Below are 72089 nucleotides of genomic sequence, written 5' to 3' on the forward strand. Positions count from 1 at the left end.
TGGTTCAGGTCTGTGTCTTCCATATACAAAATGTGCAGACAGTGGCATGGGCCCGGTTCTGAGGCTTTGTGGAAGCCAGCCCAGGTGAGAGCAAAGGGGAACTCTCTCCCCTCCCCAGCCCCTGCTCCTCCCTCCACAGAAAACCCTTGCTCAGTCACTGTGGTATTAAATGCCATCCAGGCAATTCTCTGATCATCCTTAATTTGCAACAAAGAGGTTAGGACAATTGCCAACCACTGGAAGGGTACACTATCAGTCCATCAAACAATCAATTCACGAATCAAGATCTGTTTATGTACCTGCTATTGACTGAGCATTTTGCCATGTGCAACAGAGAATACAAGCCTGCATGCAACATAGTCTGCACTCTCAAGGAGTATATAATGAAAATATGAAAAAACAATACTTGTTCTCAGAAAGCCAAAAATGGTCAAATATTGAATCATCTGGTGCTGAGGATAACTACAGTTGGAAGGGAAAGAAGAGAGACTATCCCAGAAAAGGCCTAGAGGTAGTAGTGAGCATGCTCCCATTGTAGTGAGCATTCCGAAACCCTTTGATCTCTTAAGACTGAAGGTCTTTTTCCACAGAGGAGTGGGAGAGTCTGCCTTCAGGCTGTCAGTAGTATTGCATGAGAGTGGTTGGTTTATAACTTTTAAAAACTTAAGAGCAGTGGAGGGCAGTGTGGTTTAATGGTGGAAGGACTAAACAGAGTCCAGGAGACATTAGTTCTAGACCTCTCTGTTTAAGAGAGGCTCTGGATGAGATTTGCACTTAAACGTTGTCAGCTTTAGGTTTTCTTCTGTATAATAAGGATAATATTGGTGTAGGGCAGCAGAAACATCACTGAGCTAAAAGTTGGAAGACCCAAGATCTAGTCTTGGTTTTGCCAATGATGACAAATAATTAAGATGCTTTGTGTGCTGGAAGTTCTTCTAAGCATCTAAATGCATTAACTCATTTAGTCCCTTCCCCCATCCAGTTTCTGTGATGAAAGTACCATTATTATTCCAATTTAATAGATGAGAAAACTGAGGCATGAAGATTTTAAATAATTTACCTACAGACACAGAGCTAATCAGTGGCAGAGCTAGGATTCTCACCTGGACGTCTACTAGCAGAGCCATTTTCTTAATCCTGGTTCTTTTGCCTCCTGAAAACATGGGCAGAATCTTGGGCAAGAGACAAACTCTGTGTATTTCAGCTTCCTCTTCAGTAAAATGGGGATGCCAATAACTTCCCAAAGTATCTTAAAAAGTGATTTTCAAGATCTAAATAAGATATTGTATATGAAATACTTTGTGATTTAGAAAGTCCTATATATGTGCCAAGTATTACATCCCCCAAAGGAATAATGAGAAGATAAAATGAGATGGTTCACAGAAAATAATCTGGAAAATGAAAAATGAAATGGTGTACTTTGATGATCCTTAGAAATGTTGATTGGAGATGAATAGGTCTTTGGATTCCTTGAAAATTTGGGGATGTAGTTTTTCCTTAAATCTGTACGGTATTCTTAAACAATTTAATTTTGGCAGGCTTAAAGATGGAAAATGTAGGATGGGAACTTTGTATCCTAGGGCCCAGAGAAAGGCAAGACATTCCTCTCAGAAAGAGTATGTCAAAGCTTCCTTCCTTCCTTCCCTCCTTCCTTCCTTCCTTCTTTCCTTCCTTCCCTCCCTCCTTCCTTCCTCCCTTTCTTCCTTCCTTCCTTTCCTTCTTTCCTTCCTCCCTCCTTCCTTCCTTCCTTCCTTCCTTCCTTCCTTCCTTCCTTCCTCCCTTCTTCTTCCTTCCTTCCTTCCTTCCTTCCTTCCTTCCTTCCTTCCTCCCTTCTTCTTCCTTCCTTCCTTCCTTCCTTCCTTCCTTCCTTCCTTCCTTCCTCAAATTGAGACCCAAATGAAGTGAAAGAAAATCTCTATTGAGATAAAAGTCAAGATGAAATATAATCATTCATTCATTTTCATGACAAACCATTTAGAAAGCATCATCACTGTTCCAGAAACTGGTCTCAAACTGGAAGACAGCCTTTGCTGTCTAATGGATGTTGCAGAGCTGAACAGGGTCTTACCTATTATCCAGTCCAACCTTTCTGTATGGAGGAAAGAAACATCAGTCCAGGAAAGTAAAGAGATTTGTCCAAGATCACTGTGACCATGACTAGAAGCCAGCTCTTTCAATGCCCAAATATGTTCCTTCCCATTTTGTTGCTTCTCTTTGCCTGAGTTTGGGGTGATTGGGAATTTGTTCAAGGTCCGTATCATGCCCTTGTGACAATTCCAAAGAATGAAGTGGTCATTTTTTAAAGCTAATCTTTGGAATGTTTATTTCTCTGCCTTTACATGCCTGAAGAGTTGAACAGGCACCATCTATATGGGCCTCATGGATACTATTAATCACCTGTTTTCCTGTGGGAAGGAGTACTGCCCTTTAAGATTGAAATCTGCTCCCATTTATGGTGCTGTGTGTTCCTGTGAGCTGAAACAATCAATTACAACAATGCATCCCAGGAGGCTGACTTTCTGCTCCCCTCCTTCTCTGCCTTCTCTTTTCCCACACTGAGGGCAGAGACTTCCTCCACAGACAGGAAGATACTTCAAATCCTTTAGTGTTATGGCTCCCTCCCACTTTTGCTCAGCATTTTGAACAACGCATAATGTAATAAGAAAGGAGGGAAGCCCTTTCACCACAAGCTAGGTTGGGGATTGGAGAGTATGTCTGTTAGGGGGGAAAAAAGCAAAACCCTTTTTTGAGCCCAGAATTCATCTGATTCCTCCTGTGGTGATAAAGAGGCTCCTTCGCCCCAGCAACCAAGAAGTTCCAGCTGGCTATGTGCTTATGAGATGGGTCATGTGTTTAAGAGCTGTCAGTGTGGGGTCTGCTTCTTGGGACATTTCCACCTCAGATCAGACAGTCTTAAAGGGTGTTAGAGTCAGGTGGTGGCTGGTTACCATGGCAACAGGCCCACAGGAGTCCCCAAGGTTCAGATGAAGCCTGCTGCCACTACAAAATTCACACAAGCTACCCTCTCTGGTATCAAACTGAGAAGTTGGTATACTTTGATGGCAGAGGGGAGGTCGGGGCCAGACACAGGCCAAGGGCCCCACCTTTGCTTACATGGAACTTGGGTTAGTCAAATGGGTTTTGCTCTATTTTGTGTGTAGGAAGATGGAAAGAAAATTGCCAGATGGCAATAAGGATTCCAAGACTACCAGAAGGAAAGAAAACTGTTACTCATTGACACAAGAAGGCTGCCAAGTTCATTTATGGATCAAGCAACTGTGTACAGGCAAAGTCTGTCACAAGCTTATGTGGAGAGGACAGAGGAACTTGACAAGCTTTCTGAGAATCTATGAGATGACAGCATAAGGAGAAAATAGGGAGGTGCCATGGTGTAATGCTTAATGCTGGAGAGACTGTAATAAACATGACAATCAGCTTCAAGGGGTTTACAGCTCAGTTAGGAAGACAGGCAGCCATCTGATAAGGCACAGGTTAGAATGGACATTTTAGGTGCTTCTCAATGAAGCTAGCTGGGTATGTTTCAAGCAAGTTGTGCTGAGTCCAGCCAACTTAAGAGAAACTTTTAATTACATTTTATTTTTTGAAAAGGAGCTTCTTTATTACATATTGCTTATCAGTGTGGGTAGGTAAAAGGCATATAGTACTATGAACAACAGATGCAATTAACAATAGTGTTTTCCCTTTCACCTATCCTCCTTCCCATCTGAGCACTTAGTCACTAGTTTTCAGAAAGTTTCTCCAGGAGGGAAAGCTCATAGAGGTAATTTGAGGGAGAGGAGAGCTTTAGCAATATACTCAGAGGCAGTTTTTATATTTTTTAGTGCCTGAACAGTTTTTACACTAGATTTTCCATGGAGGGCTCAGAAAGTCCCTAAATTCTCTGAGTCTCAGAATCTGGACTTAAAATCAGGGTAAGAGATTTACATGACTAAACTGTTTAGTTGTGTATCTTAGCTCGAGCTGCCATAAGAAAATACCACACACTGGGTGACTTGAACAATAGCAATTTATTTCTCACAGTTCTGGAGGCTGGAAGTCCAAGATCAAGGTGCCCACAGGTGGGTTTCCTTCTAAAGCCTCTGCTCTTGGTTTGCAGGTGTCCCATCTTCTCACTATGTGCTCACATGACCTGTTCTTCATGTGCATGAGGAAAGAGAAAACTGTGTTGTCTTTTCTTCATGTAAGGGCACTAATCCCATCATGGGGCACCACCCTCATTACCTGATCTAAATCTAATTACTTCCCAAAGGCTCCACCTCCTAATACCATCACATCGGGGACTAGGGCTTCAACATATGAATTTTGGGAAGACACAAACATTTAGTCCATAACATTGTACGAACAGCTTAGGACATGGAAAGAATTTATCAAAATGTTTAATTTCAGGATTGGTGGTTATTCTGATTTCACAGGAGGGGACAGTAGGGCAGTCTTCCTCCTAGAATATCGACTGTGAGTCAAGTATAAGAAATATCATGTTTAAGATTTCCATGGAACCTTAAGTTGCTGTCCATATTAATTTATCAAAAAGACAACTGGACTAGTGGGGCAGCCAAGTCAAACCCATGAAGATTGGTAAGCTGACATAGGAAAAAAAATTAAAGATGAGGAAAAGCAGCTTTGGAGCTGCACACACAATAAAGAGAAATGACAGAAATATGAAGTTTTTTGAAAAGGTTTCTTGTTTTTTCTTGTTATTTACTTTAGTGTTTAAGAAAAGGGTTTCAGAAATAATATAGAGAAGAAATAGGTTTAGGCAAACTATTGGTCCAATGCTGCCTGCTATGAACGAAACTAGAAGAAAAAAAAATTTCTATTACATGGGAAAAATCCACAGAAACTCTAATCTTATAACTCCGGTCATTCCACCCCAACAGTGGGAATTCTTCCATATCCAAAACCTTGCTGAAACACAAGCTCTTGCCTCAATCCTCTCCAGATTGCTAAAAGAAGGTGCATAGCCCTGCTCTTCAAGCATTAATGCCTCAGATGTTACTTCTGTATCCACACATGCACACTTATCACCCCTCTTACTTGTCCAGACAAGCTCCTTCCTGGTAAATGTCACATGCCACCCACGAGCCCCCATCTGTGCAAGGTAAACCCCTGTACATGGGGATGACTTCTGCTTCAAACATTAGAACAACACCTTTCTCTATCTCATCCAAACAGATCACCAAAAAAATTTTTTGGGTCTTCATCCATATGCAGGATGTACAAAGCTGTCTGGAACTGATCTGGTATTAATTATGCAGTGCACAACACTGGAATAAGTGGTTAATCCCAAGGAGGTTTACACTGGAGAGCGACCAACCTGCCCCTGGGTGGATACAGAACCAATCTTGGCTCCAGAGACTATTCCACATCATGTGTTGTGCAAATGTTAACTGGCACCAGAATGGACTTCATTCCATAGCAGATGGGATCCTTTTTATGCAGACCTAGTCTAAGATAATATATGACCCAAGCACTATATTGTCTAGAGTTTCCTTCTTTTCATGAAATACATCATTGTTTTAATTCTCAGACTGAACTTCCTCCTGTGCTCCTTTACCTGCTGTTGCCCTCTTTCAAATCATGGCCTGGAGGCCCTTTCTGGGGCCCCCAAAACAGCAGGTGATTTTATCCCCTCAGGGCCAACATGTTGTCCTGCCGTTAATCCAGATGTCTTAGATTCGTTAGTTTTCATTCCTATGGCAGCTGCCTAGTTTTGATCTGTTGTGTTTGGGCAAATAGTTGCAGCAGGAAATGTGGTGGGGAAGATAGCAAACACCTGTAAGAACGAGGAGGAATTTATGCTATCCTTTCTTTTCTTCAAGGTTATTACTTTGTCTTTGAAGAGTTTTCCTTGTAAGATCTTAGACATGGCTTAGATATGCTGTTAGAGAAGGTCTGAAGTAAAGAATTTTAAATCTGGGACCAAAGGATTTCCAAGATTATTTTAGAGCAGTCAGGTAGCAAACCAATTGTTCTCCTCATGGTAATTGCTTTCTTACAAATTTGTGTCTGGGGCAGGAAAGAGTTGAGAATATTTCCTGTGATTGTTTGTTTTGTTTTCTGATCCAGTAGGTGAAGGTGGGAACTAGAAAGTAGACAGGGTATGTTTTGTACTTTTGTGACTGGAGGATTTTAAAAATATCTTCAAATCAGGACTAATTTTCTTTAAAAAGCTTACAGTTTTAGCACCTTATGGTCCACATAGACTGCAAACAGTACTGTTATAAAACTGTGTGGATTTTGGCATGGGAAATATAAAAACCAACTTCTTTCATTTTATATTTGCTATTGAATAAAGATATAAGGTCAGAAAAATGAAAATGTGCTTCCCCTTTGTCCCTCTCTCACATCTCTGTGCCCAGTAAACTCTTTAATTTATTAACATATTTTACCTTCTAAAAGTATTACAAGCATAATCTTCTTTAGTTAAATAAGCCTCAGTATTTATTTTGTATCTATTATGCAGTACCTATGGGGAGGCTGAAGCATAGGGATATAATGGGAATAAAATGGATATATGTTTCTTGACCTTGAAGAATTCATCTCTTACTGAGGACCCCATAAAATGCACATTGACCTTGATCACATTGAGAAGTGTAAGTAACTCAGAAGGAGAAAGAATTTTGATTGGCACAATCAGATAAAGCTCCTTGGAGAAGGTGAAACTTGAATTGGCCTTGACAGAGGGTGCCCACCTGTGCACAGCTGGATGAAAGAACAGGGGCCAAAGGACAGAAGCTGGAGAAAACAGGATGCAGGCCCCTAGATTTCTGGGAAGCCATCTCATCCAACCTTCTGCGAAACCATCTCCATAATACATTCTCTTTCCCAGCAGAAGTCCTATTGCCAACCAAGCCCACGTGACTCTCCCAGAGCCATATGAAGCCTTAAAGAAAGGTACCCTCAGTATTCTTGAATCATTTGTGTTTACAGATGACAGGAGGCAAACTTTTGCCACAAGTACAGGAAGCTGGAAAGGAACTGGCTTGCCATTAGTTTGAATTTGGACTCCATGTTAGTATTGGTAAAGAATGTAAACTCCAGAAGGACTTTTTAAGTTTTTTTTTTTTTTTCTTAATAAGGTCAATCCTCCCTAAAGGCAAGATATGAAATGCAGACATTTTGCTAAATCTTTGCTAATCTTTCTGATGCTACTGGGGCAGGATGATTCTCCAACAACGGTGCACAGGCAAAAGGGCCAATCACCTGAGCTTGAAGATGCCCAAATCCAAGGCAACCCAGAACAGAGAAGTCACAGCTTCTGCAGACATACTAGAGCCTTTCTTTGCAATCACAGACTTGTGGGTTAATCTTGTTTGGCCTTTGCCCTCATTGATGAATGCAAGTGTCTGAAAGTACAATTATAGCTATAGTTCTCCATTGCTCATAATAATAGGCTGCAACAGTCATACGGAACATAAGGGGAAGGGGGAAAAAAAAAGCCAAAGTAGGAATTTAGATATCTGACATAGACTTACCTTCTTAATCATTACAACACCCTAATACTACAATTAGCTTGCAGTTCCTAAACAAATTCTGGTAACAAGGAGGTCTATTTTGAGTTAAAACGAGTAGATAATTGTCACTTAAAGAAATGTTAGTTCTAAGTTTGGATCCTGATACTGATATTATTTTTTTCCTTCCCAAACTTCCACATCCCAGAAACAGTGTGCTAGTGACTTCTACAGAAGCACTTGTAGGTAAGGTTTGAAGAGTCAAGATGTGGAGAGAAAACAGATTTTGTCATGTGGAACAGACATCAGACAGGAGTTCTCTGGATACAGCTGCATGCTTCTTTTCATTTCCAAGAAAGCAGAGTTCAAGTGCATTCTCAGACCAGAGACAGGTGAGAGATGTAGGGAGGCGGCAAGAAGGCTCGGCAAGTCTGAGAATAGCACAGTGTATCTGCCAAGGTGGCTGTCAGTGCCCGCATTTCCTCCGCCAAATCAGCATTGCCCCGGCTTCCAACCCTGTTGCTGTTAGGTCACTACAGGAAAACAGCTCTGATGATTTTCACTTGCTCGACACATTTTTTTTTTTTCTTTCTTTTTTAAACAGGCCAGTGATGTCTTTGTGTAATAAATACTGGACAAGTCTTAGGCTATGGAAGTAGTATTTGGGGTAGTCTCCCCTTACTGGCTGTCTTCTGAGAAACACTGCTGTGTGTAGCATTTCTCATCCTTTACACCACAGAATGGTGGGGGTTTGTTAGCAGAAATTCCCCCTGCAATGGTTTCATTCTCTTGTCCACAAAGGCAGTGAAAGCAACTACTGCCCTGTTATTTCTGGCACTCTCAGTGGAAAGGAAATGGAGATGCCAAGTGATGGAAGAGCTTGCCCAGTTGGGCCTTTAACTACAAAAGCATCATGGTTTCCTTTCCTCCCCAATTAACCACTCCTGCCCCTGGTTGGTTCCCATTCCCATTTGCATCCAGCAGGGTTGGCTAACCTTCCTTTCCTCCTCCTGGGAAAACACATATTGCCCCAGTGCAAAGAAGACCAAGATAAACGGCAGGTTCTTAGAGGGCTGGGGAACTGAGGCTTGCTAGAGGACAGTGTGGCTCCATGGTATGTGAAGCAAGGCATCTCCAACTGTCCCTCAGACAGCAGGACAGCAGGATAATAACACCACTGATGTTTCTATAGCATAGCTCTTGTGTTTTATAAAGCTTGTTCTTACAATTCACTTCTCAAAATGGTTGTATTTGTCCCTTTTTCTGAGAGAGAAATTTAAGTCTCAGTGAAGCTAAGTTACCTGACCACATCTTCACAGCTGATTAAGTGACAGAGCTACGTTTCAGTCAGGCTGTTGTCACTTCAGCTCATTATACTCTATAGATCCTGAAGCCACCTTATATGTAAGAAAGAGTAGGAACAGACTCGAAGAAATTAAGGAGGGTCAGAAGGTGACGGAGACAGGGGTCAAATCCAAAGGGCAGGACTAAGAAAGGCTGTTTACCTTTTATACCACCATGTGTCCCGTAAGCAGGAACTGTTAATTTTGATGAGAAATACTCCTCTGGAAGATTCCTCAACAATTCCCCACTGCGTAGAGGGAGAACAGCACCAGGTTCCTGAGCATGTCACACTAGACAGGCCCTCTCCCAGCACCCCCTCTCTCCATCCCCCTCCCCGCAGCCTGCGCTCCCACTGTGCTGTGTCACTTGTAGCTCTCCATGGCTTTAACTTTAAATTTCTTGATTGTAGTAAAACACACATAATGTAAAATTTGCCATCTTACCCACTTTCAGTGTACAGCTCAGTAGTGTCACATCAACTGATACTGTTGTAAACCAGATCCCCAGGACTTTTCATTTTCTAACACTAACACCCCGTACCCATTACACACTCCCCATCCTCCTCTCTAGTCCCCGACAACCACATTTCTACTGTTTCTGTGAGGCTGACCACTCTAGGTACCTTGGATACACGGGATCATGTTATTTGTCTTCCTGTGATGACTGTCTTTGCACACATTGTTCCCTCCATCTGGACACCTTCCCCATGTTTTCACTGGCTAATTCTCATGAATCTTTCAGGAGTCAATTCAGATATTATTATCTCAGGCTTTCCTTGGTCCTCCACTCTCAATTAAGTGCCCTTCCTAAATATTTAGTAGTGGATTAATCACACTCGATGAAGAGTTGCCCATGTTCTAATCCCTTGATACTCAGCATGTGGTAGAAGATCCACATTCTCAATGGCATACATTGGGGAGCTTGTTAAAAATGCAGCATATTCTTTAACAAGATCCCAGCTGAATCACACGGACATTGAAGTTTGATAAGCACTGTTCTAACTCATTAGACAGGAGGTCTGCAAATGACTCATGGGCCACATCTGGTCAGCTACCTGTTTTTGTAAATAAAGTTTTGTTGGAACATAGCCACAGTCATTTCTGTATGTATTGTCTATGGCTGCTTTTGTGCTACAATGGAAGAGCTCAGTAGTTGCAAAAGAGACCACCATATGGCCACAAAGCCTGTATTCATTCTCTGCTCCTTTACCGAAAAGTTTGCACACTTCTTTACTAGATTGTAAGCTCCTTAAAAGTGAGAACCTGGTCTTATTTTGCTTTGTAAGAAGAAACATAGACTAGTGTAATGGTTATGCATGTAGGGTTGAGGGTAGACTGGCAAGATCTGTATCTAGGCTCTGCCATTTCCTTGCAAGTGACTGGGCAACTCACAATCTCTCTGTGCCTTGTGTTCCTCATCTATAAAATGGGGACATATAACAGAACCTACTTTACAAGGTTGATTAAATAAGTTAATGTAGATGAAGTGCTCCAAGTGGTGCCTTCAGCAAATATTTCTCTTACCTGGTACTATATATTTTTAGTGCCATGGGGGTTTGTTGATGTTGTAACAGATGATGGAATACTATTAACACACATTCTCCGTTTCTTCCTTGCTAACATCTAATGGTTTTTTTAGGTATTAACTTTCCTGGGGGGTGATCTCCTCTCTGGTGGAGTAAATACTATTGCAAGCCAACCAGGTAATGCCATTTTCAGTGACCGTGGACTGGCTCAGGGTGAACAGTTCTGGCCAGTGAGTCATGAGCATTCTTGAAGGACTTCTGGGAAAAGGTTTCTTCATTCTTTAAAAGAAAACATGGGGGCGCCTGGGTGGCTCAGACAGTTGAGCATCCAACCTTGGCTCAGCTCATGATCTCACAGTTTGTGAGTTTGAGCCCTGGTCAAGCTCTGTGCTGACAGCTCAGAGCCTGGAGCCTGCTTGGGATTGTGTCTCCTTCTCTCTCTGCCCCTCCTCGACTTGTGCTCTCTCAAAAATAAATAAATGTTAAAAAAAAAGAAATGAAAAGAAAAGAAAAGAAAAGAAAAGAAAAGAAAAGAAAAGAAAAGAAAACAGATGGAAGAGATGCCCCTGTTCTTTCACATTTTATGTATGAATGTGATGCCCCAAACTGCAGCAACCATGAAGGCAGGCAGTCTGAGAACAGAAAAAACATGTTTATGATGGCAGAAAAATAAGATGGGAATATTCTGGGCCCTTTATGGGGTCAGAGTTGCTGAATCCATCAATCCCTGTGGCTTACCTACTCAGGTACTGATCTTATGGAAGAAAATAAATTTTCCTATTAGTTTCCTTTCAGTCTAAAGCATCCTGACTCATATAGCCAGGGACCATGTTTATACATATTTTACTCCACCCAGAACCTAACAACTGCTGTTGGGTATTAGGAGCAACTGGAAATGAACGTGCTGGGTAGGGCAAAAGAAAATTCAGGAATGTTCTGGGTTAGTGCAGACCCAACTTTTCATTGCCTTTTATCATTCAGCCAACAGCAACTTTTCCTGATACCTGTGGCTCTCTCCCAAATGCTGATCTCCCTTGCAGTCTGTCCCTTCTACCCAAACTTGACAGGTTATTTCAAGATCAGATGGGCTTTATTTCCTTGGTGATATCCATTATTTCCCTTCTGGGCAGGAGGATCTGAAGACAATTCATGTTTTGGGACATAGAAAACAGGGATGGGATCTCTTACGTAAAATGAAATACAATGGCAGTGTCAAAAGATTCCTTAGATGTTACAGCCACAAGGATTTTATGGTGTGTCAGCTTATGGACTGGCTTTGTATGACATCTGAGCCAGAACTAGCAGCAGAGATTCAAAGCAATATAGGTGGCTAAGTACCTGTGAGGGTAAAGTATGAAGAGAGAAGGGTAGCAGAAATGAGCTGGCCACCTGTACCTATCCCAAAGAGCATCCGGCCCTATAGTTGAAAAAGGTGAAGGATCCACTTCAATATGTGAGACTGGAACCCCTGTAATCCTGCAAATACGTAATTACTAAAGCTAGAAATGCTGAGTTCTTTCTGCCTGTGAGTGTCCAGGGCGAAAGAAGTTTTGGAGCCATAAAGTCGCTGTAACAATCAAATTTTAAGGCTAGAAGGTGCCATGAGACATGATCTCATTCATCTCCTTGTCCTTAGGCAATAATAGCCTAACTAAAGCCTTCTGATTACAGCAGAACACATTTTATAGGCAAAAGCCTCCCAAGGGGTATTCAAAAAAAAAAAAAAAAAAGTAAAAGATTACACAACTTTCTCCCATAAACCACTTTAATTTTGTGTACATCATCTACTTCAGAGTCTAAGGGAACCTGACACTTGTTCTAGATCCATCTACTTGCTGTCTTACCCCAAGATCCCCTTCTAAATGGGAGGATCCATAATTCAGTGACAGCAGGGCACTAATAGGCAAGTGCAAAGCTAAAGGGATGGGGGGGGCAAAGGTCTCCCAGTGACCCCCTTAAACCCTGTCAGCTACTCACATGAATTTAATGTATAGTACTTCCCTTGTGACTTTCTGTCTGCCTCTTTCCTACCAACAATTTCTCTTAATTGTTCCATTCTTCTAAGACACTAGTGTCTGATATAGTACCTTTGCCTCCATCTTCAAGTGTTCCTAAAGGCTAATTATAATCTTAAAGAACAGTACTTCCTGTTTAAAGCATTTTGTGGTAATCAATCCATTGCAGGTTTGCTAATATTATCGGTTCAAGTTAAAAGTCCCCTGCCTGTGAAAAAGTCCCCTACCTGTGAAAAGAGAAGCCCTGTACTTCCCCTGGGTTCCTTCCTCTTTGGGCACATTCCCAGGCACAGAGCAGGAGCAAACCTTTCCCTTCCCTTTGGAAGCACTGGGCTGACTAAGCAACTTGCCATATGATTCTGCTGAAGGAAGACAGAGAGAAGTTCACAAAGACCAAAACTCAACTGTTCTTGGAGAGGGGTTAGGAGGAAGGCTAATAAATAAAATCTGATGCAACTCCTTTCAGGAAAGGGTGTGGAGGGTGGGGTGGATCTACCCAGAAGCTTTAGCAGTCCACTTTGAAGTCTTCTGAACAGGAAAAGTGTAGCCACCCATGGAAGCAGCCTTCAATGATATCCTCCCTAGGACTGATGTGTTGGGCAATAGCCCATCAGCAAAAAGTCCCTTGAGAAATGTTTTCCCTCCTTCTTCTGGAATTGTTGAGAAACTATCTTAGATAGAACTCAGAGGATCTGGCTTTCAAGGGTGGACCTGAATGAATTTTCAGTTTCTTAGTGGGAACAGAGAGCTCTAGAAGATTGTCTACTCCTCCAAGAAATCTGGTTACCAGTTTTCTCTTGGTCTATCTACAACTTGTGTTAATGGATTAGGAACATGTATATACAGGGCCAGTCTCCTGTCCAACAACCTTAGGAAGGAGGGCAAAGAGGAGGCAAAAGGGGCTCATTCTTCTACCTCACGGATTCCTTTTCCACTAGTAACAATCCAAACATTACAAAAAAAGGTATGGAAATGGATACGCATGTGATTGGTACATATTTCTCCCATCACCTGCTACAAATGGAGTAGAGCTAGGGAAGAACTGTGCCCCTTCTGAGTTACAGCCTAGTTTCAGAGAGCACAGGTTTCCTGACTGGTCATGGGGTGGGAGAACAACTCTCCTTCCTAGCCTTCAAAGAATGAGCAAATAACCTATGGCTAAGGGGAGACACCCATTCTCCTGGGGTTGCCTGGGGTATCTGAGGCAGAGGTGGTTACGGTAGACTCCTCAACAGAGGCACTGAGATCCAAGAATTCCAGGATGATGTCCCAAAGGCAGTAAATCAAATGCCTGAAACAAATGGACAAAACAACTTAGAGGAGGGTCTGGCTCGGTCAACAGACACCAGATCCCTGTTTATGACATTTATTCTCCCTTCCCCTCCTTGCCCATTACTGATATTCTTAGTGAACTCTAAATTTCAATAGCTTGATGAAGCCTCCGCCATGAAATAAAAGTTTGCGAATAAAGGTTATGACCACAAGAGAGGTAGAAATAGAACTTGAGACTAGATTTTAGGAAACTCCACATTTATTTATATAGCTGCATTAGCAGATCAGCACTACTCTGAAAAACTGTGAAGTAGGGAAAATATTTGTGATATCAACTTACTAAGAATTTTCAGAGCTTCTGACTATGGCTGTTTCTCATAATTAATCATCATGGATCTATGGGTGACCTTACAGGCAATGAAGCAAAAGCCAGGGCCCTTAAGTAGTGACAGTTAATTGATGCAGTCTGCTTTGGGACAGGGTTTGAGAAAGGACTGGAAGTCCTAAATACTTTTCAGAAGCACTATATCCCAAGGCACCAGCCAGGGAAATACCTACCTCTTCTGGATTATTCTAGGAGTATTCACCCAATATTTCTGGTCCCTTTATCAGAGCCAAACCTTATTATCTTGTCTACTTCATATTAAGCAAAGACAATTCCTGATTGTAATACTATTCAGCTTTGCTGTGCAGCCTTGAATGTAGAGCTGGAAATTATATGACCTGTCAGTGACATATGAAGCTGTCAGTGTAGGTTTTTCTTAGTATGTGTGGATCTGGACATCACACCCTGCAGTCAGGGCCCAGGGCAAACAAAGACTGCAGTTCTATTCTTCTCAATGTGGGTTGCACACTTAGAAATCGTGGACACCTCTGAGACCAGAGATGGCTTCAGCTGTGGTGATGCTGAGTATACATACGCCTTCAGCCTACCTGTTGATGACGGGTTGCTGTAGTGACTCCAAGACTAGACTCCAGCTCAGCTGGCATTTGTTCACCCCCAGGATTTCTACTATAATATCTGAAGAGGAAAAAGCAGATGTGGTTTCAGTGCTACCGTGGAAGCCTTAGATTCTAAGGAGATTATCTCATGATATCTGCCATCTTTATTCAAAGTAGGTATTTCTGGCAAACTTCTGAACTACATAGTCAAACTAAAACAGGGAAAAGCTAAGAGAAATGTTTCTCAAGTGTTTAAATAAGAATGGGCCTCAAGAAATAATTCTGTAACCAATCATTAAAGTGCAGGATTTTTTTTTTTCTTTTAAGAGAGAGAGAGAGAGAGATAGAGCATATGCATGAGTAGGGGAGGGGCAGAGAGAGAGAGAGAGAGAGAGAGAGAGAGAGAATCTTAAGCAGGCTCCACTCTCAGCATGGAGCCCGATGTGGGGCTTGATCCCACGACCCTGGGATCATAACCTGTGCCGAAATCAACAGGCAGACACTCAAACTACTGAGCCACCCAGGCACCCCTAAAGTGCAGGTACTTCTGATGTAACAGTTTAGGGTGGAGAGCAGAGGTTAATAAGAGTATATAAAATTGTTTTAAGAGTTAAGAGTTTACTACTGTACCCTGGTTACCACAGCACAGAGACAGGCAACAAACTGCCTTTCCTGCCTTCTAAAAGTCCATAGAAAGTAAAGGAAAAAAAGTCCTCTCCAGAGTTTGTTTTTATCTACTGCTAATAACCAGGTACTTTATTCAATGACCCCAATTTATCAAGGCCAAGCTTCTATGGCACATATCATTTTCTTCCCTAGTCCAAAAACCATGAATTGGCAGAGAACCTGAGGTTTTCATCTGGTGGGAACAGTTCTGAGACCTGACTCTGTGGTGTAGGCAGAGCTGTTATTATCTCAAGTATCTGCAGGATTCTCACCTACTATTTACGGTGTGGTCTCAGTGATTCCTTCTATTCCCTCAGCATCACTTGAATGAGGGATAAAAGAATTGCGGCCCCGATCATTTTCCTGTTGGCCTGAGAAATGGTGGGTCAACAGTCTAATCACATTTAAGCCCTTTGAAAATGGGAAGGGGTGTGGGGTAATGGTGGCAAAGCCAGATGAGAAAGGACTAATCATCAGTATAACTTATTTCATCATCCAATTACCTGGCAGGATTCCCATCAGGCTCTGCAAAGCCTGTTTTTCAGCAGCCACTTTCTGCTCCTGGGTCCTTACAGGCCGTGGATACTTAGGCAAAACCCCACCAGGCCAGATGGACTCCTGAAGAAGTCGGAGGTACTGCACCCAGCGTTGTGGACATGTTAGATTAGCCACTTGCACCTCCAGCCACCTGTGGTGGAAGAGAGAATCGTCAGATAAATCTGAAGGAAGGACTGCAGAAAGGTGTGAATCATGTGAGCAATCAGCACAGAGCAAAGCGAAGGCAGTGGCAACTCTCACAAATGAAACCCAGCCAATTTAATAACTTGGCACCACACACTTTGAAGATGAGTAAAAGTAATAATACTGTTATTTACTGTGTGTCCGATAGGAACTGCATGTTGTATTAGAGGTTGCACAGAACAGAGCACTAGGACGGCCCCAGTATCTGGCAGGGCTGGAGCTTTCTAACTGTCTTCTAGTGGGAAGTTCTGTCATTTCTCAGCAATGTGCACATGGCTGCCTTTCCAGCTAAGGGTTTGGTGATTTTAGATAAATCCCTCTCCTTTGCCACCCTGTCCACATCCAGGGTGTGGCACATCCAGGCTCTTCATGGACCCATGAGCTGTTCTAAGAGTGTCCTACATCCATCTTTTGCTCGTAACAGTCTGCTCACTGACAAGGCCCTCTTCTTTCCAGTACAAGTCTGCCATCCTAGCAAGACCTGCTTAACCCCACCTCCTCCACAAAATTCTTCTCGACCATTCCAGCTAGAAGCGTTCTCTTTCCTCTTAGACTTCCTTCAGCACTTAGTTCTACAGTACAGATTTGGAACTAATAATTTACTCTAGAATATAAATTATTTTCTCATGTGCTTACAGCTTAATTTTCCAACTAAAGTATAAGCACCACAAGATTTCTATATGTCTTATACTTTTAAAAAGTTTCCCACAGTGCCCTGGTGCTCAAGAAAGGCCTGTTGATTGACTAGCGATAGTTCTTATTACAATGAAAATTTCCCCCTTTATCTCACATTCAAAAATGAGGCAATAACTCTCAGGGGGCAAACATACTAAATCTGCAGTTCCTGCAGTCATTTCACCCTTATTCTTTATTTGTTCCTGCATTTCTTCAGAGCAATATGGTTACTAGCTGAGGTTCAAGCCTGCCAAGTCTCCTCAGTATGGAGCAGGGCTGAGCCTGACAAGGCTATGATTCTAACGGATGGACCATCAACCACTTCTACTCTATTTGGTCCTGCACCACATGGCAGCTCATGCCATTGCTCCTATACCCGAGTTACTTGTCGCCCATCCAAGAGCAGAGGGGGCTGCCAAGGCAAACTTTATTTAACCTCCACTCTGCCAGACAGTCTGCATTCCACTCAAGCTAGGCATTCCAGCCTTGGGGGCTGCAATCCCCCAAGCCGAGGGCTCACAAATGATTCTAAGAATAGGAAGTCTGAAAGGTAATGGCAGGGCAGGAATGGCAGACACCGATGGAGATCAAGAGCGGCACAAAGCTGCTCTTGCCCAAAATAGCCATCACGATCGTATTTGATATTATTAGGGCTGCATCTCCTTTTTATAGGGCTTTTCATTCAGCGAGCCTAAGACGCCTGATGAAAGGGATCCAGTAGCAAGAATTTCTGTTCCTGTTTATAGAAAAGGGTCAGCAAAGGGAGGTGTATGCAATGGCCTGATCAGATTATCTGCAGGGAATCAAGTGACCCAACTCTCGTTCTTCACCTCAGGCCACAAATACTTGTGTGACTTCTGCTAAGGTGAATGATGTGCACTAGGGTCTCATCTGAGCAACTGGTTTCATTGGAGTGAAAACCAAAATCTTGAAGTGCTCCAAAAAAGCCAGGAGAATCTTAAACCAGAAACCTTTGCCTGGAATTAGTTCTAGCTCAGCTTCTCATTCCCATTTGCACATAAGCCAGTGTACCCTTATTCTTGTTCTCTGGGGCCAGCGATGCCTGTGACTCCACTCTTCAAAGGTATCTATCTCAGCATCTGCTCAACCCTTCTTAGAGCAGAATACTGAACAGTAAATCTGGGGACCTCGGTCATCTTCTGGGCACGTCTTACAATATAGGAGTCTGATTGTTTTGAATTAACCTTAATTCACCTGATAGGAACAGGCCCTTGCACCACTGCATTATGGCAAGGATGTCCTTTTTGTTCTCTTCCATTGTGACTTCGTGACTCAAGCATACCCGCTGGGTGCAAAACAAATTTTGGCACATGGCAAAATGAGTGTATAAATGTATACAAATCTATAGAACTACAACTTATCAAACCCTAAATGGGAATGTTGGGAAGGAGAAACAAAGTAGGGAAAAGTAAAAATAAGGCCCTTGATGATGAGGATGAGTCAGTGAGTCAACTCAAGTTGTGGGAGCTAAGTGGAACTGACAAAGAGAACTAAGGTCTCCAAGTAAATGTCAACTGCTGATAAAGAAACTGTCAAGCACTATAAACCCTGAGGCACAGAAGTGATCAACAAGTTATTCCCAGGAATGTAAGGAATATGAGAAAGTATAGGACTTGTACAAATTGGTGGAAACGAAACAAACTGCATGTCTAAAAAGAGGAATGTAATGTACAAAGTGGCTTCTACCTGCAAGGTGCTGTGGTTTCTCTTACCCTCAGGCTTCTTCATACCCTGAAGGTAAAAGACACCAACCACACACACTTGTACCACGCAGATTTAAACATTCACCCTTTTCAAGATTCTCCTCTTGCCCAGGTTCCTCCTACCTCTCTTCCTCTAAGAAAACAGGCTTTCTCCTGGACATCTAGGGTTAGCCATGTTTCATTTCCTAGCCCCAGACAGCCCATGGAAAAGAGGCAGGGCAGCGAAACCTTTCGTGCTCACAGAACTCCTGAGATATGGTATCTTATCGTGAATGATGAGCATCCCAAGGTAGAAGGAAAAAAAATCATAAAGCCAAAACCAAGAAAATGACCAATGCCGACTATTACCACCACCCAAATTGCCCTGCGCCTCAGACAGAACAGAAAAAATCTGTGAGCTTTAGAACAATTTCTAAGGCATGCTTTATTATTACACAAAATGCCTTTCTTAAGTTGTAAATGACCAGATTCAGGGATTCTGTATCATTTACCTTGCCTAACACCTAGCACAGAACCAACAACTGATGACAACAAAGAAGGCAGGGGTTTCTTCATCCAATGATCTCTTCTCCCCTTTCCATCCCCATTTTCCCTTCCTCTTATTCCATCATCCTTCTCCAGAGTAGAGCTCCACACATACCACCACAGTGCTTTATCTAGTCTTACTGATTCCCTTCATATTGGTCTGTTCACTCTGAAACCGGGCTAGAGAATGTGAAGAGATTAAGCACTGGAAAATTAAAAGAGAGACTAATGCCTTAGCTTATTAGTTCCCTTCATCTCTCTATTCCACATGTGTCTTTCTATTCCTAACTTACAAGTGGGAAAGTTAAAAAGAAATCTGTATCCCTATAGTTCTCTTGAAGCAAAAGGAATGGAATGCATGTGTCTGAAGTCCAAGGTACCACAGGAGCTTTTCCAGTATCAGTTTCTGGAATCTGCTGGTACCACTTACTATTATGCTAACAGAAATCTGAAGTTTCAAGGTGGACACAAACACATATCTCTCAGTCTATTTATTATAAATTATTTATAAGAATTCATTTACTAAATACAAATGTTATTGTTTATGTAATTCAAGATGCATGAGGTAAATATGCTAAAATAAATATGGTAGCGAACATCCACAAATAGCGTTGGTTTTATTTTCTACTACTATTCCAGTTCTGTTATTTGATTTAGAGATATCTCCTCCTACCATCCTACCTTTTCCCCAATAAAAAGAAGAAGAAAAAAAGCCAAACCAGGTCTGTTCTATGAGGCCATCTCTGAATGATTCAGAGCACATGGCAGCCTTACTAGTGGGCCCAGAAATAGCCAATAAAGTGAGAAAGAAGCAACAACAGATTGACACTGAGATATTCATGAGCTTCTCTGATGCCAGACATGGAAGGAGGGAGGATGTGGAGATTAGGGCTTTTCATTACACTGGGAGTGCAAGTCTATCCGTGTTCACAAGAACCTGGTCTGAAATAGCTACAGATAGAGGAATGGAGCAGGGGCTAAAAAGGAGACAGTTTAATACTAGGGCTTAAGACAGCACCTCAAGGTTAGCACAAGGTCATTTCCCATCAAAACAACAGAATCAACTCTCACAAGTAAGGGGAGAAAGCTTAAGGGACCATGTCTAATCTAATTAGCCAAATTCCCTTCTCTTCTCTGCTAAGAGCTTCTATGGCTGAGTGAGGAGGGGCCGTGGGTAAGTGAGCCTAATGGGGAGGACAGGGGGAGAAGGAGAGTGAAATCATAACATAGAAAATATTCTTGGGGTGCCTGGTGGCTCAGTTGGTTAAGTGTCCGACTTCGGCTCCAATCACGATCTCATGGTTTGTGAGTGCAAGCCCCGATTTGGGCTCTGCGCTGACAGCTCAGAGCCTGCTTTGGATTCTCTGTCTCCCTCTCTCTCTCTGCCTCTCCCTGGCTTGTGTTCTCTCTCTCTGCCTCTCAAAAATAAACAAACATTAAAAAAAGAGAAAATATTCTTAACAGCAGTAACAACATTCTAACAAAAAATGCTTGGTATAGTCTAAATGAAAGATACAGCAGAATCATTCCTCTCATCCTTTTTTCAACTGGGCTACCTCTGTAGACAATCCAAGGGTGATTATACTCCAACTCCTTAATGTACCAAATACAGTTCAAAGTAAAAGAGTAAAAGAAGATCAGGTTAAAGCTTCTGCCATTGTAAAAGATCTATAGTAGATTAGAAGTGTCAGCTCATTTCAATTACCTTCAGAGCCAGGTTTTCCAACTCTGGCACTACTGACATTTTAGGCTAAATCCTTGTTGTGAAGGGCTGTCCTGTGCGTTATCAAACACTTAGAAGCATTTCTGCCCTCCCAGATACCTCTTGTGTGACAATCACAAACATTTCCAGACATTGCCACATCTCCTCTGAGGGACAAAACCTTCCCCAGTTGGGAATCACTGACTTAGACCTAGGGTCTTGGCTGCCATGTGTCAGGCTACTTCCAAAGTCATTTCAACTCTGGTGGCTGTAGCACGGTATTTCTCAAATTCTGAACAGCATTAGAGGTGGCCATGTACTCAACTCTGGTTTGTGACAACATTTAAAAACATCTAAGTAGAAACAGCTTAGAATACATAGAAGTGTATTTCCTGCTTTGGGACTCTTTTGTTTCATACATGGACCTACTGATGTGTGTGCATGCATGTGTTGTGTTCACAGTGGGTCCTGTTGTAAAATGCATTTTTTACTGTGGGTTGAAGTTTAAAAATAGTTAGAAAAACATTGATATAGTATAAGGAATGAGGAGTTCCAAGAAATGGGGGAAAAAGCCCAAGCTACATTTTTAGCCTCCTGGAAACACTCCCCACCCTCCACCCATCCTCCAAGTACCCTGTAAAATGTTTACAACGGCATAAACCATGAACATTGTGTTCTGTACCCACAGTCCTATGAGTATTTGCTCATTAATTCAGTAGCCCCAACGTACAGAGTGGAGAGAAAGGAGATCTTGAGGGTGATGGTGTGGATCCAGGGCATTTCCCATTAAACAAGTTATTTTTGCCAGTATCACACCTGATAAAAGTAACACTTCTCTTCCCTCTGATTCCTTTCCCAGGCCTCTGCCTTCCTGCCATTGCCCCTTCTTTTGTTTACAGACAGTTCCTCCGTGTCAGCTCTCACTAGCCTTCTTGGTCCTAGAACTGGCCAGACCCAGGTTACTCAGTTGTGTCTGAGAAAGTTCAGCATTGTTGCTCTCTGACTGTGTATCTAGGTCACCATCCTTTCCTGCTCTGTGTTGGAAGAAGAATGGGGAGGAAATGAACTTTGAGGGCCAGAAACTCCTGTTTCTTTTTTCTAGTGACTATTGTGAAATCTAAAATGGCCATGGAGTCTACACAATTTCTTCTTTGATTTTTGCTTTCATGTTTTAAATAATGGATCCACATCTTTAAAACACGTGCTTCAAGGGAAGACTACATATGGCCTAAACACCACGATTTAAGAATCCTGAGTTCCACACTTCTGTATCTAGCCACAGTTTTTGTTTTTGATTAGAAATGAACAAGTTACAGTTGTAAGACTATTATGCATTACAAACTGAAGCATTTTGAATCAAGGAAGGAAATTAAAGAAATCATCTGTTTAACCTTGGAGGTGATCTATTCCAATAATCTAACCAATTCACACATGAAAACAGAGAACCAAAAAGGACTACTGCATAGCAAAAGGTTTATAATAAGAACATACAACTTCATAGCTGGAAGGAAACAGGCAATCCCTACCTCACCTCCTCCCAGAGTAGAAATCTCCTGTGTAACATCATGGCAGAGCCCAAGGGTTCTGGTCCGTGAATCCAGAAAGCTGGGCTTTCATCTTAGCTCTGCCACCAATTAGGAATGTGACTTTGGGGAAGTTGCTTAATTCCTGAAAAGGATAACTGCAATTTATTAGACATGCTTCTTAAATATTGGCAACCAAAAACTGCCTCGTTGTAACTTCTGGTCATTGTCTTGCTTCTACCCTCTGGAGTTAAAAACAGGAATTTTAAAGTTACCAGGTCATATCTCTTTCAAAATGTTTCAAAGACTTACATGTGAGACTTGAAACCATAAAACCCTAGAAAAAAACACAGGCAGTCACTTCTCTGACATTGGTCATGGAAACATTTTTCTAGATATGTCTCCTCAGGCAAGGGAAATAAAAGCAAAATTAAACTATCAGTAATACACCAAAATAAAAAGGCCTTTGCACACAGTGAAGGAAACCATCAACAAAATGACAAACAACACTGAATAAGAGAAGATATTTGCAAGTGATATATCCAATAAGGGGTTAATATACAAAGTACATAAAGAACTTACACAGCTCAACACCAAAAAAACCTAAGTAATCCAATTAAAAATGGGCAGAGTTCCTGAACAAACACTTTGCATTTTTAAACTCAACTGCTATTTCTCCCCTAAGTCTCTGTTACAAGTTATATATCCACGATTCTGATAACCTCAAAGTTGAGCACACAGAATACACTCAACAAAGGTCTAAAGAATGGAGGAGAGAAATGAACGATTCCTCATCCTGGTTCCAACCTCTGGGTGTGTGCTGCTTTCTATTCTCTCTTAAAATGGAGTACCCAGAACAAAACACAACCTCCAGATGTGCCCTGACCAGCAAAGAATGAAAGAATGCAGAGGATTAGTGCCTTCCTTGATCCATATACTATACTTCTATTAATACAAAGACTGTGTTGGCTTTTTGGGCACACATATCAAAGCACTGACTCGTACTGAGTTTTGCAGTCAACTAGGACCCTAGTTCCACATATGTACTTTAACAAAAAATCACATGCTTCTCTGTTAAGCCTAGTCTTGCCCTTCTGTACTTGTGCAATTTTTGAATCTAAAATCTAAATTCTAATTTATAACATTTATTTCTATTAAATACACCTTGTTGGTTTTGACCTATTATTTTAACCTTTTGAAACTTGATTTTTGTCATCCAGAGTATTAATTATACCTCTAAGATTACAATTACTTGCAAATTTACTGATGAAAAAATTGACCAGGATAAGAACAAGAAAAATGCTCTATCACTAAAAATTTCCCTCCAGGAGGCCGTCAGTTTGTTAGATAGATATCTTGGGCTAGAGAAACTCAACTAGCTGTGAATCACTTAAAAGTACTATAGTTCAGGCCACATATGCCCATTTTTTTCCACATGGATATTATAAGAATATGGCCAAAGCTTGTGGAAATCCACCTACAATTTACTAACCAATGCAATGTAATGGTTTAATAATCCTGCCAAAGAAAGACAGAAACTATGCTAATAAGGCAGGGCACGTTCCCACTGAACACATACTGGTTTCTGGGGCTCGCCATTTCTCCCTCCAAGCATGTTCACAAAACATCTATTTAATAATCTGCTTCTGAAATTTCTAGAGATAAATATCAGGGTTAATGACCTGTATCCATTTTTTAAAAGGCAAAATATTTGTCCACCTCCAACCCACCACATCCTATATGCCAATTTTCTTAATGAACTTAGGTCTTCAATGATAAATACAAATGTTCAGTTCCACAGAATATAATTCATCTGGGTCAGGTATGGGAGCTTCAAAATAGGTTAAGTGCTCTTTTATCTGCATTTCTATTTTAGTCTTCTAGTTTAATCATGTCTGTCCAATTCTTGTCAAACCATTTTCCTTGACAAGAAAAAAATAACAAACAAACAGAAATTAAACAGCTTAGCATACAGCAGGTCAATTTACTGTTGAACAGATGAATAAATGCTTTCTCAAGGTAGCCAGTGAATACTACAGCATCTGTTTCAAACAATTTAACTTACTTTCTTTGCTTTTCTTGTTTTTCATGTTGTTGTTTTTTAAAGGCTTTACCCCTAACATTTATCCATAAATTCAACTCTGAGTTTAAGCTTACTGGACACCATTCTTATTAGTTCTATTGCTACTATTTTGCATTACTCAGTGTGTGTCCTCCCTTCTGCCCCCTTTTTAAATATATGCATACTTCTAGAATCTGATCTCAGTTAACGAAGCTGGTTTCATCTGATTTTTTTTTTAAAGTTTTTTTTTTTTTTTTTTCCAACGTTTATTTATTTTTGGGACAGAGAGAGACAGAGCATGAACGGGGGAGGGGCAGAGAGAGAGGGAGACACAGAATCGGAAACAGGCTCCAGGCTCTGAGCCATCAGCCCAGAGCCTGACGCGGGGCTCGAACTCACGGACCGTGAGATCGTGACCTGGCTGAAGTCGGACGCTTAACCGACTCGCCACCCAGGCGCCCCCTTTCATCTGATTTTGATTCTTTCCTTTCCTCACTGGAATTCTGTGTTTAGTTTGTTTATTCCATTTATTCCACACAAATTGGTTGAGCTTCTTGTAGGTGCCAAAAGAATAGACTGTAAGGTTCTGTGGAAAGGGATCTTACTGAATTCATTTTGATATCTTCCTCAGCATTTACTATAATAGTGCCAGTCATACAACAAGCCATCAAATACTGAATCAATTTTATTCCACGATTCTCATGGTAACTTTGAGTGTTAAAATTTTGAGTTAACTCATTATTATGGCATATAAAACAGTAATATTCCTTATCTCATTCTCTGTCTGTTCTCATATGCAGTGTTAGCTTTATCTAAAAAAAATTTTTTTTTACCTTCTTGCTCTTCACTGAATTGACAGGTCTCCCGCCATGTACATTCTATTATCCTTGAGTTATGCTCTATTTGATAGTCAGGAGTCCACCATGTGAGTATCATGTGCCAAAGAACAGAAAATTTGAAAATCTTCCCTTTGTACCAGCTATACATTCCACATTTCCTTTTTTCTTCCAAAGACAAAAGAACTTATAGACAGAAGAAAAGATGAAAATATAATCTGGGCTCTTGGGTCTCTAAGTATTCTATTAAAAATCTCAAAATGACTAGGGATATAGTCCATGTTTCCTCATATATCATCACTTATTTTTACACAAAAGGAGATAAAAATCTATTGATTTAATGAGCAGCCGCAGACTTTTTTAAGCACAAGTCAGATGTGCTGTATGGAAAGATGTCATACTGTCCTATCAGTCATGCTTCTCAATCTACACACTGGAAAACAGAGTTATTCTTTCTCTTTTTCCCTGTTCTGAATCCACATACACCCCTGCAACACCAATGATTTAAACAATTAGTAAATCTAGGTGATCCTACCTCCTCCATCTCACGAATTCTTCAACCTTTCCCATCTCTATCACAATTCCTCATCACCTTTCATTGCTGTCAGTACAACCCTTTCCTAATTTGTCTCCCTGGTGCTAACTTTGCCTCCTACAACTGATCCTCTGCAGCGCTATTTAGGTGATTTTTCTAAGTTACAAAGTCAGTTATGTCATCACCTGTTTACATTTTCTAAGAAGCTTCCCCACAAATGGGGGACAAACTTGACGTTCTCTGAATGGCTCACAAGGCTCTGTATGAGTTGGCACCCATCAGACTCTTCAATGTAATCTGGCCACTCTCGTTGCACGTCATATATTCCTAATCATACCTGACTTCTTCGAGTACCATAAAACATCAGGCTGTTTACTGCTCTGCCATCAATACTTTGTTCTCCAGTGTCTGCTCTCCATTTCCCTACTCCTTTCAATCCTGCCTCAGAAGTCATCTTCCTGTGAGCCTGCTCTGGGCCTCTCATTGTTCATTACTTTATCACTTCTCTTAATCACCTACAGGGTCCTTGTTAAAGTCCTAACTTTGTACTCTAATTCCTAATTTATAATATTGCACCTCCAACTGGATATTAAACTTTGTAGGGTAGGAATTTGGGGTCTTTTTTGTATTTTGATCACTTAATGAAGTGTCTAGCACAGAGGGTAATCAATAAATGTTAGTTACTAAGGGAATTAATGCTCCCTATGGGACAATGGTCTAAAAGCATGGCACACTGCTCAAAATAAGCTTTGGAAAAGGCAAATATCCCAAAACTTAAAGCAGGAAAAGAACAGTAAGAATAGAAAAGAATAGTAAGCTCCTCATTATTCATGCTTATGGAAGAAGACAGAGATTAAAAAATTGTGGACAATCTAGAAATCCTTTGTATTTGGCATTTTATATGTATTTACATAAATATTAGGCAGATTTATTTTCCTAATAATCTTTTATTTAGGTTAACATTAAAATTAAACTGTGTTCCAACACACCAGGTATAGGGTAAATGTTGTAAGTATCCCAGGTAGTAAGTCAGCTGAGCTAGAATTAAGAGTTCATCATGACGGGCGCCTGGGTGGCTTAGTCGATTAAGTGTCTGATTCTTGATTTTGGCTCAGGTCATGATTTCATGGTTGCAAGATAAGCCCCATGTCAAGATCTGTGCTGGGCATGGAGCCTGCTTAAGATTCTCTCCCTCCTTCTCTTTCTTTCTCTCTCTCTCCCCCTGTGCTTCCCCTGCTTGTGCACTCTCTCTCAAAAACAAAAACAAACAAAAAAACCATGAATAATCCATGCAATTCACCTCTGGTTATGTATTCCCCTGGAAGGCAAGAGAGGTAGAAGGAAGGGACTGGGTCAGCCATGCTTCGTATGTGGCACACTCTATAAAGCCTAGAGAAGAGAGACACCTGCCAGCAGTCTATGTTTTTGTCACTTTTCCTGGCAAATAGGCCCAGAGGATGGAAGAAACTGAAAGTCAAGCAAAAGCAAAGGGGTTAAGAGGACTGTGAGTCACTTGTATTTTGGGAACTGCCCTGATGGATGGAGCAGCATCAAACGGATTCCAGCCCATTACTTGAAACTAGTAAGAAGAAGAAAATAGCAGAACGTCTGGGTAAAAAGTGACCAAAAGCAAGGGTCAGGTTATCTTTCTAACAAATACAGAATGAGAGGAAGACACTTGAGGGGTTCTGTGTTCATGGGATAAATGAGACTAATTGCAAAGGGAGAGCTCTAGAAATTTGTTCTAGATTTGAGGATTGTGACACCCTTAGGATTCCAGTTTGAAAGCTGGTTACACAAATCTAGTATACCTCTGAAGACCTTCCCATCAACTTTTCTCAGCCACATATAATGCTGCTAATGCACCATAATCCAGCCCTGAAAAGTCACAGCTGATAGATTCTAAGGCTAGGCAAAATCAAAGTCATGCTTCTTGGACAACTGCCTGTGCTCTTTGTTTGATCCATGTAAAAGAAGCAGCAGAACATCTGCCTCACAACCAGCAGCCTCCTTAGCATCTCTAGAACAGTCCATGTCTTTTCTCCAAGCCCAAGAGATTCCTCTGTCACCACAGTTTTCAAGGCAATACTGAGTATAAACTAGCTCATACTCTTCTATGGAAAAGACACATTCAGTGGCCACAGCTACAAAGGCTTCACACAAGCAGTGTGCTATAATGACTGGAAATAACACTGGAAAGCCACAGTTTTGAACCTGGCTTGACCACTTGAATGACCAGAGTTCTGGCTTCGTTCTTAATAAAATGGGCTAATTCTTGCCTTACCTTCTTCACAAAGTTAATGATGGAAAAGTCCTGAGTGAGCTTTGCATTTCATGCCTTAGTTTTCCCTTTTGCAAACTGACTCTCCTCCTGGCAGGCTTAGGGGTATAAATATTAGAACAGTGAACCATTTTTGTCCTGTGTGTTTAAGAAGATTGGAGAGAAACCACAGGGGCTTATGGGTAATTTGAAGATTATATTTTGGAATCCTTCCTAAAGCAAGACCTCAATAATACTAAACAATGCAACTTTCACTGCAAGGACTGGACTGCAGGATCCAAAATCTCTCTTTCCTTCTTTCCTCACTCCCATGTGAACAGCAAGCTTGGGTCATTCTCAGTCACCAGGCAGCTAAGCCTTTCTTTCTCAGCACGTAAGGCAGGAAGGCAGCGAAAGGGAAGGCTGATTAAAATGGGCACCCATTCAGAAGAATACTGAGTCTATGGAGGGGAAAGGACAGGGAGACGGAGAGGAATGCTTAGAACTGGAGCCCTGGAAAGAAAGGCAAGGGCACAAAGGAGGGCAGAAGGCAGGAATTTCACTGCTGTCTTGACAACTAAACCCCTGTTGTTCCTGGTTGAGTTTACCTCACAGAAGGATGCCCAGGTTCTGCTCTGAGCAAACCCCACCACTATTGGAGAGGAAGAAGGAGGGAGAACTGAAGGATGGAAAAGTGGTAAGTGTGTGCTCTACATGATGTGACTGGCTCCCAACTTCTACTAGATCTCAGGTTAAAGTATGCTTAGCCATGATCTGGAAGAGAATTAGGGATTGGGTTTAAATAAGTAGACATAGTAGGGTTCCAAATTATACTGTGAAAATGGGTGGAGGAAGCTGGAAAAGGCTAAAAAGAACAAGGGGTAGAAGAGTAACCCAAAGGTAGTTGTTTTCAGTTTCTTGTCTATAGGCTGAATTTTAAAACCTTTCCAAATAGAAGGTTATCCATTCTGATCCTAAGGATATGGAATAGAGCTGTGGTGACTCCAGATGTCCACATAGTAGGGATTTTGGGGGCACCACTTGTGGTTAGAAAACAAGGGGGAGAGAGAAGGAGGTGGTCAAGGGGCTTACCTTGAAGCTGCATTTCCATACCAAGCATACCATGTTATAGAGATTATATATTTACTGAGGAAGGGCTAAATTCCCCCAAAGAAAATCTCCGGTGCCATAATTACAGCACTAGACTAAGGTGTATTTCCCACCGGGTCACCCCTACTACCTCCCTACTCTAGTACCATACAGGTCTATTCCTCCACAGGGCACTTGGTGAAGTCTCTGTCTAAAGACAGAGGTAAAGATCAAACCTGAAGCGTTAACATATGGCTGTGTTCCAATACCAAGTCAACAGGAAAGAGACAAATGATCTCCATCCATGGCTGAAAGCAAAACAAAATACCCTTGATCATTTAAGAGGTTTATAAGATTCCCAATATCAGTGCAATCTAGCATTGACAATGTCTACCTTAGTGACATATATATCTAGGATTCTGGTATCTAAAAAGGCCTTGAGTATAGGACCAACTAGCTTATAGAGAGTAGCAACAGATTTTTTCAACTTCAGATGTCCAGCTGGTTTAATCACTGTAGGCTCTCTGGTTTACTCTGGGTTTCTGAGTTAAAACTGTTCTTGATGAATCAGCTCCAGCACTGAACGCTTGAGGGGTGGAATGCACTCAAACGGGCAACTTCTGGCCGTACATACTGCTCAGAGAAGCAAGTGTACACTGAAGACCGATCAGAGAGAGGGGAGAGGGTGAAAGATAAAAGAAACAGGCTCATCTAAAAGTCAGTGGCCCAGAGTAGAGGGCAGATAAGTAGCTTCTGAATCATGGAGCAAGGCAGGGAATGGTTTCTGTTCCTATCACCACCAAGACAAGGACCTGTAGTTGCAAAATAAATCCTCCCTCAAAGAAGGCAAATGGGCACAATTTAACTTGCAGTGCCACCTGGTGCCTAGAGGGAGAATTCCTGCTCTAATTCCCTCAGCTTCTTGCTGGGCTTTCCAAGATGTATTTGTCAAAATGATCTTTCTGTCTTCTGTGCGCATGAAGATTCTCTCACCCAAACACTTCCTCTGTATCTGTCTCTGTCTCTCTCAGAGAGGGAGTGGATGAAGATATTCAAAATACGTTTAAAGTTTACTTTTTATTTAAAGTAGAAATAATGCCCCTCCTCTCCTTAAAATGTTCAGTGTCTGTACTATTCTTTATGCTAAACCTAACTGACACCCATCTCACATACAGCTTTAAACACTTACTTTCCTTTATAAAGCCTTTAGCCCCAAGAATTCTAATTTGTTTTGTACTGTGTTTACAGTCTATATCCAGTGTCATTTGGCCTCACATTATTCAATATTTCTAATTGTTTCATATGGGTTATTTCTTCTCTTAGGCTGAAAGGACCTTAAAGTAGAAACAGTCACACATTAGATCTGAAGGGCTAGCACAGAGGTATCAAATCTTAGACTTTTCAAAAATTATTTGTAAAGAGGTCACCATAACAAGAACATAAAGTTAGTTTTCTAGAAAGCAAGTGAAGAGGGTTAGGAGCATCTACATTACAGGGCAGTCCCCTGGTTCTGAAGAAACTCGGAGGTTCTGCTCTGGATATGACTGGGGGAGACTTTAAGTATGTAAGGTAGCATGGAGCGCATAGATAGATCATATGAAGAAAGAGGCCCTGCAGATCACAAAGCAAGCACAGTAGAAAGACCTCTCCAGAAAGATGTTGAAATGTAAACATATTCTCTACCTCAGATATGTTACTGCCCCAGCAAGTCAAAATCCCCAAGGAAATGGAACATGGACCTTATAAAGATGGGTGAGAAGTCATGGGTGATGCTGCCCTGTGCCAGGCTCACATCAAGAGGCTTTCATTATCATCTCTTATTCTCCAACTAACTTCATGAGTTAGGAACTCTTATTTCCATTTGGAGAGTAACTGAGGCAGAGGGAGGTTACGTGACTTGTCTAAGTCACACAGACAGTAAGACACAAAGTAGTAGGATTTGAATTCAGATCTGTCTGACTTCAAAGCACATATTCTTACTTCCCTGTGTGGAAGGAAAGGGGCTGAGAAGGTACAACAGCAGGAGACACTTCCAGAGAGGTCAAGCCTGTATGGGTCTTACAGTGGGAGGCCCAGGGCGGAGAGGGCACTATGTTCTTTCGGAAAGGAGAGTGCAAGCAGGATAGGAGAAGGCCTGAAAGGCCCAAAGGAAAACCCTCTTCTCAGGCTCAACCATGGCTATGGGAATTCAAGTTGCTCACTTAGAGCTGCGGGGGAGGAATATAACAGAGGCTCAGTTCACGTTTGTGTTTCTTGTCCCCTAGCACTACTGAGGAATCCCTGCAATTCTCACTAGTGGTAGGAAGATGTTCATATGACATAAATTTGTTAAGTGCTTTCTACATATATAGCTAGGTACTTATGACAGAATGATGAATAAGACAGAGTCCCCACTCTCAGGATACGGACAGTCTGAAACTGTCCTTCAAAACTGTCTTGGGTTCCTATTTGTTTTTTTAATTTTTTTTAAATGTTGATTTATTTCTGAGAGAAAGAGAGAGAGAGAGAGAGGGAGAGAGAGACAAGGAGAGAGAGACAATGAACAGGAGTGGGGGAGGGGCAGAGAGAGAGGGAGACACAGAATCTGGAGCAGGCTCCAGGCTCTGAGCTATCAGCACAGAGCCTGATGTGGGGCTTGAAGTCACAAACCGTGAGATCGTGACCTGAGCTGAAGTTGGACACTTAACCAACTGAGCCACCCAGGTGCCCTGGGTTTCAATTTGTAGTTATAGATGGACAAGAGATACAAGTAATGTGCCTTGAAAGAAGGTTTTGAGGTTGAAATACCTCATGATACTGTTTTATTCATAACTGATGCAATGATCAATTCTGCCTCTGTGTTTCAGTGTATGAGAATTTATATACAGAAGTGCAAAAACCCACAGGCATAGGCACATAGCCAGTCAGGTACCACCTATCTGTTAAAACTTTAAAGAGGTATTCAAGTAGAAACTGTCAGTATATAATAGAAAAGGCATGAAGTCTTTATCCTAAGATGGGTGTAGGGTAAGTGGCACCTAAGAAATCTGACAGGGAGGCCACTCATAATAGGAGAGACTGCTGTGGCCCATCCTGGCACAATCTATAGAAGTTGAGACCTTTGTCAAGGTCTAGTGGAAGAAGCGTAAGACAAACGATGTTCCTTTTCCCCAAGGAAGCACAATACAATCTAATCCAAAGCCATCAGTGCAAAATATTATTTTCAGCAACTCTAAAAACTGCCTGAGTCAATAATGAGAGGGCCAGAAAATAATCTGACAGGAAAATTTGAAGACTTAGTCTGAGATAATTTTATATCTGGGGCTCTTACAAAAGTATGCTATTTTCTACAGAAATTGTGTGTAGAAAGAGATCAAGTGTAAGAAACCACAAGGCACCAAAGCTGAATCAAAAGAGAAGTTTATGGGGCAAAGGAGAAAGCTGTAATTTGCGTTTCTTGAGAAACTCTGAATCTTAACTCTGAAAATCTTTTTCTGACTGGGAATAGGATGTAGAACAGGGACCCTAAGGGAAACTATGCAATCTCTGATCCAGGAGTGTTTTAAGAATAAAATCAGAAATATTCAGATGGAAATGAATTTATATACTACCATCATGTGCATGTGTCCCTCACTCTAGTCAGATGGAAAGCAAGAGAGATTAGATGGAAATAAGGCACAGGAACTTGCAAGGCCAATTCTAGTGGTCACGCCTTGGTGAGGAAGCTTGCAGAGTAGGGAGGCAGTATGGAGCAGCAGCAATTTCATAGGCTTTGAGGCCAGGATGACTGAAGTGGAATCCTGGGTGTGATACTTACTAGCTCTATAATTCTGGGAAGGTTATTTAATCCAAATATCATTTTCCTCACTTGTAAAATGTGTAAATATATGTCTATCTCACAGAACTGCACTGCACATTAGTACCTGAAGTACATGGCTGCTTACCTGGTATAGTTAGTATTTAACAAATGTTAGCTCCTTTCCTGTTGCACTTACTTGTACCCTTTGGTGGCAGGCCTGATGTTCCCCCCTTAAGATATAACCAATGTCAGAAAGACCCTTTATCCATCTGCTACCTAGACATGCCCACTGAGAAAGAGGCTCTTGAATAGATTCCTCTTAGAGAGCACCTAAGACTCTGGAGTGACCTAAGAAAATTAGTGGAGGCAAAAGAGTACACGGTCAGCCATTCATAATTGTCTTTCTGGAAAATGCACATTCTTGCCTGGCAGCACAGCCTCTCCAATGCTCCTCTACTCTCTCCCCATACACCTTCTGATTTTCCCTGGAGATAATCTATAGAGATTGGTTTTCTAAGAAAATGAGTCCATGGCCTGGCATAAAGTCCAGTGCCTGCCATGTAATTTTTTCATCCATTTAATTTTCAAGTGCACTGCTTGTCGGACTCCTTAAACCTGACACATTCTTTCTTTTCTTCTTCATCTCCATATAATTCCTGACTTAACATAACTAGTCTCTTTGCCCACAGATCACAGAACCTTCTTCCCTTTTCCCTACTCTTTTTACCACACTATTCCATTCCCACGTGCCCCTCAACATACACACACAAACACATTCACTCACTCACTCTTTAAGAAATCCTGATGTAGATGCCAAGAATGTGTCTGCTGCCCTTTTGACACAGAGTCTGATGCCATCTTCGGGGCCATGGGGAGGGCAGAGCCACGAGACGTGGCATTCGTGTACTCTACTGCTAGCCTGCCTCATATTTTTATCAGATCACTGCTCTGGGCATCCAAGCAGGGAACCAGTCCAGCTTCTTCTCATTCCTTTGCTCTACATCAGGACTCCATAATAATCTCACCCCTTACCTTGGCTGGGTCTTCCTGCCCCAAACCTTCTACCATCAATGGAGCACAGTACATCTCTCCTCCTTCCCTCCAGCCTAGTCATATCTGAGTACTTGTCCAATTTCTTAACCCTGATTCTGATGCATGCAGGGATACTGTTAAGTTTCTTCTGTTTTCGGACATGAGCAGTCTGCACAAGCTGGATTCACTTCTTGGCTTAGACTGCTACCCCCACTCCTCTTCCCCTCCCTTTGTCTCTAATTCCAAACAAGGAGTGCTTCTTCTTACATAATTGGATGTTCCCAGCACGGAAGCTTACATACGAGGTCAGGCGCGCATGCGTGCAAGACTTCCCTTTGACTTAACAATGCCTTTTTTGGGCATCTAACTTCTCTTTAGCTCCCTTCCCCCACTCTCTCCACACCATCAACAACATCAACAATCAAGGGAGATTTATGAAGCCTGGCTCAGACCAGAACTCTTCCAACCTTGGCTTAGAAGGAGGGGTCATGAGGTTGAATTTACTCTCCTTTTTTTTTTTTTTTTTTTTTTTTTGCAGGCTAGAGAGAGACTGAGGGAGTGACTGTTCATGATTTGGCAGGAGTCCTTGGCATCCAAGGCAGTTACGTATATAGATCTTTTAAGGGAGCAAGGGGAGTAAACAAAGTTGAAAGCAGAAGCTAACTTATTTTCTTAGAGATGATAATGCTGGAGGCTGGAAAATTATGACATTTGAAGGTAATGAATGTAAATCTAGATGGCAGTTCTGTCCCTGATGCCCGAACTGCAGTGTGTTCACGATGACCAGAGAAGTGGCAATAGCTATCAGTGCCATCAATACCAACTACCTTTAAAGTGCAGAACTAAAGACAGCTCAGTATGCTGCAAAAGGATACAGCTCAGATACTTATGGTTTCAGAGACTGAACAGCCATGGTGCTTCCTGGGGACAGTCTCAGAGAGGCCAACACTGAAGCAGGCAGGGACCACACTGTACCTCTTGTAATAGTAACAAAGGTATGTGGAGTGGTGGGGAGGTGGGGGAGGTGCTGTAGCTTTGGGGGGATATCAAATTCCAACTTATTTGCTTACCAAAGCAAATAAAGCCCAAGAATGTAGCACTGTATAAACCGCATCTTAAAAATAAAAAGAAGCGTAAGCCGTTCAGGGGACATGTAACATGGGATGACCTTAGGATTAGGACGCTGCAGGGCCCTTTGTGTTACATGAGAATGTGCATATAGGGAAATGTGGTTTGGATTTTACAAAATGACTGAAAATTTCCTCTTGGGGAACGTAGACTACTCTGAGGCAAAATAATTTTGTTGGTTTTTAATCCCTTCAAATCCCAGAGCAAAACTGATAAGAAAAGATAAAGTCATTAAGCTGAAAATTAGACAAACATGGGTTCAGATTCTGCCTGTGGTATATTTATTAGCTCTGTGATCTGGATTAAATAACCACACTTCTTTGTAAGCCTTAGCTTCCTCATCTTTGAAACGGGGATCATAGCTGTTCTACAGGGCTTTGAGGGGATTAAATGATATAATGCGCTTGTGTGTTCAGTATAGTGTCTGCACAAAGTAAACTCTCAACAAAGGTTTGCTGGGCACTAAATACGCTGAAGGTGACAATGTTATCTACATTGTGTTATCTACATTGTTATCTACAAAGTATCTACACTTTGAGTCCTGAAGTAAGCCCTGTCTATTCCCTGTCTACCATGCACAGGGGAACTTGCTGGTGTAAGACCACGGACCACAGATACTTCGAACTTCTGGAAGGGGAATTGTAATTCTTTCCCCAGATATCCATGGTTACCTCTTAACTCCCATCTTTTATTTATTTATTTATTTATTTATTTATTTATTTATTTATTTATTTAACATTTATTCATTCTTGAGAGATAGAGCATGAGTGGGGGGAGGGGCAGAGAGTGAGAGAGAGTGGGGAGACACAGAATCCAAAGCAGGCTCCAGGCTCTGAGCTGTCAGCAGAGCCTGACGCAGGGTTCGAACCCATGACCATGAGATCATGACCTGAGCCGAAGTCGGATGCTTAACTGACAGCCCCTCAGGGACCCCTTGACTCCCTTTAAAACGCTTCAAGAACACTGTGAACCCAGCACCAGCTATTTGAGAAGGGGGCCATGTGCATCATTTAAAAGATGGGAATGATTTCTAGGGAAGGATGAAAGGCCTTGAATAGGGAAGGATGAAACTCTTAATTCTAGTCTGTGGAGACTTAGGGTGTGAAGGGTGTCAACTGGCTATGTTCCCATTTCCACTGTAGCTAACACAAAACAAAATGGACCTAACAATAACATTTGATAGAAGTGGGAACTTTTTGATAGGAAGGGATATGAGACAAGTGAATAAGGACAAAATATCATCGCCTGGAAAAACCTATGATGAACAAAGATAACAGACCACAGTTACAAAGAGTTTTCCGGAAGTAACTAGCCACAAAATTCTATTCTTGCACAAGATTCATCTTGGCTTCATTCAAATTCACTAAAGACATCCAGAATTTCCCTCCTTTAACAAGCAGAGATGCCACTCCATTAAAAAAGAAAAAGTTAAAGGAATGTCAAGGGAAATTTAGTTGTAAGCCCTCTCCCTGATTTTGTTTATGGTGTGAGCTCCATGTGAGTTTTGCTCATATTCATTCACCAGACAGCTATCTATCCAGCTAACTAGAGGTGTAGTTCTAGTAGAAGTGTCAAGGGCTGGGGACGAAAAGGTGAGCAAGCCTGATTCAAAGTTCTTCTCATGAAGGCATTACTTGAGTCTAGCAGCTCTCCCCACCCATGTAACCAGGAGCACCTGGAAAATACTACTGAATTCTATACTTAACCTACACTTGTCTGTGCTGGAAAGATACCTGGGTGGTCTGCTTCATGATGTCAGACATGGGAATACTCTAGTTGTTACTTTAACAAAGGAACCCATTGGCACAAAGTCACCTAGAAACCCCTTACAAAGCCTTTAATGTTTAGGAGCTCTATTCTGCAAAACTCAGAGACACAGGCACAGTGGGGATAGCAGTTGCTACAGGAGATGGGTATAGGGTAGAGCAACCTGAAGACGTAAAAGTAGAACAAATCTGGGGTCACCAGCTGGAGGAATTAGAAAAAGAATTTTTTTTTATCCTTTCCTTTTTCTGAAGTGCAAATAATTAAGACCTAACATCTACTGGATACCTTCTACGCACCTGAGATTGACACTATTATTATTCCTATTTTCCAGATGAGGAAACCAAAGCTCAGAGAAATTAATCATAGCAGAGTAGTAGTATATTGTGTGGATAAGAACTTGGGCTTTGGAATTTCTGGATTTGATTTCTGGCTCCACCATGCATTAGCTTTGTGATTGTGGATAAGGCCCTCTGTTCTAACCCCCATTAAACTGTACAAAATGTGAAAAGTAGAGACTATCTGTTTTCTTCACTACTGACCAGCCTGGTGAATTAAGGAGTAAGACCAAAACAATTTCCCAGCTAGATAGACAGGTAAGAGTATTTCAAGGTGAAGTGGATGAATGCTACAAACAGCTTGGACAACTGTCTACCAGTCAAACCCAGAAACTGCTCAGATCAGAGGGCACAATATATTTACTTCTGCATATCCCATCCACTCCACTTTACTCTTATCTCTTCCCTATCCCGAGAGAATTTATAATCATTGCCCACTGAGGTAAATGCAATCTGGCTTAGAATTCTCAAGTTTGAAATTCCCTTGTATTTAATCTCCCTGGTTTAGATCTCTAAGAACCCTGACTATGTAAAATACTACTTCTTCAGTGATCAGCCTGTAATCGCCAAATATATTTCTCTCTCCTTATCTGGTACTGGCTCAAGCCCTTTAATATTCTTAGTTATTTACACTTCAGGTAAACTTCTTCCTACCTTTTTCATATATGAATCCTTATCTTTGAATACTTTCTTGTGTTTTGAAACCAATTTGTCATGTAAATGCCTTCAAGGATGAGGGTAATCAATTATCACATACTAGCTAGTTTTAGGATCTTCCAATTTTTTGAAAGATCAGCATTTTGGAAGATTTTGGAAGATCAGCAAGGGGAAGCTTAACAGAGGAAGAAGAGAAACAAAGGCTCAATTAACAACATCCACAAGGGACTGAAAACAACACAGACAGACTCTGCTTTCAAGTATGAAGGTAATGAGAAAGGAAATGTTTATCTTTGATTTGGCATTTAGTGAGCATCCTCTATGTCCTGGGTCCTGTGTAAGTTGCTGAGGATATAAAGTCAGGTGTACTCCCTAAAGAACTGGTAGTCTAGAACATGGTTTCTCAACCTCTGTACTACTGTTATTTTGGGTAGGATGATTCAGTGTTGTTTGGGGAATTGGGAGTGGGGAGAGTGCTGTCCTGTGTAGTGTAATAGCATCCCTGGCCTCTACCCACTAGATTAAATAGTCTCCTATCTCCCTTCCCAGTTGTGACAACTCAAAATGTCTCCTGATATTGCCAACTACCCCTGGGAGAAAACTGGCCCTCACTTGAGGACGACTAGTTTAGGGAAAAAACATTATTTCTCTAATACACTGTGTTGTCAGTATTATGATCACAACTCTAAGGGTAGACAAGAGGGCTCCTCAGTTCTGGGGGAAGGTGGGAGAGGATACCACACAAAGTTCCACAGAATAAATCTTTTCACAGATCTTTTAAGAGATATAAGTGGTGTTGGGATCACAATCCACATTTTAAATCCAAGTATACTACTATTCCTTACCATCCTGTGGAAGTACTTGCTCAGTTGTTGACTATTTACACACCTTTTGGAGAAAACAATCTTTATTTTCAGAGCACTGATCTGTTTTCGCCTTGTCTTTCTCATTATTTATCATCACAGTGAATACATACTGTCAGTGAAATGTTCACTGTAACAAGGTGAACAGTGTAGGGCTTGGGGTTTAACTGGGTGGAGAATGGATCCCCCAGTAGTAAGAGTTGAAGTATTTTAAGATCACAGGCAATGTCTGTAACTCGGTGGATTATGCCAGAAGTCCTATAGAAGCAGACCCATTCACTCTTTAGACAATGAGGTGATTAATACAAGCCTTTTGATACACTTCAGGCAGTCTTCATCCCTGAACCCCTACAACAGAGTCTCTGTCTTCCGTTATGGCCACAGGTTTCCTGGACTCGACACTTTCCCTCTCCAGTGCAGAATTCAGAATTCACACCCAAGCCCTGTCCAACTTGAGACTCTAATACGATAGAGAACTCTGCAGTCTTACCTCTGAATTAGGGTCCCAAAGGCAAGACGAAGAACTTTTTGCATGTTTTCTGTACACAGCCATCTCCACTGTTCCATTAGCAGCAAGAGGAGCAGATCCAGGGCTGTGTCAGCTAGCTCTGTCTCTGTTCCTGGGGAATGAAAGGCATCAAAAGTAACTGAGAAGAGACCCATTCAGGTGGAACATATTTCAATGAACTGGATCTTCACCTTTATATCAATCATCTTGTATTTCTGTAATTCTTCTTTACTCAAATCAAGAGATGTTTACTTTATATCTACGAAGTTCAGTGATAGGCTCTGTATTTCTTTATAATTCTTTTGTTTATGTTCCTCACTCAGTAAATATTGTTTGCCTTTCTAAAAGATTTTGCATATAAATATTTTTCCCACCTAGCTTCTGTTTCTTCTGTATTCTCTCCAGGGAGCTGAATACATTCTGTTCCAAGTAATTGCTCCCAACTAGTGACTAACTGGAATTGGCAAGGCCCAGTCTCTTCCATCCTTATATTCCACTGGCTTCCACAAAGCATCATGGAAATGTTGTGGGCAGCAGATCTGGGGAAAGATTTAGGATTCATTCTCCTATAAACAAGTTGCTTTGAAAGCGTCTCCATTACACAGAGCTGTTGGGTTGGGATCCAGGAGGCTTCAGTTTGGTTCTGAGATAACATGCAGTTCTAGAAAGAGCACTATACCTTTGGTAAAATAGGCCATGACAATTATTGATTTCCTTCCTATTTCAAAGACTGGAAAGAGGACCACAAATGAGTTCACATCCGTGCTAAGCTGAAGTCTCCTGAACAGATGTATTTCTTGGATGGAAGCATCTGTTCTCTAACCCTGTTCAGGGGTCCCATGTCATCTGTGATTTGCCTCCCAAGAGACATCCCTAGGAATATATGAATGAATGAATGAATGAATGAATGAATCTCAGCAATCTGATGCTATTGCTGTGATTAATATTACAATTAATCATCAACAATAATTTTGTTGGTCTAGGACAAATAGGTATTGTCTGGGCCAGTTTGCCCAAGCTCTTCTCCCTAAAGGGTTCTTTAGAACATTAATGACTTCAGATTTAGATGAATCTGTTAGAACTGAATCCTACTTTTTTCTTAATCCTACCCAATATATATATTTTTTCTGCACTGCATTTCAAGGGGAAATTGTTCAGAACTGGTATGTTTACTTTCCAGTCATTTGCTCAAAGACAGGATATTTAGGTCCTTGGGAAACAGCATCATTCTGAGCATCTGTCACCCTTCTCAATTATATTTTCTCAGGTTTAGTGTTTACCTAGAGCTGCCACCATGTGGTGACAGTTAGTCATAGCAGAAAATATAAGAAAAAGCAAAACAAGGCACCAAGTCCTCTGGAACAAAATGGTGAATTTCCTGTCATGTGAGAATTTTGAGTTTCTTAAGGCTAAAAGAAAAGCTCAGGCATAAACTATATCTTTAGAGTTATGATGTTGAAAATTTACAGCCTTGATTTTGGCTGTTTACACTGTTTTACCCATTTCATCTTTCTTACAGTTCTGATGCTTTTGCCATTATAACACTTTATTTACTTACCCAGTGAGACATGTGTGAAGAGGTGGGGTTGTAAATTTCATTTTTTCTTCCTCACAGTTAAGCAGAGGTCCCATAGAGTGAGGTCAAGTGACTATTCATGGGCATCCAAGAAACAATGTTGAAATCGGCTTTTTTGTTTTTTTTTTCCTTCTGAACTAAAGATTTTGTGATCTCTTCTTGAAGAGACTTTGTGGGAAACTTTGTCTTGGTGGAACTGAAAACCTTTTTTATAAATTGTAGCTCAGCAAACATACAAATATCCTGGGCTCCCATTTTTGCCCATGTAGAAAACATCTGCACTTTTTCTAGGAAGCAAACCTGCCCTATCCTCACCTCTTCTCCTTTCCTGTTCTATGGTGGGGCACTGGGTGGTATCACTTGCCATGGCAGTAAATAAAACAGAAGGAAAAGCTCCAGGGAGAGGAAGAATTCCATTTCACACAGGTTGCACTTCAGCTGCCCTGTGCTATATCTAAGTGAAGATTTCTAGTAGGCAAGTGGAAAGACAACATCCAACATTTAGGCATCATCAGCACATGTGTTAGATTTGAAATCAATAGTACAAATGAGATCACTCAGGGGGACCATGCAGAATAAGAATAAAGAGCCAAAAATAAAGCTCTGGAAGGCTAGTAAGAGAACCAACAAATGGGACTAAGAGACTAACTACATGAGAGGCAGAAAGAAAACCAGGAGAGGGGGACACAGACATGAAGGAAGGAAGTTTTGCAGATAAAGGGAGTAGTCCAAAGATGCCAAAGCATGCCATAAATAATATACATAAGATAATGATACGATAAGCATGGATCTCATCTTGCTGGATCAGAGCTCCCTGTTTTTGTGCCCTGTTCCCCTGTTTGACTCAGCTCTGTAGACTGTGTCGGATTCTTCTTTGTATGCCAGGCTCGGCAGAGCACCTCAAGCACTGGTTTTTAACACATGGTTTGCTTAGCTAAACAGAAGAGAAATTAAATGGACAAATCCCAACTGTCACAAGTCCCAAGTATACTATACCATGGCTCCCTTCTCTGTAGGAGCAGGGACCCTGTCGCTTACCCGGATCACTGGTGCTGAGGTCTTGGGCTGGCACGGCTGGATCTGACAAGTAACCATCCACACAACCTTTGGGGATTTGTTCACGGTCTTTTTCTGGGACTTCTGCTGGCTGCATTTCTAGTAACTTTGTCTGTTTTTCAATAAAGGACTCCATCCCAGACATGGATAGGATCTCTGACTCCTGAGGAAAGAGCCAGTGGCACATCACATAAAGTATGAGGAATATATGAGAGCAACTGTGGCACTTGAGTTTCCCTGTTCCTTCTCTGCAAAAGTATCATGAGTACAGAACCCAAATGACTCTGTGACTACCTCAGGAAAGTCTTTAGCTTCTACCAAAACTGCAAGTAAAACAATGCCTTTGTATTTGCACTTGCTGCAAACACATTTGGGTCATCTATTCTTTTCCAGGAACTGGCTTTCCTTCTCATTCTGCCACCTTTTATTCCAAACCCATGGTGCTTGAGAAGTCAAACTGCTGACCCAGAGCCAGTAGGAATTACAAACTACCCAGAGAAAATACTTTTAGAATAAAAGTTAGAGGGGTGCCCGGGTGGCTCAGTCGGTTAAGCGTCCAACTTCAGCTCAGGTCATGATCTCGCGGTTCGTAAGTTCAAGCCCTGCATCAGGCTCTGTGCTCAGAGCCTGGAGCCTGCTTCAGATTCTGTGTCTCCCTCTCTCTTTGCCCCTTCCCCAGCTCACACTCTGTCTCTCTCTGTCTCAAAAAGAAATAAACATTAAAAAAAATTTTTAAAAAAAAAGAATAAAAGTTAGAGACACAGATGCTGGTTAGGTCCTTCAGCAAGGCACCTACATCCCTCCTAACTTTAGAGAATGTCTCAATTGTCTATAACTGCAGGGTCAACCTCCCAGTGATTAATTCCAGGAGTCATCTGGTTATCTTACCACACTGCCTTCCTGAAAACAATAGAGAATCTTCTCAGGTGCTTCAGTTATATTCAGTGCTGGAGCAATCTTACTGGATGAGAACCTCAGCCTGGACCTGGTATTGACACAACGAGCAGAAACAGAATGTAATGCATGATTTTGATTCCTATATGAAGGACTGACAAGTATTAATACCTTAAAACAAGAACACTCATACTTATTCTAGGGATCTTACTGTGGTCAGAGTTGCCAGGAGAGACCTGGCCCTGAAATTCCCCAAGTGACAGACAGTCAGGCAATTCTCAATACATAGTGCAACCACTGCACTAAGCTATGTGCACAACGCATTTGTGAAAGGGTTTTTGCTAATGTAAAACAGGGACCAGTCTATCATGGCTGTATTCCCATAAGCTAGAAGAATGGCTAGCATATACTATATTCTCATTAAAAATTTGTCAAAGATTAAAGAGACGTGTGGAATAAACCAAGGCTTTAGTTGTTACTGTTGGTACCCTATTTGCACATCCATTTATTCTCCTTGTATTCCAAATAAAACCAGGGGAAGGACCACAAGTGCTAACCTCAATGTTTCAAGGATCTTATAAGCACAGATATCATGGTCACCTTTCAAAATATGGGCTCAGTAAAAAAAAAAAAAAGAAAAAAAAGGCTAAAAATTATGAGTGTTATTGCTGGTACATGACACATGTACACAAAGACAGTCAGACATACAGACATAAAAATACAAACTCTATCCTTCCCTCTCCCCACTCCAACACACACATAAACACACATTATCTCTCTCTCTCTCTCTCTCTCTCAGTCTTTCTCTCTGTCTCTTCATAATGGCCCAGATACAGATATGAAGTTTGCACTAAAGGTTAAGAGTGGTGCCATTCCCTTCCACATGTTGGCTTTGAAAGGGTATATTTGGGACCCTAGTGCAGGAAACAATAGCTGGCCCCTTCCTGTTTATTGCTAGTATATGCATCTTTGGAGCTAAGAGTTGCAGAAACGATGGCAAACAGATATCAGTTATCAGCCTTAATTCTTCATAGAAAAGAAACATCTCAATTTCACAGGAAAATAGAAAAGGACACTATCTGTATTCTAGAGTTTTCCTTCTAATTAAAAATTCCTGATCAGTTTAAGTCCTGGAATCCTATGGCGAGACAAACATTCATCAGGGATGCCTATGCTGGATCTTAGGCTCCTTTAGGTTGGTGGAGCCTGGTTTTGTATAATAACTGGTATGTGTTACCCATCTCCTCTATCCTAGGGATTGAAAGTGGAGATGGGATTTGGCTGAAGACTGGCAATCAACTTGAGAACTGGAAAGGGTCCCTGGATAACTGAAGGGTTTCTTACTTGCTAGTCTTCTTGCCTTCTGTCTGGGGCTTGCTTTCTGTCTCGGCCTCACTCAGCTCTTCTGTGGGACTCTGGGGTTCAGAGCGAGGAAATGCTGTCTTCAAGGTGTCCACGATAGCACTCACCACCATCTGCAGGGGTCAGAGGTGCAGGGTCAGACAGGAACCACCAAATGAGCAGTTGTCTCATGCTGCTTTATGCAACTAGGATGCGCAGATAGCTAGGCTAGCTAGTGGAATCTTACTCATCAGCACAGTCAGGTATCAGGCAGACTTACTGTCAACTATTCTCCCTTTTCTCTATGGCCATAAAAATCTTCTTCCTCACAGAGTTAAGACAAACAATATCATGGGAAAATAAGTCAAAACAAACAATGAGATAAATAAAAACCTTGAGAGTTCTACAGGCTGGTGAAATACTTTTCATTTCTCAATTTCTTTCCTTGTATATAAAGGAATAATTTTTAGTTTGTAAATCAATAATACTTTCACCAAGATGTGAATAAATGGAAGTAACATAGGCAGGGATATATGGAAAAAAGAAAGAGTAAAGATTATCAAATAAGAAATGCAGTCTGGTAGCATACATATTAACATGCTCAGAGTAATTCACAGAGTAAAGAACTGGTTTTTCCAGTTAATTCAAACAATTTCTCTTCTTTACAGAAAGAATAACAAAAATCAATCACGTCAAAATTAAGGAATCTTGAGTTGATATCAACTTTTCTACTCATAAACACCAAATATTTGGTCATAAAGACCAAATAAAGCAATCCTCACTGAAGAGTAAGAGTTGTCTGTATTTCTCAGAATGGGAAAATGGCATATAGATATTTGCTAAAAAGGAAAATGCACAAACAAATGAAACCCTACAATACTCAAGAAATGAAAAGAAATCTTTACTTTTCCTTTGGTGCTCCTTGCTAATTAACACTGCTGGCTAAGAGTAGTGTCATGCCTTCCTGAATTCATGCCTGTGTTCATCCTCTATAAGGAGCACAGCTAGCACAGCTGAGACAAGGCTGGAGTGGCTGAGTAAGACTACAGTAAAGCATAGGGCATAACAAACCAAGGAAAGAACACAGAGGCTAGTATGAATAGATAATGCCACCTTGCTCTCAAGGCTCACAAAATTGTAGATCTCTGGGGAGGGTCTTTATCTGCTTTGTCACTGTTGTGTCACCAGCAGCTAGTACTATTCATGGCTTTGAGGAGGCAAGCAGTAACTGGATGGTGGGTCAGTGAGTGAACACATCTGTGTGGATGGACACATCTGCACGGAACTTTGGGGATTCTACCTCATTCATCCCTTTCCAGTTTGCAGGTTTTTCCTCACAGCAGTGAATTTCTCCTAATTCCTACCACATGAAATTCCACTTTAACATTTTATCCTCTTAAGTCTAGAGTGATGCCCCACCTTTGGCTAATGAGTCAGTGTTTTCTAACCTTTTAAAACATATGCCATCTTTCGATAAACATAAGTCTCAGACTTGTGCCCTGAGGACTCTAAAATCAGCTGGTAATCACTATTTATAGGATATAATGTACTACACAAATATCCTTCTCCTACCATCTCCAAAGGTTCTGAGATCCCCTCTTGAAAGTACAATTCTCTCCACTCTCTGTTCTCTAGCAGAGAATCACCACACCAGTCCAAGTCCAGCTGAGTGTGTGGTCTTGGGGCTCTTTTACTTGAGTGACCAATACCAAGAATGATCTCCTCCAGAAAAGACTTTTCTGACCTCACCGATTTATGGAGGTACAGATCTATCCTTACCTCCTTCCACTAGAATAACAATGTCATAATATCCCCCAGGAGATATGTGTACATGTATAGTGTCAGGGTGAGTGTATCCTCATAGTTGCTTACTGTAATTCAGGAAGGTGATGATCCAAGCAATATTTGCAAGAGGTCTTGAAAATTCTAGTCCACGTTCTACTGACTCCTTTCTGCTGTCTCTCCCCATCCCCAATCTCCTTTATTTTTTAGTCCCTGGCTATGCTCTGATGGGACACTAAAGCTGAGCACAGTGGCCCTGCAGGTACCTTGTCTATTCTGGACACCATGAATGGTTTCTTGACAAAGGCAATACGAGCATCTGTGTTCAGAGCAAGGAACTCCTGCATCTCTTCACTGTTAGCGATCTCTGGTATGGCACAGAGTTGCTGCAAAAGACACAAGAAAGACTTCAAAGAGAAATTCCTGTCCCCAGGTCTCTCCAGCTTGGCTTGGGTATCTGGTAATCAGAATGAGAGCACAACCAAAACAGAAGGATACTGACCTTTAGAAAGGATTCCAGGAGGCTCTTACGGGCTTCTACTCTGTCACTATCCATGTTTCCAAATGGAAGATCTGGAAAGAGCTTTTTAGGACCCTTTACATCTTAAAAAAAACAAAAAACAAAAACACAAACTCATTCACTTAACATTTACTGAGGTATTCCATATAAAACATATCATATATGTAAGGAAAACAGAACTATTGAATACATTCCTAGGATTTTTTTAATTTCAGGAGTTCCAAATATATCTTAAGGAAATAATACTTACAATCTACTCTCGTACTAAGGTATATGAGGCCATACACTACAATGGTTATAGATGAAGGCTCTGAACTCCAGTTGCCCAAGTTAAATTTTTTTTCAAGTTTATTTATTTTAGTTTTTTAAATGTTTATTTAGAGAGGAGAGAGAGACAGAGTGCAAGCAGGGGAGGGGCAGAGAGAGGAGACACAGAATCTGAAGCAGGCTCCAGGCTCTGAGCTGTCAGCACAGAGCCCAACGCAGGTCTTGAACTCAAACTGCGAGATCATGACCTGAGCTGAAGTCGGATGCTTAACCGACTGAGCCACCCAGACGTCCCTTTCTTCTGCAAGTTTAAAGTTTTGCTCCAGTCCCTACTGTGAGAATGACCTAAGGCAAGTTGTTTAATCTTCCTTTGACTTTTTTTTTCTGTATAATGATAATATCTGTTTCATAAGCTGTTAGAATTAAATGAGCTAATATATGTAAAGTACTCAGAAGAGAAACTGGCATATATTTTCAAGTTTAACTCAGTAGTAGCTATTGTTATTAAGAAAGAAAATACATAACTGAAGTCCATAACTTATGCCTAAACTTTATTTGGGTGATCATCAGTAATTTTTTTTTTTAAAAAAAGTAGCTGCTTACCAGCTTTTATTTAGATTTAAATTTTATTACCTTTTTGTATTGTTCCTACGCCTTATGGGTGTCAAACAACACAGACACAAAAGCCTGATTTTTGAAGGATGGCAAACATTTCTGGATACTATTTTAATATTTAAGAGCAATCCATCGATGCCTCTGGAAAAGTTAATTTAATGCCTCATGCTACCTCACAGACACAGGTGCAAATGTGAAAGCTTCTTAAGCTTAAACTAGATAGGCCCCAGAACAGAGCATTCAGTGGCAAAGAAATTCCTCAGAAACAATGTGATCAGTGCCATCCTGCACTAAAAAGCATCTGAAAACAAATGGGGGAAGCACAGGCTCCTTGATGCTGTGTTCTTCTCCACCATCCCTCCTCACAAACTAGTAGGCCTCTAGCCTCTCAGATCAGGTGGCTAGATATGTAAAGCAAGCAGGCAGTCCAGCCTGGGGAAACTCTGACTTTTGATGAACTTCCGTAGATCTGATTTCTCCTCCAGACGTGTCTGCAGATTGAGGAACTCGCGGTAGCGGCGATTCACAGTGTGGTAGGCCAGCTGCTGCAGGCCACTGCTGTTCTCACCGTCCAGAGCTGTCTCATACTGTTGAATGAACAAATTTGTTTAGTGCAGCAGCTCATTGGCCACAGAGTAAGAGCAGAGTAGGGGTAGAGGGAGAAAGATGTTCCTATTGTTTCTGAACCTATTAGAGCTGATTGCTGCCCTGAGTTGTAATGAGTAACTCAAATTCCCAGGGCAGCTGAATTAAGGAATGAGATGCATTTCCTAACACATGTGCCCCAGAAAAAGAAGAGTTTTGCTGTTCTCCATTCTCTTCTTCCATCTCAAAACTCCCTCCTGCAAACACTTTGACTTATAAAATTGGCTAATTAATTTTCAAATCTCAGAGTATAAAACAGAAGATAAAACAGCAATAAAAGTGACACTGCCTCTTTCACTCCTAAATAATGGGTTTGGACGTTATAAGAGGATAACCATTTGCTATTATACTCAACCAGTGATTATTTATGTTAGTTGGGAGAAGAACAAATAATCCAGAACAGCTGATGAATAAAATCATTTGTTTGCCTGGAATGCATTAAAGAACCATGTGTTTTTATTTTGCTTTGGGCAGATTAATTATTATTCTTGGAGCTCAAGTGAAATTTGTTTTCCTAAGTACATATCATCTGTATGATTGGAAGTCACATGAAGACTGGAGATGTCGTAAGGGGTCAAGGTTTGCTGTCTTAATATGCGTGGAGGGCCAGTATGTGGGAAAAGACAACTTGTACTGGATGTTCCCCCAGAGTGAACACCCTGAACAGCATGGAAGCTGTGACTTAGTACAGGGTAGACTTTTTGACAGAGTAGTTAAGATATAATGAAATTATGTGGAAGAACTATGTATGCACTTGTCATTAGGAGTAGGTTACCATTATTATTTGGAGGAGGTATTATAGTGTGAGGCAAGTGATGGAAGAAACGATCTCTTTGTTGGTGGGACTTAAAGCTATTTTAAAATTCTCTAGAGCCAGAGAGAACTATTCATTATGAACTGACATGAGCAAAGTAGTAGTCCCTCACACTAGCACTGAGAAGGCCTAGCTATGAGACAGATGGAATTCAGGGTGGGGCTCTCAAACTTGGAGCACCTGTGAATTAGGATGCTTTTTGTGGATTTTTCTCCTTGAGGGACACTAGTCAATACTCATACATTCCCAAACCTGGCTGCACGACAAAAATCACTTGGGCTGCTTTTTAAATATTCAGGTTCTGATAGATTTGGAATGAGAATTTCCAAAAATACCCTCTTCAGGTAATCTGGAAGCAGCCTATCCTACAGCCAGTTAAAGGGAGACTCTGCTATAACTGAACCCATCTGATACATGAACCCCTTCATATCATCTTTGCCAAGTAGTTCCTACTTCTGTGCTTAAACATCTCTAGGAATGAGGAACTTGCCACCTTCTGAGATGTGTATAGGTAAATAAACTTCCTTCCTAAACAAAGTACAAAAGATACTAGTAATTAAAAAAGGAAAGAAAGAAATGAACAGTAGAAAGAGAATTTCTGGACAAAACTCTATACATTGGGAACCACTGAAAAATATGACCCTCAGTATCCTAAGAATCCTGAGATTCTAGGATTGTCTGCATGGGTACAAAACAGAGGCCAACTCTGCTTTACAAATGATCTTCAGACCATTCACATATAGATTCTTGTTCAATTAAACATAACAAGTGAAGAGTACCCTCTCTCCCTTAGCTTCCTAGCTTCGCTGTCTCTGCTTTCCAAACCCATTCCCAGCCCAGTGGGGGTGACCAAATTCTAATCCTGTTACCTTCACCGTGTAGAGTGTGTATGGGTGGAATCCAGTGCCACTGTGCTCTCGAGCAGTAATGGTACCAGTGATACGAAGGTTCTGGATAACAACTGGGCCGTCTGGACTGCTCAGGGGCTCAAAGCTGAAGGTGGCTGAGCTGACAGGACCGGTTGGAGAGGAGGAAAGCAGAACCTGTGGGAGACTAGGATCTAAGGAGCTCACGCCATTGGTGAGATCCTTCTCTAAGCATGAGGGTCGTGGGGGGCAGGTCCTCTCCGGATCTGTCAGCAAAGCTGTAAGAGAGGTGACATCTCCTTGCTCTACTTCCTTGTCTGCTGTGTCAATGTGGATCTCTGGGCAGGAAGTCAGCATGGAGACCAGCAGGCCTGCCTCTGTTTCTGTTCCTGGACCCTCCTCGGCCTCTGCTCCTTCGATTCCTTCAGATGCCTCAACATTCTTAGACTCCAGAGACTGGGGACCCTCTAGGGCACACAGGGCATCCTGGATCCTGTCAGAGAGGAAGTTGCCTGGGGTCATGAGCATGATGGTTTCTTTACTCAGTTCAGACAATGGAGACTCCAGCTCTTCACATAAGAACAAAGGGCCTCGAATATCTGGCTGTAGGAAATGAGATGCGTTGTTTCCCACTTTTCTTTCTTCTGGCACTCCACCCAATTCTCCCTCTATTGCTTCATGGCCTTCTTCAACTTCTGGTGAGTGGTGGGAAGGCCCCTCTGGCTCACTACAGTTTAGTAGCACTGGTGCTGCTGCTGGAGACGGGGCTCTCACTTCTGGCAGACTCTGTAACTCAACAATCAGAGGCAGAGATGTGGGCACTGAGGGCTTTTCCAGAGCACTGGCTGGGGAGGTTGGTTCAACCACTCCTGTAGGATTATTTCTGGCCTTGGAAAAGATGCCCACAAGTACAAGGTGGATCCAGTCGGGATCTGAAAGCTTGCTGATTAGTGGTAAGATTACATTGCAAGTAATGAGTTCCACCACAACATGGCGCCCGGTCCGGGTCTCCAAGTGGGGCTTTGGCACGAGTCCTTGCAGTAACAAATTTACAATGCCACGTGTATAGGTGACCTCAGTGCTGGGGCTCTGTACAGCAGGATGTGGGGCAGTAGCTCGGCAGTAAGCCTCCCAGAGCTGGGAGGGCTCAACTGTACCACTCTGCTTCTCAGCTGTGGCCTCCTTTGCCTGAATATAGCTCTGCAGGTGACAACCGCACAGAGTCAGAACCCTCTGAACAAGAGCATGACTGTCCACCATGCCCATCCTCCTCCGGAGCTCCTGGACCAAGCCTCTCATGGCGGCCTCCATTTCTTCCTCAAAGGCTGGCTCCTGGCTCACTGAGCGATACCAGGAAGACACAAAGTCCCGAATAATCATCTGGATGGTGCGGTTGATCTCCTGTTCCAACTGCCTCTCTGCCTCAGGGTTTGGAGGACAGGTGGCCACTGGGATGAAGCGTTCCAGATGCAGTCGACCTGAAGCCCCCACAATGGCGTTTGAGCCCAGCCATCCTCCCAGCACCGCTAGCAATGCAGACAGAAGGCAGAGAAGCCACACATTGACCAGAAAGTGGATGACCATGAGCCAGCCGAGCACGATCCCCACAGTCATCAGCTTCCGGCTACTCAGCAGGTTACTGAGGCTCCAGCTGGACTCAGCTGGAGTCTCTTGCAACGAGGACACTGTCTCTGCCTTCATGGCTGAAAGGGTCAGGTGGCTACCCAGACAACCGCTCTCTTATCTCACCTGAGTTAGGGAATGGGGCATTAACTGTGTACGGAGACGAGGTTATGTGGAGTGCTATTCAGGACCCGGCGGGCTCTGGGCCCTCCACGTCCTAGAGGCAATGCAAAGCGACAGAGGCGGCTCTGCTTCTCCCCCTCGCTCCAGCCCCTTCCAGCGGAGAAGCTGCTCTCAAAGACTCGGCTGCCTTCATAATGTGGGGTCGGAGAGCCTCCGCGCAGCCTGGGGAGGGCGGGGCAGGGCCTTCAGCGGTCCTCACCTGACACTTACAGACGCCGTGCACCGGGTCACATACCGCTGGGGGGCGCGCCCAGACGGAGCCCCGATGTTCGAGGGACTCAACGGTGTCTTCGCCGCCGCCCTCGGAGAGACCCTCCGCCGGGTTGGGGTCCCGGACGACTGCGCTCCGCAGCCCGACTTCTGTCACGGCTGCCGGACGGCGGCCGCCGGCGACAGCTTCCGGGTCGACGTCGGCGGAGCAGGGCATGCTGGGAGAGCGTTAGCGCACCCCTAGGCGCGGCGCTGCGCAGCGCCCCCTGGTGGTGAGGAACGGCCGTGACAGCACCTGCGGACACCGGTTTCCCAAACTGTGTGCTTGCAGAGCCAGTGCTCAAGGGTGTGACCAAAGCCGCGTGGAACGCAGAGCGGCCTTGCAGGCAGAAACCCCCCCCCCCGAAGGACTGAGACTTCTAGGTTTAATTATTAAATAAGTTCGCCGACATCTCTTCCTGCTTAGGCAAAGTCTCACTAACCCAGTTTGTTTCAATCCCATATGGAAATGTTTTCGTTGTCATGATACATTTCAACATTTACCCTGCTTCCCCCCAGAGCCCCCTCCCCCACCCCCGAATCCCCAATACACAGCTCACCTACCTTGTTCTGAGCAATTGCAGAACACAAGGCATAAAACATTATTAAGGGATGGATTTATTCCTTAAATTTCATATACTGTGTTACAAAATCCTATTTGTGATTTGGGAGTTATTTACTGGTGGCATTACCCAAGCTATTAGATACTTTGAGCATCTGCTATAGTTAACCACTGTGAATGGGTACTGTGGAGGCATAGAAGCAGTCCTTGTCCTCAAGAACCTTGTGGCTAATGGGGGAGACGACAAGTTCTTGGATCATGATGGATAACAACGCAAGTCAGTATGGTGTATAGTAAAATGCAAAATCTTATAGGTGTTCAGGGGAAGGACAGATCACTGTGGGTTGCAGTGGTGTAAGGGAAACCTCACAGAGAAAGTAGCCTTTATGTTGAATCTTCAAGCAGGTGAGTTTGTTTCTACCCACTCCATGTCTTCTTCCACTTTCTTCCCCAAATATATGAGAAAAGAAGGCAGAAGTAGAGATGAAGTTAGAGACAATCCTCAAATATATTTGTTTTGAAATGTGCTCTATGTTTGGTTGTTTTGTTTTAGTAAATTTGCCTTCAGTTATCTACACAGACAACATTACCTACAAGATTGAATACCTAACAGTAGTACGACCATGTGTAAGAATGTTTGTGCCAGTGTCATTAGAAGCTAGCTTTCTTCACCGTCTTGGTCCCTAGGAGCTCTGCCTGCAATGTGGCTATCCTTTTTATTTTTACACAGGATGTGTATCATTTGTATAGTGCTATTTATGATTGTTCATCTTCAGCTTTCTCAATGGTGTTAGCAGCCTTCATCATTATAGCATTAGTTCCCAGATGCTTAGAGGAATCATCAGGCAAACTCCAACCAAAATTTGTGCCAACAAGAAGAAAACGTATTGTAGCTTCTCTCATTTCTATTGTTGGGGCAAAGATTTCTTTTGAAAACAAAAGGAACCATCGTAGTTAATGCCTATCAATTCTAACGCAAATATTTGATTTAATATCAGAATGTCCACAAAGCAGACTGAGCACATCCCTGAGATCCTAGAATGTAGTTCAGTATTTCCATGGCACAGACTACTTCTCTGCTGCCCTTCTTCCCACAGAAAAGGAAGATAAGAAGCGGGTGCTGCCGCCTTTATCCACCCAGACCACTTCATTGTCCTTAGTTAGATCACAATGATGCTCTGCAGAAATATCCTTGCCACTTAGCCAAGAACTAAAAGAAGTGGATGAGGAAGAAACTAATGTGATCTTGAAGAGTTTTAAATGACAGTTCAGAGAGAAAGTTTACTCTGCAGCATAATCTGGAGTGTTCAGGGTAGTAAGAAACTGACCTTGTAAGTGGGCGCTGTGCCACCTGACCAGATGGTCTGGAGCATGGAGGTAGCCAAGAGTGCCTTCCTGATTCTGAAATGGATTTGATGAAACAGGACTCTCAGATGAACGTGCCAGTGCACTTGTCATTTTGACTGGAATGAGTTTCTGCCTAGAGATCTGGGGCCAGCCTTAGTCTCCAAACAGATTAATCACAGGGAGGAGGTGAGAGGCAGAACTGATGTTTGGTGGTAGTGATGCTGTGTATATGTGGTGGGAGGAGGCTGGCTGTTTGGCCACATCACTCACCATCTCAATAGGTTCTTCCTTTCCTTCTTACTATTTCTTAAAACATTGTAGGCAAAGTGCTAGATTGTTGGAGATAACAAGACAAATAAGACATAGTGATTCACCTCAAGGGATTCTTAGTCTAATTATAGAAGAAAGACACATAAATAAATAAATGCAACAAAATATTATCGTGTGTGGTATGATAGTTGCAGTAGAGGTATGTACAATAAAATGGGAACACGAAGAAAGGGTGGTCAACTGGGGAATTGGGTGGTGCTGATAAAGTCTTCATAGAAAGTTGGAAAAATGTTGAAAAAAGAAGTAAATAAATTATTTTAGGTGAGTGTAGGATAGAGAGAGCAAGTGGAAGAGAGAGGGAAAGTCTGTTAGGCAGAGACAGCAGAGAGAAATAGGCATTGATAATGAGAACAAGGGGGGCTGCACCAAGGGGGCATGCTGAAAGCAGCTCGTGCCACACCTCAATTTTCTCTGAAAAATGGAAGTCAAGGTAACTTACTAAAGAGAGAAGTAGTGATGGGGCAAGTGATTTGGTTTGGAATTATTGCTGTGAGAAACAGAAGGAGGTATTGAAGTTCATGTAAAGAATAAAGAGGGACTGAGGACCTAACTCGGGTTAGGACCTTGAGGTCTTGAAGAGAGAGTTGTTAAAACTTAAAATCATCATGTCTATGTGTCTAAGGAAGGAAATGAAGCCAGGAGAGAGATCATCAATTATGAGATAGGGTTAGTTGTATTGGAAGAGACTGAGTGAGCCAGAAGAACCAAAGCTTGTGGTTAGAGATTGGTTTGTTGGGGCCTGTGTTAGTTTCCATTGCTACTCTATCAAGTTTCCATAAACTTAGTGGTTACAGCAATGTAAGTTTTTTTCTCTGAAAGTTCTGAAAGTCAAAAATCTAAACTCAGCTGTCAGGGCTGTGTTCCTTATGGAGGCTCTAGGGGAGAATCAATTTTCTTGCCCTTTCCAGATTCTAGAGGTTGCCTGCCTTCTGTTGCTCATGACCTCACATTACATTGACTTCTGCCTCTGTTGTCACTTCTCCCCTCACTCTAACCCTTCTGAGTGTTTCTTATAAGGATCTTTGTGATTGTATTGAGCCCTCCCAGATAATCTAACGTTATCTTCTGATCTCAAGATTCTTAACTTAATCACATCTGCAAATCTCTTTTGCTGTAAAAGGTAACACAGCCACAGATTCTAGGGATTGAGATGTGGACATCTTTGGGGGGTCATTATTTAATTTACAGAGCCAAAATATCTAGAGGTGAAAATATTTGTGATGATAAAGTCTGGGTGTATCCAATTAATGAGATTCTGAAGTAGGATAAAGAAGAAATTTTCTTCTGAGGAAGAAATTTTGAAACTGTTTTTGAGAAGGATGATCTACATGGCATTGGAAGGTACTGATGTTAGGGTAGCGAGGACTGGGGGTTTTGTACAAAAATGAGGAGGATGACCAGAGGTTTATGGGTGATGTAATGAGAAGAGTGGTGTATGGTAATATCAAAATAGGAGGAGGGAGTTTTTCATAAAGTGGAAAACAAGTTATCTGGAAGAAGTTACAAAGAGCTGTCTCAGATGTAGCATTGGAGAATAAATAGCCACCAGAGGGCAGAAGGGAGAATGGCATCTTAACGGGAAATTCTATCTCCATTACTCCTTCATTCTTCCTTTCATGTATCCATTCATTAGCATTAAGCTAGGTATTGGGAATTCAAAGATGGACTTTGTGTGGCTGCTCTTCTTAAATAATTCACAATCTTTTACAAGATACAGGCATTGACACAATGTTAAGAGTGCTATCAAAGAAATATGTCAAAATACCGGAACACAGAGAATTAGGGAAAGTTTCATAGAAGAAGTGACATTTGTGTTAGCCTTGAAAGATGGGTTAAATTTCTCATGAAGACAAGAAGAACAAGTCATTCCAGGAGTAAGGAAAACATGAGGAACACCGAGTAAGCTCCTGTATTTGCTAGAACTGTTATAATAAAATATCACAAACTGGATGGGTTAAATAACAGAAATTCATTTTCTCACAGTTCTGGAGGCTGAAAGTCCAAGATTAAGATGTTGGCGGGGTTGGTTTCTCCTGAAGCCTCTCTCATTGGCTTGCAGATGTCTGCCTTCTTACTGTGTCTACACATGGTCTTTCCTTTGTGTGTGTGTGCCTCCCTGGTACCTCTCTCTCTCCTTTTTAAAGACACCACTCAGGGGCGCCTGGGTGCCTCAGTTGGTTAAGTGTCCGACTTCAGACCACGTCATGATCTCACTGTTCATGGGTTTGAGCCCCATGTCTGGCTCTGTGCTGACAGCTTGAAGTCTGGAGCCTGCTTCAGATTCATGTCTCCCTCTCTCTCTGCCCCCCCCCTTACTCATGCTCTGTCTCTGTCTCTCAAAAATAAATAAAAATAAATACACCACTCATTTGAATTAGGGCTCACCTATATAGTTTCATTTTATTTTACTCACTGTTTTAAAGTTCTCTTTGTCAGGAGAACTTAGTCCGTTCTTAGCTAGTCTAAGTCTGTTAGTCTAAGTTAGTTAGTCTTAGTTAGACTAAGTTCTTAGTCTAAGTCTGGATCTCCAGAGAAACAGAACAAGTATATATGTGTACACACACACACGTACACACACACACACACACACACGTAGATTCGTTACGAGGAACTGGCTCCTGCCCGTGAGGCTGAGAAGTCCCATGATCTGCCATTGGCAACCTGGATATCCAGGTATTATTCAGTACAAGTCTAAAGGCTTGAGAACCAGGGGAGTTGATGATGTAAATCCCAGTCTAAAGGCTGAGGAAGATGAGATGATATGTCCTAGCTCTATCTGTGAGGCAGTAAAAATGGTGAATGTCTTCTTTCTCCACCTCTGGTACTATTCAGACCCTCAATGGATTGGTTGATGACCACTCTTATTTGAAAAGGCAATCTACTGTGTCCACTAATTGATATGTTAATCTTTTCCAGAAACACCCTCACGGACACATGCAGAAATAATGTTTAATGTGGCATCCCATGGTCAGTTGAAGTGACATGTAAAACTAACTACCACAAGGCTTTATTTCTAAATACAGTCACATTATGAGGTGTACTGGGGGCTAAGACTTCAACATAGAATTCTGGGGACACACAATTCAGCCCATAAGAGCTCCTTTCTGTCTGTGGCTTATCTGGATGGTCACAATTTGATGATCAGGATACTGAAAAGGAGGATGATAGTTTTAATAGTTGTCAGGATTTGCTTTCATGGCATACAAAAATGAAAATAACATTGAACTACAATTCAAAGAGACCCAGACTTAAATATGTCATCTGACTGCACATAATATTAAGTGCTTTTCCACCGCAGAGCAACTAGATCCTGAATGCAAATACTTTTTGGTGAATTGATGGATCCATAAGAGGAAACAAATAGGTAATAAGTTCAAGCTGCGCTATCCTGGCCCTCTCCCAAAACAAAAGAACAGAAAATGAACTCTGAAATGAAGGCAGAACTGGGAGTAGTGGGCGGGGTGGCCGTAAGGACAGATGTCCTCAGCAGGACTGTAATCCAGGTTCTGAGCCTTGTATCAGCAGAAGGAGCTAAAACTCAGCCCCTGACTCCTGCCTTACCCACAATCCTTGAGGGGAACTTGAAGAGATTCCAGGCCAGTGGTGCTCCCTAGCTTCTGGAGGACAAAGATGAAAATCCTTTCTGGAAGAAAATATACTCATTTTAAACCCCCCAAATTAATCACATTTAATATAGACTGAATATGAATTCTAAGTCCAAAGTCATCAGGTATATGAGAAGGCAAGCCACCTTGAGTGACAATCAGAAAAAATAATAAACAGATCAAATTAGGCGAACAGGGCTGTAGAAATGGAAATTAACTGATACTTATCTGTGTATGAACTCCAAAGGAATGAAACATAAATATGACCTAGTAATTACAGATAATACAATATGACCACACAGATTTTTTTTAAAATAGCCAAATGGAATTTTAATAAGTGAAAAAATCAATTGCAGAAGTTCAGAAGTTCCCAAAATATGTCACTTTGGCATATGGATTATTTTGAGCTAAAGGAAAAAAAAAAGCTTCAAATAAAGTTTAATTTTTCCCCTGTATAAAGGAAACTTACACTTATGAATGAAATTTCCATTAATAAATGTGTATGTACCAGGAAGAGAGCTACTTCCAGAGTTAACTTTTTTCCCATCTGAGAGACTCTTTTTTTTTTTTTTAATTTTTTTTTCAACGCTTTTTTATTTATTTTGGGACAGAGAGAGACAGAACATGAACGGGGGAGGGGCAGAGAGAGAGGGAGACACAGAATCGGAAACAGGCTCCAGGCTCCGAGCCATCAGCCCAGAGCCTGACGCGGGGCTCGAACTCACGGACCGCGAGATCGTGACCTGGCTGAAGTCGGATGCTTAACCGACTGCGCCACCCAGGCGCCCCCCATCTGAGAGACTCTTAACTGCATAAGAAGGCAACTTTAATTTACCATGTATTTCCTCTTCTCTCCTTCCCCTATTTTGCCCCCCCCCCCCACCTGCAGAAGCCTGAAACCCCTCTCCATTTTCCTTAGCTCAGGATGGTATATAAAGTCTCAATCATCTGGCTGCCTCCTTGAGTCTCATGTTTTTTTTTTTTAAATTCTGATGCACATAAGAATAATTAAAATGTTTTTTTCCCTGTTAATCTGCTTTATGTCAATGTAATTCTTAAATTAGTCACAGAACCCAGGAGGGTAGAGGAAAAGTTTTTCCTCCATCACACTACTGAAATAAACATCTTAATATATGTCTTTAATTGTTGATTATACATAACCAAAGAGAAAATTAATGACCTGGAATATATGTTTAAATATATTACTTAGACTATATCACAGAGAGCAAGGAGATATGATAATGTATAGAAAATAGAATGGAGAAGATGAATCAAAGAGATATTGGCAGAGAATTTTCTAAAACTGGAATGAAAACATAAATCCACACATAGATTCAGGAAGCATCAATAATATAAAGTAGATCAACAAGGTCGAAAGTTGATTGTAAGAAAGTCAAAAGTTGATTGTAATAAGAAAGAAGAAAAAATCAAGTGAAATAAATTGAGAACAAAAAAGAGAGAAACACAGTAACAATATTGAGTCAGAAAAAGGAGACATAATTACAGATATAGGGGAGAACAAGGCTAGACAATTTTTATGACAGCCAACTTAAACTCTAAGATAAAATGGAAAAATTTTTAGAAAAATGTAAATTACAAAATAATTTCAGGAGGAAATAAAATGTCTGGATAAATCTACTCTATCAAGAAACTTAATACTATTTTTAAAGTTTACCACAAAGAAAACACTGGAGAGTTTTACCAGCCAATTCTACCAAACCAATTCCAAATGTAATATAGTCATTCCAAATATATATAACATATAAACGTCTTAAGAGGCTAAAAATAAAATAAAATAAAATAAAATAAAATAAAATAAAATAAAATAAAAACAAACATCCCTCAAAACAAACTATGGTAAGAGGGCAACGGTATCATTTTGAATGGGAAACAGAGAAGCATTTTCCCCATGTCACTAATTTTATATTTAAATATTTTTAACAACTTGATTGAGGTTTAGTTCACATAAAATGAATTGCACATACTGAAAGTGTGCAAGTTGATTAAGTTTTGACATATGGAACCACTACCACAGTAATAACTAACATATCTGTCATATTCAAAACTTTCCCTCTGTTCACTCAACATTGTCCTGCCCCTTCCCCCAGGCAACCATTGATTTGTTTTCTTTCACTTTAGATTAGTTTGTATTTTCCAGAATTGTGTATAAATGAAATCATACACCATAGACTTTTTTGTGTCTGGCTTCTCTTACTCAACATAATTGTCTTTTTTTTCAAATTTATTTTTTAATTTAAAAAATTATTTATTTATTTATTTATTTTGAGAGAGAGAGAGAGAGAGAGAGCAGGGGTGGGGCAGAGAGAGAGAGAGGGAGACAGAATCCCAAGCAGCTTCCAGGCTGTCAGCACAGAGGCCGATGAGGGGCTCAAACTCATGAACAGTAAGATTGTAACCTCACCCGAAATCAAGAGTCCGATGCTTAACTGACTGAACCACCCAGGCAACCCGGCATAATTGTTTTGAGGCTCATTCATATTGTTGCATGGATCAATTAACAATTGATCCATTCTTTTTATAGGTGAGTAGTATTCCATTGTATGGATATGTCATAATGTGCTTATTCATTCATTTGTTGATGGACATTGGATTTTTTAATGTTTACGACTATATGAAATAAAACTCTTGTGAACCTTTGTGTGCAATTCTTTATATGGAGATATTCCTTTTTTCCTGTCTTGGGAAAATACCTATAAGGGCCTGCCAAAGGCTCTAAACAGCATCCCTTTCTGCCACTGATCCTTCAAACACCACTGACCTGATGGAGCATATGGCCCAACTGCCAGGGCACCTTCATGTCAGCCTGGACGTGTTACAGAGTATTTTCTTGTTCTGGACCCCACTCAAAACAGCTTTTTGGGTCACTTAGTATATGAGCCAGAATAACATGCCCAAATGAGGAATACGTTTCCTCTAAAATCCAGAGGGTCATTAGGCATTGTGTGTAGGAGATACAGGAGCACCTCAATATATATGACAATGCTGGACTTCTAGAAATTTCACTGAACTGGAAAACATCTGAATTTTTGTTGTATTTATTTCCCACCCTATGACATGCAAATTTCTAACCAATAAGTCTAGAATAGTTGCCAATTTGAGCTTACTAGCATGTCAATGTCATCAATGTAATGGTACAGCGTGAGATCTTGTGGAAGGGAAAGGCAATCAAGTTTCTGTGGATTGAATTATGACATAAGGCTGGAGCACTGATATACTCCTAAATTAAGACAGTGAAAGTATATTCTAGCTCAAGGCAAATTGCTTCTGGTGGTCTTTATTAATAGGTATTAAGAAAAGAATGGATTTTCCAGATCAATAGCTACATACTAGGTATCAGGGATGTGTTAATTTGTTCAAGCACTGAAATCACATCTGCAACAGCAGGTGTAATTGGAATCATTACCTGATTAAGTTTATGATAATCCACTGTCAGTCTCCAGGATCCATCTGTTTTCCACACAGGCAAACTAGGGAGTTGAATCAGAGTATGATAGAATTACTGCCCCTGTGTCCTTCAAGTCCTTGATGCTGGCACCAATTTCTGAAATCTATCCGGGAGTATGCTATTGCTTTTGGGTTACTCTTTTCCCAGGTAGAAGCAGTTTTAGTGGCTTTCACTTGGCCTTTCCCACCATAGTAGCCTGTGGGGGATAAGTTTAAGAATCTCTTGGGCTTACACCAATGGGTTAACAAGGCATAAAGAAATACAAAGTCATAAAATGTTCACACCTGAGTTTGGGTAAACCAGATTGGCACTCCAAGAATAGGGGGGTGCAAAGACACCCTGAGAATAGGGAGGCATAAAGGTGCCAGGCATATGGAGGTGCAAAGGCACCCTCAAAATATAGAGGGGGTGCAGAGTCCCCAAAATGGAGAGGCAAAGGCCTGGAACTGAAACAGCACAAAGGTGGCCAATACATAGGAATAACAAGATTAGATATTCAGGGTGAAAGCACCCCAAATTTAGTACTATAGCAGAAGGCTGCTTTCATAGGAGAAGAGGGCCAGGTTAGGTAAATTGGTGAATTGGGCTATGGACCTCTGTGCTGCAGGCAAAGCAGCCTGGAGCGGAGATGGTTAACAAAAGAAAAGGTGTCTTGTTAACCCTGAGGTTATTTCCCCTATCTGTCTCATCCCTTAGGTTAGCAAAGATAAACAGGCATGGTGCCTCCTGTCTGCTGTTAACAACCATCTACCCATCTGCCCAGCACCAGGATTTTGTTTTACACTGACCCAAACCCCAAACACTGTATATCTCCAAAACCCCCCTTTTCCCCTCACATCCCCAAGTTAATGTTTACAGTTTCTTTGTCTCTTTGTGCACGCCCATCACGTTTGTAAGCCTTCTGATCTGAATAAATACGGGGCAAGGATTCTTATTCGAGGCTCTTGTCTTTTCCCTGGACATAAGCCATCTCTCGTTTTAATCCTGCATCCACTCTTTTCCTGGCAAAAAGAGAACTTTAGACTTAGAGTCTATGACAGTAGCCCTTCCTCTACAGGTTAGGGAAGATATTGTGGGGATTCTTCCAGTTCCTCAGTAAGTCCATTCCAATTATGCATTCTGAACTGTGAAAATAACCACAGGATGTGTTTGGTGACCCATTGTACCCCCTGCGGAATGGACTTGAATTAAAACCATATTGATAATCTGACCTGCATAAGCCCCTTAAGCCCCTGCTCTTACTAGTGGGCCACAGTGGCATTTTGGGTCTTCTAAAGTTAGTGACAGTTCAGAGCCAATGTTTCAATAACCCCCCAAAAGTACAATTATTTTCCTTTTCTGTAATGTACAATCTCCCTGGTAAAACTTGATCAAGTCTTAACATTGATTGAAGGGGCAATACTTTTTGTTTTCGTGATTCAAATTAGACTTCTGTTCTCTTGACCTACAACCCTTTTGCTTGATTTAGTAGATTGCCCATCTATTTCTCTTCCAGGGACAATGATCAAATAACCAATAGCATAGGTGTCTGTGTCGGATTATTCTGATTACTGTCTTGATCATGCTGTCCATTTGTAACCACACCCACCTTGTATTTGATGATTAAGTGCCTCCACTGGACCCCCAGCTACCTTTGGATCCAATTATATCCATTCTTTTAAGTATCCTAGTTTGCAGCAGCAGATCCCATTGGAATTTCTGGCCTAAGGAGAAAAGCGACCACAGTTAAGAATGTTAGGGCTCACCTCACAGTTTATTTCACAGAGTTGTGGTGAAAGGCAAGTCACTTGGACACAGAAGTAAAGCAGTTCTTACCTGACAAAATCCCTGTAACATTCAAATCTTCCTAAGCTTTGGGATATGTTACCCTATGGTATACCAAGGCAGTTCTGGCATGTCAATTTCAGTTAGTGTTGGCCAATTTTTGGTCCATGTTTCAGCTAACAAACCAGACAAACTATTAGATCTCTTTCTAACCCCTGGAGCTATAACACTGAAATGAGAATCTCTGCTTAGTGGACCATGTCAATGAATTTGATCTGATCCAATTTTATGTTCCTTCTACCATTTTCTCATACCACTAATATCTATTACCACACATATTCCCCAGATTTATCCCTGTATGAATTGGAAAAATCACACAGTGTTTTAGAGTGTATGCATTTCCTAATGGGTCACATTTTGTATCTCATCCTTGAGGATCTGCTGGGACTTGAATCTTGCTATGAGTCTAGAAGCAATTAGAGGTCATGTGGGGGTAGATCCTGAGAAGAATAAGTAGTGTCTTGCAAGTCAACTACCTCAGGAAAAGCTATTACAGTTCTCTCAGGCAAAGTGGGGTCATCTCTTCGGACAGGGATAGCAAAGCAGTCTGCTGGCAAAGAAGATTCGGGGTTCAGTAACTCCAGCTTCATCAGGATCTGCCCACATCTTCTCATTCTAGTTTTCAGGATCCTATTCCTTCCTAGACAATGTCCTTAGTTTAGCAAAGTATACCTTATGAAATTGAGAATTCAATTTGCTTTGTAATTCAGCTACTTGGGGGATGAGACTCTGAGTTTGTTTTTCAGAAGTCTCAGTTCTGCTGCTATAGGACATAAGACTTTCTTTGTAACATGGCATAGACACTTTCTGTTGATTTATGCTGAGCTTGAGCTAGGAACTTGAAGCCTTGAGCTCAACTGCTTATTTTCCTACTTTCTCCAGTGCACTTAGGAGCAACCAGTCTATCTCATTATACTTATTAGTCTAAATAAACTAGGTATCAAACAGATGGTCACCCAGAGCCTTGTCTTTTGTAAGTATTTGATGAGGAGTATCCAGGAATGATATTTTATATATCTTTATTGTCGCATCATGCCATAGACTATCACTGTCTTTACCACTGGCAATAAAGTCATTATTACCTTTAAATATAGTAAGATTAGAGAACCAACTCCAGAAACCCACAAACCAATTCAGAAACTTATCCTTAATATTCTGTTTATCTATATCTTATATATAGATGGAATTTGAGTAATAATATACATTTTTATAAATAATGTATATTTTTGAATGTATTAAGTAAATAATAAATATATATTTATATTCATAAATTATCTATATAAATATCAGGAGATTTGTTTTAAGGAATTGCCTCATGCAATCATAGGGGCTGGCCTGTCTAAAATCTGTAGGGTAGGCTCAGGCAGGAATTAATACTGCAGTCTTGAGGCAGAATTTGTTATCTGGAAAATCTGTTTTTACTCTGAAGGCCTTTCAACTGAGTGGATGAGACCCCTGCCCCCACTGCCTTATCAAGGGCAATCTCCTTTACTTAAAGTCAATTGATTGTAGATGTTCACCACACTTACAAAATACCTTCACAGTAACACCTAGATTAGTGTTTTATTAAATAACTGGGTACTGTAGCCTAGCCAAGTTGATGCATAAAACTAACATTGACATCATCAAATACATTTTCTATATTTACTAAGAGAATCATATAGTCTGTTAATATTAGTTTCATTAACTAATGTTCTCATGCTAATCCAAACATGAATTTTTGGAACATACCCCATTTGGTCATTATGTATTATTTTTAAAAAACATATGATTAGAGGGGCACCTGGATGGCTCAGCCGGTTAAGCGTTGGACTTCAGCTCCGTTCATGATCTCACATTTTGTAGGTTTGAGCACCATGTTGGGCTCTATGCTGACAGCTTGGAGCCTGGAGCCTGCTTTGGATTCTGTGTCTCCCTGTCTCTCTGCCCCTCCCGGCCCATACTCTCTGTCTCTCTCTCTCAAAATAAATAAAATATTAAAACACATTTTAAAAAACTATTATTAGATTTGATTGAATAAAATTTTGTTGAGAGTTTTTGCATCAATATTTATGAGAGATACACACACACACATATATATGTGTGTATATGTATTTAGAGAGAAAGAGAAGGAAAGAAAGATGTTCTTTTTTTTTTTTCCCTATAATGTCTTAGGTTTGGGTATCAGAGAAATGGTGACCTTACAGAATGAATTGGAAAGAAGTCCCTCATTTTCCACGTTCTGTCATTATTCTTTTTAATGCCCTGCCACAGATTTGGCTAACAAGATCCCTTTCAAGCTGTGTTCCAGGTTTCTTCTGATCAGTGTTAGAATAATATGCAGTTTTTATGCATTTACTTCTAACAATGTGTTGTGTTTAAAGTGGGTTTCTTGTAGGTAGCTTTTAGTTAGTTATTGCTTTTTTTTTATCCATGTGGATGTTTAGACCACCTCTATTTAATATGACTATTTATATGGTTGAATTTTAATCTATCATCTTGCTGTTTGTTTTTCATTTGGGCCATCCTATTCTTTGTTTTCTTTTAGCTGTTTTTTTCCTTTCTTTTGGATTAATTGAACATTTTAATGATACCATATTTTCTTCTTTGTTGCCTCATCTGCAATGATCTTTTTGTGTTTCATTTAAGGTTTATGGTACACATCTGTAATGTACAGTCTAGCTTCAGGTAATATTATACCACTTTATAATGTATAGAATTGTTGAATAACTATATTGTACACCCAAAACTAATATAACATTGTATATTAATTATACTGAAATTAAAATAAAAAATATTTGGGGCACCTGGGTGGCTCAGTTGGTTAAGTGTCTGACTTTGGCTCAGGTCATGATCTCGTGGTTTGTGGGTTCAAGCCCCACATTGGGCTCTGCGCTGACAGCTCAGAGCCTGGAGCCTGCTTTGGATTCTGTGTCTCCCTCTCTCTCTGCCCCTCCCCTGCTCATGCTCTGTCTCTCTCTGTCTCTCAATAATAAATAAATATGTTTAAAAAAATAAAATAAAATAAAAAATATTTAAAATTATACCACTTTACATATAGTTTAAGAATATTACAAAAACATACTTTTATTTTTCTATTTCTGATCATTGTGATATTGTCATACATTTAATTTCAGCATATTTTGTAAACCCTGACATACATTTCAGTATTTTTGCTTTTGCTTTAAAGAGTGAACTGTCTTTTTATCTATATATATAATTTATTGTCAAATTGGTTTCCAAACAACACCCAGTGCTCATCCCAACAGGTGCCCTCCTCAATGCCCATCACCCACTTTCCCCTCTCCTCATCCCCCATCAACCCTCAGTTTGTTCTCAGTATTTAAGAGTCTCATGGTTTGCCTCCTTCCCTCTCTGTAACTTTTTCTTTTTTCCCCTTCCCCTCTCCCCGGTCTTCTGTTGAGTTTCTCAGGATCCACATATGAGTGAAAACATATGATATCTGTCTTTCTTTGTATGACTTATTTCACTTAGTATAACACTCTCCAGTTCCATCCACGTTGCTACAAAAGGCCAGATTTCATTCTTTCTCATTGCCAAATAGTATTCCATTGTATATACAAACCACAACTTCTTTATCCATTTGTCAGTTGATGGACATTTAGGCTCTTTCCATAATTTGGCCATTGTTGAAAGCGCTGCTATAAACATTGGGGTACAAGTGCCCCTATGCATCAGCACTTCTGTATCCCTTGGGTAAATTCCTAGCAGTGCTATTGCTGGGTCCTAGGGTAGATCTATTTTTAATTTTTTGAGGAACCTCCACACTGTTTTCCAGAGCGGCTGCACCAGTTTGCGTTCCCACCAACAGTGCAAGAGGGTTCCTGTTTCTCCACATCCTCTCCAGCATCTATAGTCTGATTTGTTCATTTTAGCCGAAGAGTAAACTGTCTTTTAAAGAGATGTAAGTAATAAAAATGTATTTTGTATTTACGCATGTAGTTACCAGACCTGATGCTCTTCTTTCTTTGTGTGCATTCATATTTCTTTCTGGTATCATTTTCATTCTGCCCAAAGGAGTTCCTTAACGTGTGTATGTGTGTGTCTGTGTGTGTGTCTGTGTGTGTGTGTGTGTCTGTGTGTCTGTGTGTGTGGCAACATTCTGCAGGTAATAAAAGTTTTAAAAGCTTTTTATGCTTGAAAAAGTCTTTATTTCCCTTTGCAGGATATATTTTCTGGGTATTGAATTCAAGGTTGTTTGACAGTTTTTTTCCTTTTCCAATACTTTAAAAATATTGCTTCACTTTCTTTTGACTTTCATTGTTTCTGATGAGAAATTGCTCTCATCCTCATCTTGTTGCTCCGTATGAAATACGCCTTTTATCTCTTGCTGCTTTGAAGTTTTTTCTTAAGTTCTGGTTTTAAGTAATTTAATTATGATGTGTCTTCTTGGAGTTTCTTTGATGTTTCTTGTGCTTGGGTTGATTGAGGTGCCTAGACTTGTGTATTTACTAAATTTTTATCAGTTTTGGAAAAATTTTGGCTATTTTTTTCAAATTTTCAATATTTCTTCCCTTTTTCCTTTCTTCAGGCTAAAAAATACATGTTAGGCATCTTGAAATCACCAGACAGTTCGTTGATGCTCTGCTTATTTTGAAAATCTTTTTCCTTTCCATGTTTTTTTGTTATATAGTTTCTTCAAATTCACTAATATTTTCTTTTGCAACTTATATTGTTATATTATATTATATATATTATATATATTATATATATTATATTATATTATACTATATTGTTAATCCCACCCATTGTATTTTCTACTTCAGACATTGTAGTTATCATCTCTTGAAGTTCCATTTGGGAATTTACAAAAAACTTTTCACAATCTCTGACATGTTAAATATTTTTCTAGTTTCTGGAACATATAGAATATAGTTATGATAATGTCCTCATCTACTAATCTTATTGTCTATATAATTTATGGGTTGGTTTTTATTGAGATTCATTTTTCTTCATTATATTTAGTATATTTTCCTACTTCTTTGCATGCCTGGTAATTTCAATTAAAAAAATTTTTTATTAAACTATAGCTGACACAATACAATGTTACATTAGCTTCAGGTATGTGTACAACATGAAATGTTCACCATAGTAAATGTAGTTACCACCTGTCATCATACACAATTATTATAATATTATTGACTATATGCCCTATGCTATACTTTTTATCCTCTTATTTTATTTTACTTTTTAATTTTTAAAAATTTACATCCAAGTTAGTTAGCGTATAGTGCAATAATGATTTCAGGAGTAGAATCCAGTGATTCATCTCCTATATATAACACCCAGTGCTCATCCCAACAAGTGTCCTCCTTAATGCTCCTCACCCTTTAGCCCATCTCCCCACTCACAACCTCTCCAACAACCCTCAGTTTGTTCTCTGTATTTAAGAGTCTCTTATATTTTGGGGTGCCTGGGTGGCTCAGTCAGTTAAGCATCTGATTTTGGCTCAGGACATTATCTCGTGGTCCGTGAGTTTGAGCCTCATGTCGGGCTCTGTGCAGACAGCTCACAGCCTACAGCCTGCTTCAGATTCTGTGTGTCTGTCTCACTCTGCCTCTCCCCTGCTCTTGCTCTGTCTCTCATTCCCTCAAAAATAAACATTAAAAAAAAAGTCTCTTATGTTTTGTCCTACTCCCTGTTTTTAAATTTTTTTTCAACGTTTATTTATTTTTGGGACAGAGACAGAGCATGAACGGGGGAGGGGCAGAGAGAGAGGGAGACACAGAATCGGAAACAGGCTCCAGGCTCTGAGCCATCAGCCCAGAGCCCGACGCGGGGCTCGAACTCACGGACCGTGAGATCGTGACCTGGCTGAAGTCGGACGCTTAACCGACTGCGCCACCCAGGCGCCCCCTGTCCTACTCCCTGTTTTTATATTATTTTATGTTCATCTGTTTTGTATCTTAAATTCCACATATGAGTGAAGTCATATATTTGTCTTTCTCTGGCTAATTTCACTTAACATAATACACTCCAGTTGCAAATGGCAACATTTCATTCTTTTTGATTGCCTAGTAATATTCCATATATGTATGTGTGTGTGTGTGTATATATATATATATATATATATATATATATATACACATATATATGTACATATATATGTATATGTATATATACCGCATCTTCTTTATCTATTCATCAGTTGGTGGACATTTGGGCCCTTTCCATACTTTGGCTATTGTTGATAGTGCAGCTATAAACATTGTGGTGCAAGTGCTCCTGCAAAACAGCACACCTGTATCATTTGGATAAATACCTAGTAGTGCAATTGCTGGGTTGTAGGGTACTTCTATTTTTAATTTTTTGAGAAACCTCCATATTGTTTTCCAGAGTGCCTGCGCCATTTTGCATTCCCACCAACAGTGCAAAAGGGTTCCTCTTTTTCTGCATCCTCACCAACAACTGTTATTGCCTGAGTTGTTAATTTTAGCCATTCTCACAAGTGTGAGGTGGTGTTTCATTGTGGTTTTGATTTGTATTTCTCGGATGATGTGTGATGTGGAACGTATTTTCCATGTGTCTGTTAGCTGTCTGGATATCTTCTTCAGAAAAGTGTCTATTCATGTCTTTTGCCCATTTTTTCACTGGGTTATTTGTTTTTTGGATGTTGAGTTTGATAAGTTCTTTATAGATTTTGGATACTAACCCTTGATCCATTAAGTCATTTGCAAATATCTTCTCCTATTCCATTGGTTGCCTTTTAGTTTTGTTGATTGTTTCCTTTGCTGTACAGAAGATTTTTATCTTGATGAGGTCTCAATAGTTCATTTTTGCTGTTGTTTTCCTTGTTGAGTAAGAACTTGCTGCAGCCAAGGTCAAAGAGGTTTTTGCTTGCTTTCTCCTCTAGGATTTTGATGGCTTCCTGTCTTACGTTTAGGTCTTCCATCCACTTTGAGTTTATTTTTGTGTATGGTATAAGAGTGGTCCAGGTTAATTCTGTATGCCACTGTCCAGTTTTCCCAACATGATTTGCTGAAGTCACCATTTGACTGCTTTTTTTCCCCATTGGGTATTCTTTCCTGCTTTGTCAAAGATTAGGCGGCCATATGTTTGTGGGTTCATTTCTGGGTTCTCTATTTTGTTCCATTGATCTATGTGTCTGTGTTTGTGCCAGTACCATACTGTCTTGATGATTACAGCTTTGTAATACATCGTGAAGTCTGGAATTGTGATGCCTCCAGTTGTTTTTTTTTTTTTCCAGGATTGCTTTGGCTATTCAGGGTCTTTTCTGGTTCCATACAATTTTAGGATTGTTTGTTTCAGCTCTGTGAAGAATTCTGGTGTTATTTTGATAGGGATTGCATTGAATATGTAGATTGATTTGGGTAGTATTGACATTTTAACACTATTTGTTCTTCCAATTCATGAACATGGAATATTTTCCCATTTTTTTGTGTCTTCTTCAATTTCTTTCATAAGCTTTCCATAGTTTTCAGTGTATAGATTTTTTACCTCTTTGATTAGGTTTATTCCTAGATATTTTATGGGCTTTGGTGTAATTGTAAATGGGATCAGTTCCTTGATTTCTCTTTCTCTGCATTATTTGTCTATAGAAATGCAACCAAATTCTGTGCTTTGATTTTATATCCTGCAATTTTGCTGAATTCATGGACCAGTTCTAGCAGTTTTTTGGTGGAATCTTTTGAGTTGTCCACATAGAGTATCACATTGTCTGTGAAGAGGGAAAGTTTGATTTTTCCTTGCTGATCTGGATGCCTTTTATTTCTTTGTGTTGTTTGATTGCTGAGGCTAGGACTTCCAACGCTATGTTAAATAACAGTGGTGAGAGTGGACATCCTTGTCGTTTTCCTGATCTTAAGGGGAAAGCTTTCAGCTTTTTCCCATTGAGGATGATATTAGCAGTGGGTCTTTCATGTATGGCTTTTATGATCTTATGGTATGATCCATATATCCCTACTTTCTTGAGGTTTTTTTTTTTTTTATCAAGAAAGGATGTTGTATGTTGTCAAGTACTTTCTCCTCATCTATTTAGAGGATCATGTGTTTCTTATTCTTTCTTTTATTAGTGTGATGTATCACATTGATTTATTTGCAGATATTGAACCAGCTTTGCACCCCAGGTATATATCTCACTTGATAGTGGTGAATAATTCTTTTAATGTATGTTAGATGTGGTTGGCTAGTATCTCGTTGAGAAGTTTTGCATTCATATTCATCAAGGAAATTGGTCTGTAGTTCTTTTTAGGGGGATCTTTTTCTGGTTTTGAAATTAAGGTAATGTTGGCCTTGTAGAATGAGATTGGAAATTTTCCTTCCATTTCTATTTTTGGAACAGCTTCAAAAGTGTTAACTCTTCTTTAAATGTTTGATAGAATTCTCCTGGAAAGCCATCCCTCCATAGACTTCTTGTTTTTGGGGAGATCTTTGGTTACTAATTTAATTTCTTTACTGGTTATGGGTCTGTTCAAATTCTCTATTTCTTCCTGTTTCAGTTTTGGTAGTTTATATGTTTCTAGGAATTTGTCCATTTCTTCCAGATTGCCCAATTTATTGGCATATAATTGTTCGTAATATTCTCTTATTATTTGTATTTCTGCAGTGTTGGTTGTGATCTCTCCTCTTTCATTCTTGATTTTATTTATTTGGTTCCTTTCCTTTTTCTTTTTGATAAATCTGGCTAGGAGTTTATCAATTTTGTTAATTCTTTCAAAGAACCAGCTCCTGGTTTCATTCATCCATTCTACTGGCTTTGTTTGTTTGTTTGTTTTTTATTTCAATAGCATTGATTTCTGCTCTAATATTTATCATTTCCTGTCTTCTGCTGGTTTGGGGCTTTATCTACTGTTCCTTTTCTAGCTTTTTAAGGTGTAAGGTTAGGTTGTGTATCTGAGACCTTTCCGCTTTCTTTAGGAAGGCCCAGATTGTTATATATGTCCCTCTTATGACCACCTTTGCTATATCCCAAAGGCTTTGGGCTGTTGTGTTATTTTCATTGGCTTCCATATACTTTTTAATTTATCCTTTAATTTCTTGGTTAACCCATTCATTCTTTAGTAGGATATTCTTTAATCTCTAAGTATTCGTGGTCTTTCCAAATTTTTTCTTGTGGTTGACTTTGAGTTTCAACAGTGTTGTGGTCTGATCTTGATCTTTTTGTACTTGTTGGTATGAACTTGATCTTTTTGTACTTGTTGAGGGCTGATTTGTGTCCCAGTGTGTGATCTATTCTGGAGAATGTTTCATGTGCACTCGAGAAGAATATGTATTCTGCTGCTTTAGGATGAAATGTTCTGAATATATCTATTAAGTCCTTCCAGTCCACTGTGTCATTCAAAGCCATTGTTTCCTTGTTCATTTTCTCTTTAGATGATCTGTCAATTGCTGTAGGTGGGGTGTTAAAGTCCCTTACTATTATGGTATTATTATCAATGAATTTCTTTATGTTTATGATTGTTTTATATATTTGGGTACTTCATATTGGGGGCAAAATGTTTATAATTGTTAGGTCTTCTTGGTGGATAAACCTCTTAATTATGAAATAATGCCCTTATTCATCTCTTGTTACAGTCTTTTTTAAAATT

General features: G+C 40.8%; 1 protein-coding gene across 5 annotated transcripts; it reads right to left on the minus strand.

The window, feature by feature from the left end:
* Positions 1-4009: 4009 nt before the first annotated feature.
* Positions 4010-51532, minus strand: SNX19 (sorting nexin 19). Of its 5 annotated transcripts, XM_047070345.1 has the most exons (12): positions 49356-51532; positions 47476-47614; positions 46128-46228; positions 45892-46011; positions 43847-43977; positions 42497-42593; positions 41591-41771; positions 38959-39088; positions 15740-15924; positions 14562-14649; positions 13509-13647; positions 4010-4155 (listed from the first exon to the last, which is right to left on the minus strand). In XM_047070345.1, exons 1-11 carry the CDS (start codon positions 51051-51053, stop codon positions 13515-13517), a joined length of 3003 nt encoding a protein of 1000 aa, XP_046926301.1. In that variant the 5' UTR covers positions 51054-51532; the 3' UTR covers positions 4010-4155; positions 13509-13514. The 5 variants fall into 5 exon arrangements, 4 of the variants coding, with proteins under 4 accessions (XP_046926301.1, XP_046926302.1, XP_046926300.1 ...); XM_047070344.1 differs by lacking the exon at positions 4010-4155 and having other exon boundaries at positions 12093-13647; XM_047070346.1 differs by lacking the exons at positions 13509-13647; positions 14562-14649.
* Positions 51533-72089: the final 20557 nt, after the last annotated feature.

Source organism: Lynx rufus, unplaced genomic scaffold, assembly GCF_022079265.1.
Source record: "Lynx rufus isolate CCGP_SWC_20201006 ecotype Redwood Valley unplaced genomic scaffold, mLynRuf1.p SCAF_9, whole genome shotgun sequence".
NCBI lineage: Eukaryota > Metazoa > Chordata > Mammalia > Carnivora > Felidae > Lynx > Lynx rufus.

What these genes read in the sequence shown, in the direction of transcription:
- SNX19 (XM_047070345.1), bottom strand. Translation starts at nt 51,053, where the DNA reads ATGAAGGCAGAGACAGTGTCCTCGTTGCAAGAGACTCCAGCTGAGTCC. An exon ending in ACACACTCTACACGGTGAAG is followed by an intron (nt 47,615 to 49,355) that starts GTAACAGGATTA and finishes TTCATTCAACAG; the next exon opens with TATGAGACAGCTCTGGACGG. An exon ending in TCTACGGAAGTTCATCAAAA is followed by an intron (nt 46,229 to 47,475) that starts GTCAGAGTTTCC and finishes GTTTTTTTTAAG; the next exon opens with ATGTAAAGGGTCCTAAAAAG.